The sequence below is a fragment of the Palaemon carinicauda genome, unplaced genomic scaffold (genome assembly GCF_036898095.1).
Source record: "Palaemon carinicauda isolate YSFRI2023 unplaced genomic scaffold, ASM3689809v2 scaffold101, whole genome shotgun sequence".
Taxonomy (NCBI): Eukaryota; Metazoa; Arthropoda; class Malacostraca; order Decapoda; family Palaemonidae; genus Palaemon; species Palaemon carinicauda.
Genome location: NW_027168494.1, coordinates 28,013 through 100,101, shown reverse-complemented (window position 1 = coordinate 100,101; position 72,089 = coordinate 28,013). Strand labels below are relative to the sequence as shown.

At 40.0% G+C, this 72,089-nt stretch overlaps 1 long non-coding RNA gene across 1 annotated transcript; it reads left to right on the top strand.

The window, feature by feature from the left end:
* Positions 1-36,049: 36,049 nt before the first annotated feature.
* On the top strand, positions 36,050-62,371 carry LOC137635202 (uncharacterized). The gene is made up of 3 exons (XR_011042611.1): positions 36,050-36,204; positions 47,895-48,028; positions 62,333-62,371. It is a non-coding gene; the product is annotated as an uncharacterized lncRNA (long non-coding RNA).
* The last annotated feature ends 9,718 nt before the right edge of the window (positions 62,372-72,089 follow it).

Sequence of the window (72,089 nt, the reverse complement as noted above, 5' to 3'; positions counted from 1 at the left end):
GTTAAGGAAAACTATTATTGCACTACTTTCACTTATGTCAGTGCCACTATATATTACCTTAAATATTACTTTATTCTCTAGTCCTATCACTAATTTTTTATATGGCAGATACTGTACTAAACTCTGTTTCCCTTTTCTCAGAATGAAGACTCCATATTTTTCACCATGGCATAATCATCACCTCCTCCTCCTACGTCTATTGACGCAAAAGCCCACGGTTAGATTTTGCCAGTCGTCTGTATCTTGAGCTTTTAAATCAATGCTTCTCCATTCATCATCATCTTTATGCTTCATAGTCCTCAGCCATGAAGGACTGGGTCTTTCAACTCTTCTAGTGCCTTGTGGAGCCCAGTTGAAAGTTTGGTGAACTAATCTCTCTTGGGGAGTGCGAAGAGCATGCCCAAACCATCTCCATCTACCCCTCACCATGATTTCATACACATATGGCACTAGAGTAATCTTTCCTATATTTTCATATCTAATCCTTTCCTGCCTTTTAACTCCCAATATTCTTTTGAGGTCTTTGTTTTCAAATCTACAAAATCTGTTGGATTTTGTTTCAATATTAGAATAAACTTAAAACTTCTTATTTACCTAAACCAACTAAATTAGTAAATATACTCAATATTCAATCCAGTTATCTGAAAACTGAATGCTATACTTAATTGCAAACAAACTTGAACAAATAAGATTCACCATAATACCACAAAATCTTTTTTCTCCTTGTAGAAAGTTTTATTATATCACAATCTTCAGGGAGTGAATAATTTTTTTGCAGGTACAGTACTTTATTCAGTCTGTAACCTGTGTATTTTATTCTGTTTAATATACATCTGTAACCCGAATCTCTTTCATTTCTTACAGTCCTCTTTACCCTTAATCTTTGACAAAGCTTTTACCATTTCACTGTCACTTTTCTTCGAAATTCACTTTTCTGGTCGTACTGGCAGCTTTGTTTTTACTAATTGACAGTGACTTATTAACCTTGTTATCACTGTCATTATACCTTCTTTTTTTCCATATTGCTGATTTTACTCTGTCAAAAGCTTATCTATCTTGCTGCCATTAGCCTCTGAAACGCCAATACACGAACCACCAGGTCCCCACAGATTATACCTTTCCCCTCTTTTCAACATTCCAGCTAAAGAAAACAGAATTGAGGGGAAAAAATAAAAACATTAGATTATACAAAATCAATAACGAAAAAACGTTAGGACTAATACATTAATCTTTCCGTCCATCATTATGATATTAACTTTTAGAAACATTTACAACAGTGCAATTAGTTTCATTATGCTGTTATTTACTTCTCATAATTATTAATCCAGTCTCTTTTTACAAATTGATCGTGCTTTCATATGTCAAAATCCGTCTTCTCATCAATATTCTTTCTAACAGTGATGCTTCTGTCAGTGATTCTGATAACCCTAGCTGATCAAATTCATATACTAAACATGTCTCTCTCCACCCTGAATGAGAACTTTTTCTATAATCACTTCAGTACAGTAGAGAGAGAGTGCATCTTTTGTGGTAACTAAACTAGTCATCATTTATTTTTCAAAACGGCCTTCATTTGTTTTGGGGTCCATTCTTATAATCTTCACTATTTACTTGTCTCTAATATAATACAGAGTTCTACGTTCACTTATAATTTTATCCAATGCATCCATATAGCCTCTTTATATGCTACTTTTTGCTTTGCTTCCTTTCCAGTAATCATAAGCTTCTTGTTTCTTATGATGAGCAGCATTCATCTCTCTATCCATTTCCCTCTTCTACTTTAAACTTTTCCATTACATTGAAAATTGTTATTAAATGATCTATGATAAATACTTCGACATTTTTTTTCCCAAAGTTCTGATGCACCTGCTGCTGGCTTCACTCGTAAAACTGATTCTGAATAACTTGCCTTATACCTTATTACCTGTCATCTCAAACACTGCACATACAAGGTATTTTTTCCCTCTCTTCTAAAGATATAACAACTTTATTGACTGCAGTTGCTGAACGTTTACACATGCTTATACACATGCACACTAAAGTCTGCTGTACTCTTGCTTCTCATATGGTAGTTAATATGCAAACTTACCCATATGATCTAACATATCACTATGCATTTGTATCCCTTTGTAGTCACAGCTACTAATATAACCATTACTAAGACTTCATGTAGTTCGTTTATACTCCTATATTCTAACAAGCCTCTCAGATAGTACAGTAGTTTATACTTACATACATACATATACTAAGGCACTTCTCCCAATTTTTGGGGGGTAGCCGACATCAACAAATGAAACAAAACCAAAAGGGGACCTCTACTCTCTACGTTCCTCCCAGCCTGACAGTTGTGATATCCACACAAATTTGATCCCTAAAAGTGGGGCAAACATCCCTTTTTTCATACATTCCCACAATTTTTCATTTCCCCATATATCTAAGACCATCATGTACAATTTTGGGTGTCCAATTACACTATATGACATCTTTATCTGTTAATTCAAAATATCCTACAAGATTTATTTGTTGTAACAGTCATTTTACAGACTACTTTGGGGGTAATCCAAACACATATTACCATTCTCTTCCCATATACTCAACCATGCATATCTTTCAAACTTTAGGGCTCACTTAATTGTAGATTTTCATACTTCATTTTCTCTATATCCTTTATTTCCCAAGACATTCTTCTTCATCTGGCCATTGCTTATACATACAGGTTTATTAACCCTGGCAAAATGAGCAACACTAACTGCAATTTCACAGAACTACACATACTGTACTCTGCACAAGACACTTTTTTTCTTAGTCAACCCTTTTGTAGCCTCATCATCTATGCACATTGCTGTATCACATGATTGTACATCCTGGAAAAGCTGTATAAACCTTACCACATTTCCATACTAATCATATCCTGGAAGAATGACTCCAGTGCCCATTATTCTAAAATAAAAATTCTCCTATCTGCCTTCACACTTCATACCTTAGTCCACTACACTTGAAAACCATTTCAATTTGTTTTGTCTTTCCATAATCCATATACTGATCAGTCTATCACAGTAAAAAAACTGGCTCCTAATAACCATATACAGTATATGCAACACTTCTTTTCTATATTTATCTGTCCTTCCACCTGCTGATCTAATTTCTTAAATTTTATTGTAAACACACACTCAAACATCAACTTACCATTTCCGTTAAATTTCTTACCAATCATCGGTCTTAAGGTAGAAACGTAGATCTTGAATTTTCATCTCCATCAGCCTCCAATTTTGTTGTTCTTTTCCTCATTATTATAATAAACAGCAAATGACGCAGGTCTTGTCTTTGATATACACCAAAATTATTCTAATAGTTTTTGTTTTGTAAAGCTTGTAATGTTAACGTAACAATATCTTGATAAGTTTTTCTTGTAATTTCTAACATATCTAATTTTTGTGTGTAGGTACTTCCTGAATTTTCCCAATTTCTACAAATATGTGGTCTTGTCTCTTTATCTTATCAAAGTACAGTACTTTGGTTTTTGTTATTATTTTATAAGCAAAAATTTTTTCATTACTTGTGACTTATGATGATCAGTCTAACAAAAATAACACTACAGTTCATAGTTGCAATGATTTAATCATACCTATGCACTCAGTTATCATGCCATAATACAGACAATATTCTCAAAACTACATTGCCTATCAGGATATTTTGAGAGGCCTTCCATTCAATCTGATTTCGTATCACAGTCTAAACTTTACTTGACATTCATCCAGCATTTTTCATTCTCACACTTCCATCTTTTCACTTGTAGTCCTGATTCAATAACATTTCATCCATTACTTCATTCCCCACATGATTAATTTCCTCATCTCATCCTCTTTATCTTTATTCTCGGTCAGACTTGACACAAAAGATTCTTGGTTTCTCACTGCAAGCATATAAATACTATATACATATTTTACTCTGTTTTACATTGTCATGCTGTTCTTCTAGATGAATCTTTTTCTTCAACACTTAAACTGTCATTTGTCACTCTCTTCATAACTATATTTTTTAACAGTTTGCCTTCATATTTCTCTTATCATTCTGTAATGATTTCAGTTTCAGTGTAAAGTGCCATTCAGACCTCCTCCCCTAACATCACTTCCATTTATTCCCCTTCAGTTATCGTTAATATAATACAGTGTTTCACTCATTGTTTCCAAGGTATGCCTAACCAAATCATTCACACGCAGCTGATGAAAAATTGTTTGCAAATTCTTCACACGTCCAGCTTTGCATTCTGGTAACTAAACTACCATACAGTTTGTTCATTTTTACATTTTCATAATATTTGTATTGCGCAACAAAAGAGGTCAAAGATGACTCCATGAGTAGGCATAAAAGTTACAGCATTCAGAAGTGCCACATTAGGACTCATAGTATCAATGGTAACTGACACATGGTAGATAAATAAAAAGAAATAGAAATAATTTCATTCTTCCCTTCCAAAAAATACCTTCAATTTTTCATAATTATTTACCTTCCATAATGCCCATTCATGATCTGGTGGAGGATGCCTTCTCCAACTCATAACGGTCTTTCATACACCAGACTTTCCTTGTTCAAATTATGACCTCTTATTCAGTTCTTTATTTTCATGTTCTATTTAAAGTTCGACTTGATGTTTATTAGTCTTGGTCTGCTGAAGATACTTTTTCAGTATTCCCTCATTCAAATTTTTAGCATTTTAGCAATAATCTGGATTCCTTTGCTCTCATTTCAACCAAACTTTGTTGTGATTTTGTTTCACAAATTACTAGTCACACCATCTTCATATTCATTACTTAACTTTTTCAAGTTTTCAAATACACTTTCGAGTTTCTTATTTACGTGACTATGCTATGGCCTTTCTCAATTTAAATAAGAAACTTTATCCAATTGACCAAACTTTCTTTACTGTATATAGTCCCTCAAAGTTTTCTCTCATGATACTGAAAATGAATCATCCTTTTTAATCCTTCTTTTGGAAGTCCTTTTTCATTCTCTCGATCACTTTACTAAACTCTTTTCTGTCATCTTCAGATGCTCTTGTTGCTAGAAAGAAACTCTTAGAATTAATCAAAGCCATACATGGAGACATAGCAATACTCTTGTGCATAATACCATTATAAATTCACAAAGCTTTTTATTATTATTATTATTATTATTACTATCCAAGCTACAACCCTAGTTGGAAAAGCAAGATGCTATAAGCCCAGGGGCTCCAACAGGGAAAAATAGCCCAGTGAGGAAAGGAAATAAGGAAATAAGGAAATAAATAAATGAAGAGAACAAATTAACAATAAAGCATTCTAAAAACAGTAACAACGTCAAAACAGACATGTCATATATAAACTATTAACAGCATCAAAAACAAATATGTCATAAATAAACTATAAAAAGACTCATGTCCGCCTGGTCAACAAAAAAGCATTTGCTCCAACTTTGAACTTTTGAAGTTCTACTGATTCAACCACCCGATTAGGAAGATCATTCCACAACTTGGTAACAGCTGGAATAAAACTTCTGGAGTACTGCGTAGTATTGAGCCTCGTGATGGAGAAGGCCTGGCTATTAGAATTAACTGCCTGCCTAGTATTACGAACAGGATAGAATTGTCCAGGGAGATCTGAATGTAAAGGATGGTCAGAGTTATGAAAAATCTTATGCAACATGCATAATGAACTAATTAAACGACGGTGCCAGAGATTAATATCTAGATCAGGAATAAGAAATTTAATAGACCGTAAGTTTCTGTCCAACAAATTAAGATGAGAATCAGCAGCTGAAGACCAAACAGGAGAACAATACTCAAAACAAGGTAGAATGAAAGAATTAAAACACTTCTTCAGAATAGATTGATCACCGAAAATCTTGAAAGACTTTCTCAATAAGCCTATTTTTTGTGCAATTGAAGAAGACAGAGACCTTATATGTTTCTCAAAAGTAAATTTACTGTCGAGAATCACACCTAAAATTTTGAAAGAGTCATACATATTTAAAGAAACATTATCAATACTGAGATCCGGATGTTGAGGAGCCACCGTCCTTGATCTACTTACAATCATACTTTGAGTTTTGTTAGGATTCAACTTCATACCCCATAATTTGCACCATGCACTAATTCTAGCTAAATCTCTATTAAGGGATTCACCAACCCCAGATCTACATTCAGGGGATGGAATTGATGCAAAGAGAGTAGCATCATCAGCATATGCAACAAGTTTGTTTTCTAGGCCAAACCACATGTCATGTGTATATAGTATGAAAAGTAATGGGCCAAGAACACTACCCTGTGGAACACCGGATATCACGTTCCTATAATCACTATGGTGCCCATCAACAACAACTCTTTGAGATCTATTACTTAAGAAATTAATAATAATGCTAAGAAACAACCCACCCACTTCCAACTGTTTCAGTTTGAAAACAAGGGCCTCATGATTAACACGGTCAAAGGCAGCACTAAAATCAAGGCCAATCATACGAACTTCCCGACCACAATCAAGGGATTTCTGTACAGCATTGGAGATTGTAAGAAGGGCATCACATGCTCCAAGGCCTTTACGAAAACCAAATTGCAAACTAGGGAGTAGATGATTACCTTCAGCAAACCTATTAAGACGTTTTGCCAGAAGACGTTCAAAAACTTTAGATAATATGGGAGTTATGGAAATTGGGCGGTAATCAGTGGGACTTGAGCTACCACAAACACATTTACATAGAGGAGTAACATTACCAATTCTCCAACTAGTGCTAAAAGCTCCTCTTCTTGCTAACTTGCGCAAAATAACAGATAACTTTGGAGCTAAGAAATCTGCTGTCTTTATAAAAAACAAAGGAAAAATACCATTTGGGTCTACACCTCCATAAGCATCAAGGTCCATCAACAGAGCTTTAATCTCACGAGATCGAAAAGCTAAACTAGTTAGTTTAGCCTCAGGAAAACAGGAAAGAGGAAGTTCAAGTTTTTCATTACTCTGTTTACTGTCAAAAACATCAGCCAAAAGGGTTGCCTTTTCCTTTGGACAGTGAGTGACTGAGCCATCTGGTTTAAGTAAAGGAGGAACTGTTGCATCTACACCAAAGAGTGCAGATTTAAGGGTAGACCACCATTTATGTTCCTGAGTTGTACCAGAAAGTGTTTCTTTTATGGTTAAATTGTACTCCTTTTCAGTTGAGGCATAAACTCTCTGAGCAAAAGCTCGAAGCTGAGTATAGTTGTTCCAGGTCAAATCTGATCTGTTCCCCTTCCAAAGATGATAGGCCTCCTGTTTCTCCAAATAAGCACGTCTGCAATCATCATTGAACCACGGTTTGTCCTTCACTCGGTACCTTAGCACACGAGAAGGGATACGCCTATCAATTATGTTGACTAGATTCTCATTCAAAGGGACAACAGGATCTACACTATTATATAATTGTGACCAATTCAAGCACAAAAGATCATGTAAAATCCCATTCCAGTCTGCTTGGGATTTCATATAAATTTTACAAGAATATGATATATCAGGGACAGGCTGCTCAGTCTTCACTAATAATGAAATCAAGGCATGATCAGATGTCCCAACTGGAGAACCAACCTTACTAGTTATAACGCCAGGGGAGTCAGTGTATACGAGGTCCAAGCAATTACCAGACCTGTGAGTAGCTTCATTTATGATTTGCTCACAGCCTGATTCAGAGGCAAAGTCTAAAGCTCTTAAGCCATGGCGATCGGTAGGAGAGATAGAACTTAACCACTCCCTATGGTGAGCATTAAAATCACCAACAAAGACAAAAGAAGCCTTTCTATCATCTTCTTGTATCTTAGCCATAATGGTAAGAAGACAATCGAAGATAGAATCATCTAAGTCTGGATTCCGGTAGATCGAACACAAATAAAAGTTGTTATGCCTGCCACAAACTTTTATTACCTGGATCTCATGACATCCACATTGATAGCAGGACTTATGAGAAGCAGGGTACTCGGTCCTAATATACACCGCCATTCCCCTGGCCCTAGGGATGGCATCACGTTTCAACATTATTGGTTTCTTAAAACCAGTTATAAGGAGCTCAGATGAGTGCCTCATATTAGAAACCAAAGTTTCTGAGCACAAAAGAATATCATACTGTCTGGACGCAACTGTAAGGTCTTGGATATTTGCATGAAGACCACGAATATTGCAATACAGAAGACGACATTGACGAAATCTAGGACGTACTGGTCCCGGATTTCGCTCAATGTCTCCAGACAGCATAAGAATTAATAGAAATAAAAAAGAGACAGCATACTTAAAAACTAGATTAACAAGAATTATAACAAAAACAATACGTACAGAATTAAAAACAAAGTGATTGATGATACCCATAGACTATAGTAAAAAGTCGGAAAAACTGGTCAACATGGAGGAGCCGATACACCATGCAAGGCTAAATACCCTCCAGGATAGCCACTTCAACTGAAGGGAGGACAGTAAGGATGGTTTTGAGAAGAAAAATAATCAGAAAAAGGAAAAGACAACCTCTTGATAAACCACCAGGCATCCATGGCCCTTCTATTAAGCCTGCCCAACACACCATTTCAAAAAAACAAGAGGAAGAAAAAAAAATAAGATAGAACAGTGTGCCTGAGTGTACCCTCAAGCAAGAGAACTCCAACCCAAGACAGTGGAAGACCATGGTACAGAGGCTATGGCACTACCCAAGACTAGAGAACAGTGGTTTAATTTTGGAGTGTCCTTCTCCTAGAAGAGCTGCTTACCACAGCTAAAGAGTCTCTTCTACCCTTACCAAGAGGAAAGTACACTGAACAAATTGCAGTACAGTAATTAACCCCTTGGGTGAAGATGTGTTAAGTATCTCATTGTTGTCAGATGTATGAGGAAAGACGAGAATATGTAAAGAATAGGCCAAACTATTCTGTGTAAGTGTAGGCAAAGAAAAAATAAGCCGTGACCAGAGAGAGGGATCCAATGCATTACTGTCTGGCCAGTCAAAGGATCCAATACCTCTCTAGTGGTAGTATCCCAACGGGCGGCTGGTGCCCTGGCCAACCTACTACCTATAAATAGAAATCCTTTTCAGCCTATCATCCAGTCATCAATTGTAACATTTTCCTTAATGTTCTCACTGTATGTTTAGGCAACTCATTCACAATTTTCATTTAAAAACTATATTACCTATAATCATTGAATTTTTAAACATTCTTATACACTCGCACACTACTCTACTCTGCAAACATTCCCATATCATCTTCCATATTTGTAACTTTACAGTCACAGATAATGAAAAAGTTAATTACTGTCACTTCAAGTTGTTCGTTTATACTTTCCCTTCCTTCCTTCATATATTCCCACAATTTGACCTTCCCTATATATCTACAACTATCATGTACAATTTGAGTCATTATAATTATACCATTCATAGAGATCAATATGTATTCATTATCTTATCCCAACTCATTATAAAATACATTTCTTTCTCTAAACCTAGCAATAAATTCTATGAAGTCTGTATAATACCTTTTTAAACATTATTTCAAGGGTGCTATTATAGTATGCTATCTACTGCTGATTTTGCTATCTACCACCCCTTTCTGACTATAGTATGATACCTACCATCAGTCCCTAAGGATACGGTCTACTTGCTTTTCCGCCTCTAATAAGGAGGATCACTACCAACTTGATAACCTAACCTAACCTAACCTACAAACTGCTTATAATTATGCACCCATGTTGTCCTGCCAATAGATATTATTAAACTATCATTACAAGTCCAATGAGGATAACATACTGGTGGTAAGTAATCTGTTTGATAATCCTCATCAAACAGGAGGATTAACATTGATGGTAGATAACATACTTTGAGGTAGATAGCATACTATAATAGCACCATTTCTAGTCCCTGATCATTAGGGATAAATGGCTAGTGCCTTTCTTTCACCGCCTCCAAACCTGATAATTCATACAAAATTCCCCATAAATACTTTATACTATACTGTATATGCTTATGTATACATTATTCCATTTCAACAACAATTTATTTACACATCCACAGGCACCTTTCTTATCATTTATTGTTATAGTCAGGTTTCCTTGTAACAGCATAATTGAACAACATTCATAGTACTTGTACTGTATTCCACTTGAGTTGTCCCACCTAACATACCACACTAGCCTTCACCAAGGAAATATATGGTACCTATATCTAATATTCTCTAATATCCTATGTGATTCATATGTTCAGCAGCCATTTTATTGCTCTGTGCACATACATACATACATATATATATATATATATATATATATATATATATAATCAAACTTCTTTGAGATTGAAACACACATGACATTCTCTTACCATATACACAAACTATAGGGCTCAGGTCATATAACCCTCTTCATGCTCACTTTCCTTGAACCATGCTTTTTATTTTCCCGAGACATTCATTTTCATTTTGACATTACATATCATATAGCTTTATTAATCCTGGTAATGTGGCCCATTAATCACAATTTAACATAACCGCACATAATGTATTCTGCACTTCACTTTTTCTTTTCTTTGTCCATCCTTTTTAGCATTACCCGCTACTCACGTTTTTTTGTATTTCTTGGAAGAGATGTATAAAGGTGGTTACAATTCCCAAAATAACCCTGTTCTGGAAAAGTGACCCCATTGACCATTATTCCAAAATACAGAAATTCTCCTCCTATCTGCATTACATCCACCTCACTTAAAACCTTTTCAATTTGCTTTCTCTTTCCACAATCCTTACACTGTGACTAATCTGGCCACAACCAAAGTAGGCACCCAGCAACCATTTACCTCTAAATCTCCTCTTTTATGTATACCATCCGACCTTCCACTTCTGATTTACACTACTGTTTTTATTCACCCCCTGCATGTCCAGTGTAAAGTCTACTGCCATCCTCTTCTCTCTTACGTCAACTTCAATGATATTCATACAAAAATTAGGCAATGATATTCATTAGCTATACTCATGAGTGTACATCCTTATAGGACATAAACTCAGGGATATGTTTTTCCTACCTACTCCCTCCATCCTCGCATTCACATCCCCTTAAATTTCATAATCTTACACAATCTCTGACACATCATCCACTTTCAAACATTTATTTGCTCCTTTTGGTTTTCTGTCACAGTAGTTACAAACTCTTTAAGCAAGTTTCATGTATATCTTCATCCTATAAATATTTCCTATCTAGTCTCCTCTGAATATTTGTTTATAAAGTTACATTATCTGTTCTCCTAGCTTTTTCACATTCGCTTGTTCTTGTGGTACCTATCACCTTACTTTCTCTGTCACTTGTAATTTGAGTATTTTGCTCTCTTAGATTTTCAGTAATACTGTATATGTTTTCCTATTCTTTATGCATGCCCCAGTGGTTTTTAATCTTCCATATATATTTCTTCATAGCTGCTTTATATTTTAGACCTCTTCTATCAATTTCTATCTACTAATTCACCTCATTATTAGCCTAGGAAGTACTCTTTTCTAGATTTATAAAATATAGTTAATCTTTCATTTTATTTTTACTGTCTCTTACTCATCCTTTTCTTTTGCCAGTGACAATAATATTTTTTATTCGCTTGCTTTTTCTCTCTTCATTCATTTGTTTGTTTCATTACCATAATTTCCCCCTATTCAGTGTATTGTATATACTGTATATTCCTGCGATCTTCCATTATTTTTACCAATTTTTTACTTAGTTTTATGCTTATTCTACAAAAGCATGGTCATCTGCGAACAGCCCACTCAGAGAGACCACCACCTTAACATCTGATATGACGATGTTAATCACAAGGTCAAAGTTGTATCGACGTCAAGCTAATTCTTAAACTTTCCTATACTCCTGCCAGAGCTTGTGTATGTGGCTGCCTCTGCTAACGTAACCTGTAACACTCTTAACATAATTTTCAGAGATTCCCTTCTGTTTCATATATTTCCACACTTCTTGCCTTAGTACCCAGTCATATGCTGTATACCAGGCATAGTCGTTTCCGTGTATCTCTATATTTTCTCTTTTTATCAATATTCTATTTTCTGTCTTAATGCCAAAATTGCATCTTTTGTATCATTCCCTGACATGAATCTAAATTGATCCTTCCTAATTGCAGGTTTCTTTCCTTATTCTTTATTGTAATTATTTCATAAGTCTTCATTGTGTAGGGTATCGATTGCATCTCTTGGTAATTACAGCATTCATGAGAATCACCCTTTAGTTCTTACACGTTTGGTCTCACAGTATACTGTATGTGTATATTTGTCCCTTCATTTCCCAAGTATTGCCATACCTAAACTGATACACCATCAGTTCCTGCTGCCTTTCTCTGTTTTATATTCGCTCTTTTCATCTCATCTCTACCAATATCTAAAACTTGTCTTGCTTCCGAGTTGGCATATTTTGTTGTTTTTGAGTTTTGTTCTTTATATAACTTCTAGACAGTTATTCCTACCATCTTGTTCTTATACTTTACTCATCCTTGATCAGTTTGATTTATATCAAGTTTTTAGTGGCTTTATTTCTGCATTTTCTATCTCTTATCTTCCAATGTTTTTAATTTTCTGGGTAACTAATACATTTCACTTAACCTTTATGCTGGTCACAGCCTTTTTATTGCTTCTTTATTTGCACTTTTCCAAGCCAGTTTTTTCCAAAATTTATTTCTGTCATAAGTTATCCATAATTTGTTTTATTTTTTATTGTTTCCTGCATGTTATGAATCTATCATCAGCTCTACTTATCTATACGTGGTCCCCTGATAATTTTTTTTTCAAATATATTTTCTTTGAATCTCAGGATTATCATGTTATTTCATACCCACCATATGTTTTTCCTTTACTAATCTATCGTTATCAAGAAGCCATTCCTTAGATCTCGCATTTCATTATCCTCTAACATATACCATTTTAAGGTTGTGCTATCTCCTTCCCTTTCTCAATTAGTTTTGTCTAAGTCTTCACACCAATAAGCTGTGATGCATACCGACACTTTTTTTTTTTTTGGTTTTGCAATATTCAATCCTGTTGGATGGCTCCATATATCACTATAATAAATGTTGCTTGACCTGTGTCCCTTCACTAAAAAAATTGTCGTCAATTTAGGTATCGAGTGTCATTGCAGAATCTTCTATTAGTTCTCCTTTGGTTCACTTCTCCCATACTGTATCCTTTATTCATCCTGCTATTATTTTCACAACTGTATCCAGTATGTCCATTAGATCACCTTCTATGATTAGTGTTTTTCCAATTCAATTGTTATAATTCATTCCATCGCTCTTCATAATCAATTTTCAGCTTCTTCGCATCCAGTTTATTACATTCGAAGTGTCCCCCACATCGCAATTTTATTATCACGTTGATAATGTTTTCTTCCTACCTCTTAATACTTTTTCCCCCATTTCCTTCCTAAGGAAAACTCTTACTGCACTTTTCCTCTTCGTCAGCTCCAATGAGTACATTAGTACCTTATATCCACTACGTGATGTGTCCTTTGCCTTGTATTTTCACGATCTTGTCTCTTGTCCACTTAAGATATTAAATTTTCCTCTCCATTACATTTATCACCACCAATCTTTATCCAGTAATGCTACCATCATTCAAGAATTTTAATCCACAAATGGTAGATTTCCTTCTTTAGCTGGCCTGTGGCCATTTTCTCAGGTGGATCAGGCTAATGTACATAGTTTTGTCATATATTTTTTCATAGCTGGATGACTGTCAAACCACCGACCCTTGCCATTTACCCGAGTTTACTGGGTAAGGCTAGTTTTTGCAAGAGTTACAAATATGTTTAATAATCTCTTCCTCTTGGGACAAAACCTATCCTTTATCAGTAATCACTTCATTGTAAAGGCAACCTTTTTACATCTTTAACAAGAATCCGAATTTACAACAGATTTTCTCTCTTTGAATCTTCCAAAATAATCACAACTAAGTCTGTGTTATTCTTCTGAATTTTCATCTTACTGTCTCTCCATTTCCTTTATTCCATTTATTGTTATTGTCATACTCTCTACCTGATTCTTCTTTTGTTCTCGTTAGTCACTTTGTATGGCAGGGTCCCACCCCACTCACTCTTTCACCACATCCATCCATCTGATCTGCAGATGCCCCACACTCCTTCTCCCCGTTACTTTAATGTTTTTGGCTTTGTTTACTGGTTCCACCTCCTCTCTTCTTATTACATGGTCTTAGTATCTCAAAAGAGCTTCCCTAGCCGTATCTTTTATGTTACATATAACACACATTCTTATATCTTAACTCTCCTTCCTTTCCGGTAGTTGTGTTCTCCTCTCTTCTCTTCAGTGCCCAAGTTTCTGCCCCATATAATAGTACAAGCCTGATGATTGTCTTAGAGATCTTCAGTTTGAGTCATAAAGACATTTTCCTTTCTAAAACAACTTGATTACTTCTCTCCATATTCACCATGCTTCTTTCTCTGTGACTCACTGCTTTCTCAGTATTATCCTCCATTTGTTAATATTGATCCAATGTAGTTTAAACTCGTTGTTCTGCTATATCACTGTACCATCTTCCCCTTGAATGTTTACTTTTTCTTATACTTCTCAACTACTAATTATCTCTTTCTTTCTGATGTTCACCTTCATTCTTTTCCTTTCTAGAGTTCCTTTTCATGCTAAAAATCTTTCATGTAGGTCATGTATGTCTATCAACACACTCTACCTTCCTTTTACTGCTTTTTCTGGTATCTTAAATACAGTTTCCAAAAGCTTTAATCGTTTGTAGTTCCCACAGTTGTTTTTTTTTTCATACAATTTAATCATCCAATTCTCTTCCTAGTCACTTGGTATTTCCTCTACATCCCAAGTCTTTTCCAATAGTGTGTGCACCCACTCAACTTAGTCAGCTTTATAATATTCATACTCTGTTACTACTTGTAACTCAATATTTTTTACTGAATGTTACCCTTATACTCCTGACTTCTGTGGGTGTTTGGCAAAGGTAAACATTCCTTTCAGCTTCCATTATATCTGATGTGATGACGTTAATCACAAAGTCAAAGATGTAGGGACCAAAACCTAATCCTTAGTGTAGACAAACTCTCATCTTGAAAATTTCTGTACTTCTTGATCATATAACCTCCACCACTCTATCTTTAGCCATCTTATCTTTTCCCCTTCTTGACTAGTCTGCTCTTAAAGCCTGACAACAGTAAGCTGCATTGCATACTAACATTTTTGGCCTTTTTTGTCTTGAAATTTATCACTTCTTTTAGACTGGGCTTTCACCACAGTATGTGTTGTTAATTGTCATAGAAAAGACCATTGCAAACATACTATTAGTTTTTCTTCATTCATTTTTCTACTGCTGTGTCCTTGGTGATGCATGTTGATATTTACATGATGACATTCAATGTGGCCATTTAGGTCACCTATAATGAATATAAGGTACTTTCTTCCAATTTATTTGATTCTTTCCTATCTCTCATTGCATTCAAAATACTTACTGCTCACCACAGCTCTTATGTTAATCTCCTTAGCCTGGTCTCCTCTTCATCTTCTCTCTTGTACTCAAAAGATGCTTAATTACTTCCTCTATGTAACATATGCCTCTTTCTCACTAGGCCCGGTCATTTAAAAGTACCCACCTTCACCTACTGGACTTGTTTCTTTAAACTCACATTTCCTTGATGCAGTAATGTTCAGGATACTATACATGTTTTTAGCATATATGTTTCCCTTATTCAGATGGTTATCTTTTCACCAGCCCTCTCCGTTTAACTGGGCTTTGGACCTCTTCCCTAACCATTCCAGAATCCAACACAGTACCAACTTTTCTCCATTCTTTATTCCAATCCATCATCTTAAACAATTAGCGTTCCTATTCATGATGCTAAATCCCATGCTTGTGCCTTTCACATAAAAGTTTATCTAATTTTAACACTTGATTCATTAATACCTGGTTTTATGTTTTATATTTTACCATTAAAATAAATTAACATAGTTAGATCCTGCATGTTCATTCATTTCAGTACTCCCCTCCCTACCAGTATACCCTCAGACTGTGGTCTTTCTGTCACTATTCCTGATAGCCTTAACAGAGGTTCTTGGTTTTCTTCTGATCAATATACTGAGAACGCTTTCATCCTATTACTCCTTGAGGCTTTTCGGATATTCAGTGCTCATTAGAATATTGTTCCTCAAAGGTAACAGAAATGTGTTATCTCAAAGAATTGAACCCTCTCTCCCATACGTAGGCTTCTGATATATTTCCATCAATGAAAAATTCATATTTTTGTGAACTTTGACATCGCTTGTGACCCTATCTGTTAAATTGTATATTATACATAGTTCAGAGTTCATCCATACTACTTTCCAACAGCATACATATACAGTAGTCAATTTCCACTCTGTACGTGCAGTCTTTGGGGTGTATGTATGATAGCGGCCACCTGTATGTATTATTACAACTAACTTGGAATACGGCAGCGTAAGGGGGCCCCCTGTTAGGTAGGTAGGTAAGGATACGGCTTGTAGGTTAGGTTAGGGGGGAAAAATTAGGTTAGTCGATGTCCATTTTTAATCCACACGGAAGGAACTGGCCGCTGACATACAAAGGCTCCGAATCTTTATACAGTCATACAGTCATGCCTTAAGGGGGTTTTACACGGTCGAACAGTTTGTCGAACCCCATTGTTTCACATGCTTGTTAAATAGCTGGAAGAGGTGGTCAGAGCCACAAATGCATAAGGTTTGTGGACAATAAAGCCCTGCCCACAAAAGTCAGGCGAGAACAGGCTTTCCTTGAACCGTTTGACTAACGTGTACATAAGGGTTCAGTTTCCTGATGTGCCCTTATCAATTCCTTCTATTGTCTACCCCTTGAAGTCGCTGTAATACATATACACTTTCATTTTCTTGTTTCCTTTATCTCCTCGATTTGATACTTATGACAACTTTGCATTTGCAGGGAATGTGAACTTTCCTTTCAGCTTCCCTTATAGCTAACGTGATGACGTTAATCAAAGGGTCAAAGATGTAGGGGCTAGAAGCTAATCCTTAAAGCAGTTCCATTTTCAGATTCATCTTATTTACTATATTGGATCCCTCTCTCTGATTACAGATCATTTCATCTTTGCTGACACACACACAGAATAGTCTGGCCTTACACATTCTCCTCTAGCCTCATACACCTGACAACACTGAGATTACCAAACAGTTCTTCTGCCCTGAAGGGGTTAACTATTGCAGTCTAATTGTTTAGTGGCTACTTTCCTCTTGGTAACGGTAGAAGAGACTCTCTAGCTATAGTAAGCAGCTGTTCTAGGAAGACACTCTAAAATCAAACCATATTTCTCTAGTCTTGAGTAGTGCCATAGCCTCTGTACCATGGTCTTGGGTTTGAGTTCTCTTTTAGTCCTCTGATTAGTGGCACCATCTGTTACTTCTGGCACATATTTCTAACCTTAATCACCAACTGCGGGGACTTTTTATACAGCATTAATTGAACAGTAGATAGTCACTTTCTTAACTCTTATTTTTAGTTCTCTATTCAGTCTCCATGAGTTTTCTAGTTCGCAAACTGTATTCCATGATTTCTTTTCTTTGCTTTTAAAAATGTTATATGCATTTAGAAATCGGAAAGTCTAAAGGATCCTTCATGCACACTTGTGCTGCTTATTTCATTGCTATGACAGCAAACGACTCGGTTGATGCTTGATAGACCCTGACATATACCTTGAATTCTTTACATTCACTTGCAACTATATCCAGTCTAACATTGCAATGTTTATATGTCACATGTATCTCAAATTTCTCAAGTATGTTCTGTAATATATACCTCTTTGCCAGTTGATTTTCTTATAATCATCTCGATATAAAAAATGCTTTTGTTGTCGTCACCTCTGATAAATTGCATGAGTTGTATCTAGCACCTTCTCCAATATATATCAGGCTAATTTTAGGTTTTAGCATTTTAACGTACTCCTTTTCTTTCTGTGTTATTGTTGGCTTTCTCAGTTTTACCTCTTATGTTGTTCCTCACATTTCTTTAGCATGTTTTCATGTATTGGTCAGTGATGGAATTTTTTCCGCTAGAAATGTTTCCGATGCTAATCTGTGGTCCTCCGTCATACTAATATCCAGTTATTTTTTCATTCAGATGTTGTTCAAAACATTGTTTTGGTTGTTCCAGTGTTATGTTTTGCCAATTTTTTTTTTCATCTTTTTTATACTTTTCCTCTTTCACAGTTTTCTAAAAAATCATTTCACAGCCACTGATATTCTGAGTATTTCCTCTTTTTCCCTATGCTGTGTTGAGATTCTGATACCATTCTCGTTAAATTATTTTCTCTCTATTTTGTGGTGATAATTCTATCCATAAGTTACAGTGCTCAACCACAGGTTTCCTATATGAGTTTGTGCAAAGCGTTGCTACTTACTGAAAGTTCATCATTATTTCCTTAGCTGTAAATCTATTTAAATACTCACAGGTTTTTTCCTTTCGTCCCCATATAAAGCACAGCTTATTTCTTGAACTGTGATTTATTTGAATTTCCCTCCCATTTCATTTCCTTCTCTTGTTTTTGCCTTATTTTTTCATCAATTTTGTTAATCATTGATTCCTTATTGCACTGCACCTTTTCCCCCTGAATTTTTAACGCCGTCTGCTAGATTGCGTAGTGGTTGTATAGGACAATCAATGCACCACTCTTTTCAATGTCCCTTTTGGCCCCAGCTGCAACCATTTTCAACCTCTTTTTATACTGTACCCGAGTTGTCAAGAACTCTCGGTCTTTCTTTCAATCCCCAAAAGGCTGCATCAGTAACCCCTTCATTCTTATAAACCCTTTCTATTGTATTCCTTACTGTACTATATCCCTGCTTCTTAGCGTCTTCTCTAGCAATGTATGACTATTTCAACTTTCTCTGTATTTTTTTAGAAGATAAATCTACATTCTTCTTTTCGAGTTTGAATTTCGCTGTGGTACCTTCTTCTTTCATAAATTGACTCTCTTTAGCATTTCTTTTTGCATTTTATTTTAGTGCTATCTAGCTTATATGAAACTATAAGCTGTGTATTGTGATTATTTCCTCTTTGTTTTCATTCTTTATTACTAAATAGTCTACTTTAGTACAGTACTGTACCAGTTTTTTGTATTTTCCAGTTCAGTTTTGTTTAAATATTTAGCACTAGTATTCATGAACTTACTCCTTTTACATAGTATCTCATCCTATATTTTGACAGCTTATTCACTGATACCTTGCGATATGCTTCCAGCATAAACCACCTTACATTAAACGCTTTCAACTTTAATCACTTTACGTTTTAGGCTTTTAACATTTAGGCTATCTCAGATTTCATTACTTTCTCTATTGACTAATAAATTATGTTCATTTAGTAAAGGCTCATTTTTCACTTTTTCTTTATTGGTATATCTTATGTTAACACATCACCACCTCCTTTAAAATAGGTATATATATCCGTTTCCCATTATCTTTGTATTTTAAACCCATTAACATGTTGGTATCCTGCCAAGAAGTTCTCTACTCGCTATCTTAGAAAGAAACTTGTTTTTTATAATTCATCTTATATCTCGTGTTTTTCTTCTTTTTGCTTTCCTCCCTAGCAGCTTCATATTCTTGGGTTTTTTGTTTCCTCTTTAGCCACAGTACAGTAATAAAATAGCTTCTCTATAGTATTTGTGCTTGCACTCTCCTAACTGCTTCCAGAAGGCTATGTTTTCTTTCTTTATAGTACCAGAAAAACACCTTATTCTCACAACTACTTTGACCCGTATGGTATGGCCTTCTCTCATGTACAAACTTTCAACTTGTTCCTCTCCAGATAAGTACTGTACCTTGTAATTTATTCCCTAAGAATTTTCTTGGTCTTAATTTCATCAAGAAATTCCTATCGTCCTATTTGGTAGCCCTATACCCCTTGCTTGTCATTTTGCCTCATCCTTCCTCATTCGTGTCTGGCTTTGCAAACTTACTTTTACTACACATGGTCTACCATTTTATATAGTTTTCCTTTTCTCCTCATCGTCTATCAAATTTAATATTACATTGGCTGCTAGTTCTTTTAGTTTCTGTCTCTTTTTTCAAGAGTTTTTGTCCACTTCTAAGCTTAGATTTCCTATTGTCCTTTTTTTTTTTTATTGATTTTTCAATTCCTAAATGGATGATCAATTATGCTCTAACTCAGTTTCCTGGTCTTCCATAGCTTTGATTCTTGTCATTATAATTTTTCCCTTAATTTTTCCCATTCATCATTCAGTTCATCAATTTTCTGAATCATATCATTCAATTATTAACCCATTTAAATTTTCCTTACTCAAACTTGCTTTTTATCCTTGAACATACATTAACATTTTTTGACTCCTTTTGCAGAATCAATACTAGGCGATCCACATTTCTCATCCACATTTGCTCCTCTTGATAGATTTCTGGCATCGAAGACTTCCTGCTATGATTAGTAATTTTTTGACATAGTACTGTACTGAACTAAACGTGTACATCATTAATAAAGTAATTCTATATAGCCATATGCAAGCCCTCACTCTTAAAGATTTGAAGTCGCTCATCTGTATATAGTCTTGGGTAGTGCCATAGCCTCTGTACCATGGTCTTCCACTGTCTTGGGTTAGAGTTCTCTTTTAGTCCTCTGATTAGTGGCACCATCTGTTACTTCTGGCACATATTTCTAACTTTAACCACCAACTGCGGGGACCTTTTATACAGCGTTAACTGAACAGTAGATAGTCACTTTCTTAACTCTTTATTTTTAACTCTCTATTCAGTCTCCATGAGTTTTCTAGTTTGCAAACGATATTCCATGATTTCTTCTCTTTGCTTTTGATAATTCTATATGCATTTAGAAATCTGGAAGTCTAAAGTATCGTTCATGCACACTTGTGCTGCTTATTTCATTGCTATGACAGCAAAAGACTCGTCTGACGCTCGATAGACCCTAACATATACCTTGAATTCTTTTTAATCACTTGCAACTATCTCCAGTCTAACATTGCAATGTTTATTTGTCACACGCATCTCAAATTTCACAAGTATGTTCTGTAATATATTCCTCTTTGCCAGTTAATTTTCTTATAATCATCTCGATATAAAAAATGCTTCTGTTGTTGTCACCTCTGGTAAATTGCATGAGTTGTATCTAGCACCTTCTCCAATATATATCAGGCTAATTTTAGGTTTTAGCATTTTAACGTACTCCTTTCCTTTCTGTGTTATTGTTGGCTTCTCAATTTTACCTCTTACGTTGTTCCTCACATTTCTTTAGCATGTTTTCATGTATTGGTCAGCCATGGAATTTACGCGGAATTTTCCGATGCTAATATGTGGTCGTCTGTCATACTAATATCCAGTTATTTTTTCATTCAGATGTTGTTCAAAACATTGTTTTGGTTGCTCCAGTGTTCTGTTCTGCTAAGTTTTTTTTCATCTTTCTTATACTTTTCCCCTTTCACAGTTTTCTAAAAAATCATTTCACAGCCACTGATATTCTGAGTATTTCCTCTTTTTCCCTATGCTGTGTTGAGATTCTGATACCATTCTCGTTAAATTATTTTCTCTCTATTTTGTGGTGATAATTCTATCCATAAGTTACAGTGCTCAACCACAGGTTTCCTATATGAGTTTGTGCAAAGCGTTGCTACTTACTGAAAGTTCATCATTATTTCCTTAGCTGTAAATCTATTTAAATACTCACAGGTTTTTTCCTTTCGTCCCCATATAAAGCACAGCTTATTTCTTGAACTGTGATTTATTTGAATTTCCCTCCCATTTCATTTCCTTCTCTTGTTTTTGCCTTATTTTTTCATCAATTTTGTTAATCATTGATTCCTTATTGCACTGCACCTTTTCCCCCTGAATTTTTAACGCCGTCTGCTAGATTACGTAGTGGTTGTATAGGACAATCAATGCACCTCTCTTTTCAATGTCCCTTTTGGCCCCAGCTGCAACCATTTTCAGCCTCTTTTTATGCTGTACCCGAGTTTTCAAGAACTCTCGGTCTTTCTTTCAATCCACAAAAGGCTGCATCAGTAACCCCTCCATTCTTATAAACCCTTAATATTTTATTCCATACTGTACTATATCCCTGCTTCTTAGCGTCTTCTCTAGCAATGTATGACTATATGAACTTTCTCTGTATTCTTAGAAGATAGATCGACGTTCCTCTTTTCGAGTTGGAATTTGGCGGTGGTACCTTCTTGTTTCATAAACTGACTCTCTTAAGCATTTCTTTTTGCCTTTTATATTAGTGCAATCTAGCTTATTTGAAACTATAAGCTGTGTATTGATTATTTCCTCTTTGTTTTCATTCTTTATTATTAAATAGTCTACTTTAATACAGTACTGTACCAATTTCTTTGTATTTTCCAGTTCAGTTCTGTTTAAACATTTAGCATTAGTATTCATGTCCTTATTCCTTTTACATAGTATCTCATCCTATCTTTTGACAGCTTATTCGCTGATACCTTGCGATATGCTTCCAGCATTAACCACCTTACATTAAACGCTTTCAACTTTAATCACTTTACGTTTTAGGCTTTTAACATTTAGGCTATCTCAGATTTCATTACTTTCTCTATTGACTAATAAATTATGTTCATTTATTAAAGGCTCATTTTTCACTGTTTATCTTTATTGTTATTTGTCATTCAATATCTTATGTTAACATACATTCAACACCACCTTTAAAATAGGTATATATACTGTATATCTCTGTTTCCCGTTATCTTTGTTTTTTAAACCCATTAACATGTTGGTATCCTGCCAAGAAGTTCTCTACTCGCTATCGTAGAAAGAAACTTGTCTTTTGTAATTCATCTTATATCTTGTGTTTCTCTTCTTTTTGCTTTCCTTCTCCCTAGCAGCTTCATATTCTTGGGTTTTTTGTTTCCTCTTTAGCCACAGTAGTAAAATAGCTTTTCTATAGTATTTGTGCTTGCACTCCTAACTGCTTCCAGAAGGCTATCTGTTTTCTTTCTTTATAGTACCAGAAAAACACCTTATTCTCACAACTACTTTGACCCGTATGGTATGGCCTTCTCTCATGTACAAACTTGCAACTTGTTCCTCTCCAGATAAGTACTGTACCTTTTAATTTATTCCCTATGAATTTTCTTGGTCTTAATTTCATCAAGAAATTCCTATCGTCCTATTTGGTAGGCCTATACCCCTTGCTTGTCATTTTGCCTCATCCTTCCTCATTTGTGTCTGGCTTTGCAAACTTACTTTTACTACACATATTGTACCATTTTATATAGTTTTCCTTTTCTCCTCATCGTCTATCAAGGAGAAGTACAAGAGGAAGGCCAAGGTTTGGGTGGATGGATGGTGTGAAGAAAGCTCTGGGTGATAGGAGGATAGATGTGAGAGAGGCAAGAGAGCGTGCTAGAAATAGGAATGAATGGCGAGCGATTGTGACGCAGTTCCGGTAGGCCCTGCTGCTTCCTCCGGTGCTTTAGATGACCGCGGAGGTAGCAGCAGTAGGGGATTCAGCATTATGAAGCTTCATCTGTGGTGGATAACGGGGGAGGGTGGGTTGTGGCACCCTAGCAGTACTAGCCAAACTTGGTTGAGTCACTTGTCAGGCTGGGAGGAATGTAGAGAGGAGAGGTCCCCTTTTTTGTTTCATATGTTTGATGTCGGCTACCCCCAATAATGTTATACATTATACAGTATTGTTGTCTATGATTGTATTTATTTTTTTATTGGAAAATATAATACATTTACTTTAGGTTTGTGTTTTATTATGCATACCAATGTTTTTTTTATCAAACATGTTAGAAGAAAACTTGTGGAAAGAAAAAGAATCATATCCTTGGAAATGACTTCTGTGAAACTTAATGCAAGTACTTTTACTCAATCTGTTAAGCAAGAAATAATAGATATGTTAAATGAAAGGCATGAGAAATACTCATTGGGGTGAAAAATTCAAAGTTTGAAAATATGTTTTCTAAATGGAAGAAAAATCAGATTTTGTCGATATAAGATGACTTTTGAGGGAATTAGTTAACCCTTTTACCCCCAGGCTCTTTGGAAATTTCCAACCCTTAACCCCCAAGGGGTTATTTTTTTCCCAGCACATTTTGCAGTATATTTTTTTTCAAATTGCTCTAAAAGCCTTAATTTTTGTCCTAGAGAGGTCAGGTTGGTCTCATTCTCTTGGAAAATGCCCGAATTTTCCCAAAAAATTATCAAAAATATGAAAATAAAAAATTTTATAGCATTTTTTTTGCAAGGACGTACCAGTACGTCCATGGGGGTAAAGGGATGAGTTTTGTGAAACGTACCAGTACGTCCTTTGGGGGTAAAAGGGTTAATACAGTACTTGGACGTAATGGTACACATAATCTTATCCAGAATATAAAATATTACATCAAAGTCAAGAAAATAATTCTATTGGGGTCCTTTTTTTTTTTTATCTAAAGCAAATGCTTCATCAAGATTGCCATATGTGAATTGATATTTCTATTCATGCTATTCACTGATAAGAATGCAATAAGAATTTGGCTTCCCTTTCATGAAGAAATGTTCAAAACGCCTTGTCATATAATAGAAAATTTACAAATGAAATCGTAATGATTACAGGACACTAAATCTAAGACTTGTTGCAACCTTTGTCATTAGTCAACTAGAAAGTTATCATCAATTTGTTTTTCCTTATAACAATTTTAATAAAGTTTTATCATTGGAAAAGCAGCTGAGCTCTTATTCAAATTAAGAGTCAATGATTGTAAAGAAAAAATCTTATGTTTTGTTTCCAGTTTTGCTAAAAACTATAGGGTAAAAGAAGGATACATTTTTGGTGCTACTATAGCGTGATTCCTACCATCAGGATTCTACTATAATGTGATTCCTACCCTATTTTTTGGGTATGAGGCGATTCCTACCAAAGGAGGATAGATAAAACATACTTCTTGACACTATTCTAATATATTCTATTCTATAAAAGAGATTTTGACGTAGGAAAAATCTATTTTTGGGCTCAAGCCATGTCGTCCTGATGGAAGTTCCTTCTGGCAACTTCCTACCGTATAATATTTCTGCGATTGATATTACAAGAGAATTACCGTCAGGTATCATGGGGTTCCAACCCCCAGAAACGACTTATCAGAAGATATCGTGTATTATCAGGGACGTATCCTAAGATAACCATAGGTATCTTCACCCCAAACAGGTCTTACCCAGTCTAATCCACTAAGGGGAAGGATAAATAAGGAGCCGTTACACATCCTATCACCTTCCGGTGCTCCTATACAATCCCGCTTCACTATTCCTTTGTACGCAGCTGGTGGCTACAGTGCGGTTGATTTTTGTGGGGACTTTTTTCACTGTTTTTGAAGATTTGTTTTGTGTTACGGTTTCCTCTTCTTTGCCAAAGTTGAGGATCTACCTCTCTTTGTCTTTATTTATGCTAATTTTGTTTTAGCTTCCTTCAGGGACTTATATTTTAGCATTTGGTTAGAGGAAGCTGAAAAACCCAAAAAATGCACTTTAGGTTTGGTAAAATGGTAATTTTGTTTATACTATTTACTCGTTTAGTTGGTTTGGTTATGCTTAATTGAGGTGTTACGCTTGTAATAACACCTTGGAAGGGGAATATTACATTATTTGGTGGTTTGCTTAGAAGGAATCACCCGATAGTAGATTTGAATCCCCACATTGAGGTATTTTCTTTGCGGATCATGTGCGATGAATGACACTTGCTAGGCCTATCATGAGCTAATGCAGCTGTTAATTAGTGACATCCATAAGTCTATAGCTCCCGAAAGGTTACAGGGACTCCAACCCCGAGCAGTCTTATGGTAGGTTTAAGCCACTGGACCTCTACAAGGTTACACAACTACTTGCCATAATGTCCATAATGCGACGACTGTTTGATACCCTTGACAGTGAGGCAGTTGTTGACTAAATGCCCCACTTATACCACAGAAAGAAATAGATATCTGTTTGAGGCTCGGGTTGAGGATAGCAGGTTCAGCCTTACCAAGATCCTTGGACATGATGTGTCGTACAATGTACGATGCTGGGGTGTGGCATGCGTGAGGCGTGGCTCCTGGGAGCAGGTGGATGTGGTGCGGTTCCCCCTGCATCACTGGCAGTGGCTTACTGGCTGTATTGAATGTCATTATGGCGAAGTGTTGCAGGAACCAGGCTTCCAACCTGGCCGCATGTTCCTCCTGGGGCGGCAGGGGCACCTCGGCGGGTCGGGGTGGTACCTGGCCATGTCATCGAACAGGCTCACGTGTGCCACCGCGGGGGAGGGGTGGGGGAACTCCATGGGTACCAGCGTTAAGTCCCTGCAGGCGTCCAGCGACAGGAAGAGGTGCTTTGTCAGCTGCACGAAGTACACGTCCTGCTCCGTGGTGCGGCCTTGCAAGGTGACGTGGCACACGGCAGATCCAAGGCACTTCAGGGGGAGGTTTGCCACATCCCGCAAGCCCGCGCGGGGTGTAAGGGCTGCTGGATGGACATGGAGGAGCGATAGCAAGGAGGGGCCCGCCACACATACCTTTGCACCAGTGTCCGCCACGGCGGTGACAGGCACTCGTACTCCTGTGTCGGTGTGGACGACTGTCACCTCCACTACTGGGTGGCTGGCGAGGTCGGCAGTCGCAACAAGCTTGCTTACTTGCTTATTGCTGTCCTTCGAATTAAAGACGACTTCTGCTTCGCTGTGATGGGGATGAAGTTAGATCTGTTGTTGTTGGTGCCATCTTGCATGGCTGTGAAGACCAATTCTGGATCCACACACACTGCCACACAACTGGCAAGTCAGGTCTGGGTTGACCAGGGGTATCCGATCTCGACGGTTTTGTCTTCTCTCTCTGCGCTGTTGTCTTGCCTGGTTCCGGGTGTCTTCAAGTTGATTGACTCCAGCTTTACAGAGTGAGCGCCATAGTGGTCTGTCAGAGGCATTCATTTCTAGTTGCTCAGGTTGTATGTTGCACTTCTTGTGCGTAGCTTTGATGTTGTCCTTGTACCTCTTTTTCTGACCCCCTGGAATACGCCGAGCTTCAGGGAGCTGACTGTAGAGGACCTGGCGAGGAAGGCGATGTTCTGGCATACGGATGACGTGGCCGATCCACCCGAGTTGTGTTTCGCCCAATGTGGATTCTATACTCAGCAGGTTTGAACGGTGGAGAATTTCAGAATGAGGTACTTTGTCTTGCCATGTGAGCCCTAATATACGCTGAAGACAGCGAATATGGAATGCCTCAAGTTGTTTTACATGTCGACGGTAAACCGTCCAGGATTCTGCTCCATATAGCAAGGTGGACATGCAAACAGCTCTGTACACAGCTACTTTTATTTCTGTCTTGAGGTGGTGATTTAGGAAGACTCTGGACCTTGTGTTTTTTAGTGAAGATGCTTCCAAGGTAGATGAAGCTATCAGCTTGTTTGATGGCTTCCTCATTCAGATGAAATACTGGGGGATCTCCTGCAATTATTTGTTGGGATAGGATTTCAGTTTTGTTGATGTTAACTTTGAGCCCCATGGCTCGGTAAATTGATGAGACAATGGTAAGGCTGCGTTGGAGGGCATCTGGTGAGTGAGCCACTAGAGCGCAATCATCTGCATATTGGAGTTCCATTAGGTGTGTCATTGTTGTTTTTGTCACAGACAGGAAGCGCTTAATGTTGAATAAGTTTCCGTCTAGTCGAAACTGCACTTTCAATTGATCTTCTCCGTTGACTTGTTGCTGGCTTAGGAGGGTGACTGCAGTGAGGTAGATGTTGTATATCACTGGAGCCAGGATACATCCTTGTTTTACTCCAGTTTCTACCCTGAAAAGTTGTGATTTACTACCACCCATACTTACACAGGCTTGCATATCATTGTGTAAGTTTCTTAGAATGTTAAGGAATTTTGGAGGTACTCCAAATTTAGAGAGAGCAGTCCATAAAAGGTCTCTGTTCACTGTGTCGAAGGCCTTTGTTAGATTGATAAAGGCTATGTGAAGATCACAGTTTTGTTCATGGCATTTCTCTTGTAGTTGTCGGGCCACGAATATCATGTCACAAGTGCTGCGTTTTTTACGAAAGCCACATTGCGTCTCTGGTAGTACATTTTCTGAAATGTGTTTGCAAAGTCTTGCAAGCATTATTCTTGCCAGGATTTTACTTGCAACGCCGAGCAAGGTGATGCCTCTGCTATTGTCACAGAGGGAACGGTCCCCTTTACGTTTGTAGATGGTGACAATGTCTGAGACAAGCCACTCATGGGGGACTTCTTCCCTGTTCCTAATAGAGAGAATAAGGTTGTGGAGATGTTGATGGAGTAAGTAGCCCCCCTCCTTGAATAGTTCAGCTGGTAGACCATCAGGGCTGGGGCTTTTGTTGTTTTTCATGGCCCTTATGGCTTGTATAGTTTCTGGGAAGGTGGGGTTGGTATCTAGGATTTCTGAGTGAGGGACATCAGGGATGTTGTTAGAGGATATTAGGCTCTACAGGATTTTGTTGGTTAAGGATCAAGCTGAAATGTTGTGCCCAGCGATCTATTATCTCCTGTTTGTTTTTTAGGAGGTATCCTTCTAGAGAGCGAACAGGAGTTATACTACTTTTTGTTGGGACATATAAAATTTTAATAGAGTTGTAGAAACCATGTTGATCATTTGCATCTGCGTATGATTGAGTTTCTTTTGCACGGTCATTCCACCAGTTATTTTCCATGTCTCTGAGTATTTTCTGCACTTCTGATCTTAGCTGTTGGAAGTTTTCTTTGACAGCTACAGAAGTAGGTTGTGAAAGCCATGCATCATGCGCTTTATTTTTTGCTGTGATTAGGTCATGTATACCATCAGCGTTGTTATCAAACCAATCTTGATGACATCCTGTGGAGAAGCCAAGGGTTTCTTCTGCATTTTCCTGAATTATAGTTTTCAGTTTTGTCCACTCAGAGTCAAGCTCATTGTCGATGTTGTTTGGATCAATGTTAGGGATCTCAGCCAGCTTTCTTGCTATCCCATGACGGTAGTTGTTCCAAGTAGAGGTGTCTTTCAGAGCAGGAATGATTAATTTCTTTGAGGAAGGTTTGTGAGAAAGAGGAGGACGGATGGTTAGCTTGAGCTTAGCACGTATTAGATTGTGATCTGTGTGGCACTCGGCACCTCACATTGCACGAGTCTGGACGGCATCTTGCTGGTCTCGCTTTTTGATTATGACTTAGTCAATCAAGTGCCAGTGTTTTGACCTTGGGTGCATCCACGAAGTTTTGTGCTTGTTTTTGAGCTGAAAAAGGGTGTTGGTGATGACTAGGTTGTGTTCTGAGCATAAGGAGAGCAATCTGAGTCCATTGCTATTCATATTGCCAACACCATGATGACCGATGGCGCCTCCCCTGATGTGGTGTTCCCTTCCCACTCTGGCATTAAAGAGTCCTAAGAGGATCAGTTTATCTTCCCTTGGAGTTTGGTTAATGGCTGAGTCTAATAATTCATAGAAAGAGTCTTTTGTCTCATCTTCACTGTCCAGTGTAGGAGCGTAAGCACTCAGGAGAGTGGCATAACGACCTTTTGCAAGTGGGATGCGCCTGGACATCAACCTCTCCGAGATGCCAGCCGGTGAGTCTGGGATTTTACTTAGCAGTTTTGTTTTCACTGCAAAACAGACACCATGATTTCTGCGTTCATTTGCTGGATAACCTTTCCAGAAGAATGTGTATCCTTCTCCTACCTCTGTTAGGGTGTCCTCTTCTGAAAGACGAGTTTCACTTGAGGCAGCTATGTCAATGTTGTATCTTTGCAGTGCGTGGGCGACAAGAGCTGTCCTGCGGTGTGGTCTGTCATTTTCATCACTATCAATTAGTGTGCGAACATTCCAGGTGGCAATGTTAAGGGGTATTTTTCTTCTATTTTGACCGCAGTAAGGAATGTCTTGGTGGATGCGGTTATCCACCCGGGTGGTAGTGAATCAGCCAATGTTTAGGTTACCTTTTCTAAACCCTTCCCTGCCAGGGGTGAGCAGTGGGGTCTCCATTTCTGGCTGCTCAGTTGCACTGGAAGCTGCCGAGGAATAGACCTGATTCATGCCATCTCTCCAACGACCATCACTCCAGTGCCGCCCACGTGCAGGACTCGGGCTGATGACTTCCAGCCGCATTCTCGACCTGTCACCGTTACCCTATCCTGTCGCCGGGGGACTTTTGTTGGTTGGTGGTGAGGATGAGAAAGGGTGGTGAAAGGGAACGAAGCAGTGTGCTAGCGCAGAGAAAGGATTATTGTGGCTGTGGGGGTGCGCTCTTCCCACAACCACATCTTGGCCCTCCTCAACTCATGTCAGTGGCATGAACGATTCAGGACGACTGACAGCAGATTTGGGTTGCAGGGATATGCCGGAAAACCAAGTATTTCAGGAAACCGCCTTATGTGGTACCCCGCGCACAGATTTTTCGTTTGAGGTTTACTCCCGTAGCCTTAACCCACCCAAGGGCTGTCCACAAGGCAGTGGGTGCAGTGCTTGGTAGGCATCAGGGTGCATCCACACGCTGGTGGTCCTGCATGCCGTACATCTGGGGCCTACTGCTGCTCCAAGACACTAGACACGTCTGTCGGGGATCCTGTTGATTTTGCCTGTGATTTTCTGCAGCATTTGTAATAGTGGCCCTGCTTGCAGCACCCGGGGCATGAGGTTCTGCCAGAGGCATGGCGGCCGCCGCAGTTCTCGCAGGGAGGGGGTGGGGGACCCCTACCTGTGCCAGCAACGGTTGCATTCGGATGATCTGCCTCGGGTGTCTTGCTGCCGGCCGCGCAAGCAGTTTCCCTCCAATTGCATTGGCACGCAGCGGTGTCGACGCAGGCCGCCTTGTAAGCACAGCAACCGGCCCTAAGGGGACTAACACTATTGATGTTGTTGCTACATTGGTACACATGGTGACGCATAGCCTCATCACTTAGGCCCACCATTAACTTAGGTAATAACATATATTCGGCTAGATTACACTGACACTGAGGGCACTGGAAATTGCAATCGGTGGCCTTTTGAGAACACTTTAAAAAATAATCACTAACACTTTCTCCTGGGCCTTGTATCGCATTGAAAAACTCCGACCATAACACAGCACGGTTTGTAGAGCGTAACACAATATCACGAATAAAATCCATGGCTTCCGTAGCGGTGAGGTTAGTTCATTCCTGTGAAGTGAATCTGGCGTCCAGCGCTCGTTGCAGAGGGGTGTGCAGTATAGCCTGATGTGGTGGACGACCTCGTGGGGTGGTAGTCTGCACAGTTCGATCCAGCATTCCATCGACCTCCTCCAGGACCTGAATGCGGGGGGCTTCAGCTCAATTTCACACTTCTCCTGGGTTGCGGACGCAGGGACACGAGGTGCAGGGGTAGCATGTGTCGTAAGCCGGTCTTGGAGGATATTGATCATTTGTTGCTGTGCCGCCATGGCCTGCCTGGCTTCTTGCAGGGCAGGGACGAGCCCAAGGGGTATGACGGGGCATGCGGCCCTTGGGGTGGACCGCGTTGAGCGGCGCTGGAAGGGCATGGTGAGGGTCACGGAGGTTCTTGAGAATTACTGCGCTATATTGGATGTCAAGGTGGGACAAGAGATACACGGTGGTGGAGGCATGTGGTTTATTGCGTCCTGAGGTACAGACTAATGACAGTTGCTCTCTGCAACCGGCACACTCACTTGGCACCTGCCCGTCATGGGAAAATATATCGTACTTGCAGGTACTCCATCACTCTTGGTTCAAGTTAATGAGTTTTGTGAAGAGGAAAAGATATATTTAAATATAGAATCCAAGATAGCAGAATCTTTGATACATGTAGACATTGAAAACAGATTTTCATTTTATTGCAAAACTATTACTAGTTCCTTCTCTTAGTCCTGATATCTTAGGAATGTATCATATTCCAGAATGCAGAAAGAAAAACACCTACATTCATCCACTTTTAACGTTAATTGAGACATTCGTTGGATGCAGTATGGGAATAAAACAATTTGTTTTAAATGTGTTTTATTTATTTATTTAGGGAGGAAAATAGAGTATGAATTATACTTATAAACATTATCAAGATTTGACTCTGGAACAGATAAGGCTGAAAAATCCTGACAAAATCATTTTGTGAGTTGGTAAATCTGATAATAACTACAGTATTCAACATAGTGATTAATCTTGGAGTTTCTACAGTTTCTTGAGGAAAGGGAAAATCACATATGATTAATGTAGAATTTCTTGATCACTTTCATAACACAGATGGAGATCTCCTCAATTGGTTAAGAATGTTCAATGGGATATGATAACAGAAGATGCACAGACCTGAGACCAAACAAAATTGACTATTTATAAAGGAAGGAAGTGTAACCAAAATTAAATATTTGATAATGGTTACAATTATAGGCCCAATATTAAGTAGTCTAAGTCGATTGTATTCAGAAAGTAAATGATAAGGGCAATCATTTGTTGAAAGATACTGAGAAATTTTGTCTTTAATTGAACATAAAAATTACCGCCATGACAAAGGAACTATGCTAGTATAAGGTCTCTCTCTCTCTCTCTCTCTCTCTCTCTCTCTCTCTCTCTCTCTCTCTCTCTCTCTCTCTCTCTCTCCTCTCTCTCTCTCTCTCTCTCTCCCCCCCCGGATTCTCAAAATATATGATGTATGCTATGGTATAGGAACTCTTTGATGTATACTATGGTATAGGAACTCTGATGTATGCTATGGCATAGGAAATCTCTCTCTCTCTCTCTCTCTCTCTCTCTCTCTCTCTCTCTCTCTCTCTCTCTCTCTCTCTCTCTCTCTCTCTCTCTCTCTCTCTCTCTCTCTGTTATCCTAAGGAAGTGAACGTATTGGGTTGCTTCTCATCATACCATAAAGGCCACCAATTCTTAGACTTGCACATATCACATTGTGTCTAATGTGGCTGAAGGCTAGGCTCCACTTTGTAGAGCTGATTTTTGCCAATTTTTTTTTTCTTTGCTGTCTTCCTTTGGCCTAACATAATGCCGTGATACGTGTAGAATTCATCTTCAGACTCTATAACGCCCCCCTACCTATATAACATATATCATTGCATGTTGGGCGAGGTGCCAAATGTTCATAGTAAAAATAAGAAATATCATTAGTAATTGTGTAATATTTTTAGTCTACCTCTCAAAAATTGGTCGAAGTCGTTTTCTGATACTAGTTTCAATAAAGAAAACCACTTTAGGGGTGACTATGAGATTATTTCTCATTTTCTTATGTCTTCAGAAAAAAATCGCTTTTCCTTGGGTTTTTTTTTTCGGGAGAGGGGTGGTGTTATTATTATTACTTGCCAAGCAAGCTACAGTCTTAGTTGGAAAAGCAAGAAGCTATAAGGCCAAGGGCTCCAACAGGGGAAAATAACCCAGTGAGGAAAGGAAACAGGGAAATGAATAAACGATATAAGAAGTAATGAAAAATTAAAAGTAAATATTTTAAAACAAACACTAACAACATTAAAACAAACAATTCATGTAGGCCTATAGCTATAAGAAGACTTAATGTCAGCCTGTTCAACCTAAAATCATTTTCTGCAATTTTTGAACTTTGAAATAAGGCTTTATATTCATGTGGTTGGTAATTTATATAAAATCAATCTTATTACAATCATACGACCGTATATATATATATATATATATATATATTATATATATATATATATAATATATATATATATATATATATATATATATATATATATATATATATATATATATATATATATATATATCGAATAGCTGATTCAAATATGACGGTTAGAGAGAGAGAGAGAGAGAGAGAGAGAGAGAGAGAGAGAGAGAGAGAGAGAGAGAGAGAGTGTGTGTGAGTCCAGTCTTCTGGGTTGGTTCAAGTACTCAACTTTACGAAATTTCTGACGGTAATCGTCATTTATTATAACTAATTTAATTGTCATTGTTTATTTGTAATTAGTCTCGGATATATTGAAGACCATATTTCGTTTAAGAACATTTTTCCTTAAACTTAAAAAATATAAAAAAACACTCGTGGCTCAGAAGGCAAGAAGGTGCTAAAATTGTTATGGTGACTATGAGCTCATACGGTCGAAAATCAAGTAAACTCGGTGGAATAACCGTCCTTGTCTCACAAAGTGGTAGCTTGGGAAAGGCTTGTAGCCTTAAAATAATTATTCGGTTGAAAATCTTAACAAAAAGATATGAGATTCGACCATCTGAGTCGTGGTTTTTACCCTGGTACGAGCTAAAGAGGCTCTCTTGTCTGCCTAGAAGTTAAATAGACCCACAATCGAAGTAATATTCATATGTATTTAATTTTAGAAGCACTAAATTGGATTTAATATATCGGTTGAAATGTTTTATGTAATCTCATTTTTCATTTCAATATCTTGAAATATATTTCAATGGTACAGAGGCTTCTCTTTGTAACATATATACCAATGATTTTTTTTCTTGCTTTTGGATGTGCTACGCATTTGCTTTGTAGGCCTACAGTTTAACGCACAACATTGACTCTAATATATATAATTAACAACCAGAGTGGCTTTTGATATCGAATTCTACCTTTGGAAATGTATAACCACTAGAAATTCATTAATGATAAATGCATCTGGCTGGAAAGGACTCGAACCTATGCCTTTAGAGGCGTATTGTAGGTTCAAGTCCATACCAGACAGAAGCATTTTATTATTATTATTATTATTATTATTATTATTATTATTATTACCTGCTAAGCTACAACCCTAGTTGGAAAACCAAGATGCTATAAGCCCAATGGCCCCAACTGAGAAAATAGCCCAGTGAGGAAAGGAAACAGGGAAAATAAAATATTTTAAGAATTGTAGGCCTAACATTTGAATAAATATTTCCTAGATAAACTATGAAAACTTTAACAAAACAAGACGAAGAGAAATGAGATAGAACAGTGTGCCCGAGTGTACCCTCAAGCAAGAGAACTCTATCCCAAGACAGTGGAAGACCATGGTACAAAGGCTATGGCATTACCCAAGACTAGAGAACAATGGTTTGATTTTGGAGTGTTGACTTACCTTGGTTAGTATAGTTACTTGGTTAGTATAGTTACTTGCAAGTAAATATTGAAAGACCTGTTATTATATTTTGACAGATGGTCCCACCAGAAATGAGAGAGAGAGAGAGAGAGAGAGAGAGAGAGAGAGAGAGAGAGAGAGATTGTGGTCTGGAATATTTTGCATAGAAGAAACCACGTGACGTTTACTCTGTATGAAAGAAGAATTTAAGAAGTGTAATTTCAAGGTAGAAGGAAATAAAAGTAAAGATTGTGAACCTCATTACTATATTAATTTATTTAAGGCCTAGGTAATATAAACTTAATAACAATGATAAGAATAAGCTTAGAAGCTTTGCAATAAGGAACCAGGAAGTTCAGGAACCAGGTGTATATAATGTTTCTGATCTTGGGTTCCTGAGTGTTAAAATATTGTCTCTTCAGAGGGCTAGAATTGGCCAATGGCTAACTTTTGAATTTCGTTCATTTCTGTTAAGCATCCCCATTGAGAAGTACGATATTGCAAGTATTATTTAAGACTCCAAACATACATAATTATGTGTAGTTTGTATAAAAAACATGGTTTCTGATACATAAAATGAATGTCTCCAACCAGCATAATACGACTCAATTATCATGTGACTTTTTGAAAGCTGGATCTTATAGTTAATATAACCATTTTATCTGTTAATGGTCGAAAATGTCTCTTGCCTGAATGCAAGTTGTTTGTTTTGTGGTCTGACTTGATATTTGCTTTTCCAATAACACACATATATATACATACACATCATATTTAGTATATGATAATACCTAATATTTTATTTCTTACAAAATTTCGTACATAGAAATACAGACAAGTTATTGAAGTTATTGGAATAGTCAAGCTTATTAAAAGTGCTTTTCTTAAAGTGAATTTTTTTCCTTGTAGGTAATTATATATTAGAATTGGAATTGATACGATGGAAGCAAAGTAAATTGTGGTGTATTCGAAAGTGTGAAAGCTGTATATGTAGGAGGTAACTAATGATTAATGAATTTTTTTTTTTTTTACAGATTGCAAATATGACGCTTCTAGTAGTGTGCCCACGCCCCACAATCAGTGTTGTTTACAGAGCAACGAGGAAGTTGTTTTTAAATTACCTTTGTGAAATTAGTTACGTTTCGCGCGATCCTGGATGCAAAATAATTAATATAATTTGGACAATTAGAATCATTAAGGTATGTATAACAGTACAATAGGTAGTAGCCTTGCTTTTAACTATAATATACTTATTTACTTTGATTGGAGCCTTCACGAAATATCTGATGATGGAGTTAGGTCATTTCTAGTTTCGGTAAAGTTTTGCTAAAAGTAGTTTTTTTTTTCCTGCAATTTAGTTAAATAATACCGAATAATTGTCCAGTGAGGAAAGGAAACAAGTTAATACAGTAGGAAAGAATTAATGAATAATCAAAATAAAATATTTCCAAAGAATACGACAAAAGATGCAAGAGAAGGTGGAAACTAGGGTATTATTTTACTGTATTACAGGGTAGTAGCTTCGTAAGTAGTAATTATAATAATAATAATATTGGTTTCATTGTATATTATTCCATGGTAATGTAACCTAGGAAAAAAACTAACAAAATTACCATAATATTAAGTAACATTGTGGTGTATGTATGATAGCGGCCCCCTATATGTATTATTATGGCTAACTTGGAATACGGCAGTGTGATGGGGGTTGCAATGGGTGTTAGCCTCCCACCCATTAGGTATGTATTTAAGGACACTTGTAGGTTAGGGGGAAATTTACGTTAGTTGATGACTATGTTTAATTAACGCAAGAGGAACTGGCCGCTGATATACAAAGGCTCCGATGGTTAAGGTTGGAATGTGGGGCTGGTTGGGAACATGGTCTCCGACCAAGTAAAGTTGGGTTAATAGGTTGTGTTGCTTTCAATTGAGACTGATTTATAAGACTTCCATCATGTTAAATGTTTTCTATTACTGTATCGGGGAAAGGAATATAAGAAAAGCTAGGATGAAGTTGTATGATTTGAGTTTCTCTGTCTAAATTGGTTTATTTTTACTTTCCTTCAGATACTTGAATGTAAGATGAATGGGAATAATCATTATTTATTTATAGTGTAGATAATCTTTCTTGATATACTGTACAGCATTTAGAAAATAGACACAATTTGAATTTAATTGTAACCCATGGGAGATTACATTTTTGAGCCTCCGTCCCAAACCTCCAATGAAAAATAGCTTAGTCTGTTTGGTTGCTCTTGTTCTTTCTTGATTCCAAGCTTATGTCGTATTCTCTGGCAACCATAGTTGCTTGGTAACACAGTGTTGTTTATGTGGTAGTTACTGCTTATGGGTGGTTGACTGAGTTCTGCCGATGTCGGGACTTAGAGAATATCATCGGTCATATTTAGGAAATCCTTGAGGGACATAGAGATGTATAATTTTTTGTTAACTGGAAGTGTTACTAGTTGTTGAAGTTCTTTGTATATGTGTGGGGCCATTGATTTCTTGAATGATGACCTTTGTTCTGCCTGTGATCTACCAGATCTTGTTTACTCTTAAGAATGAAGCATTGTAATTGACGGGGAACTAGATACCGATCTTTGGTGTGTGTGCACAGTTCCTCAGACACCATTGCGGACAGACACGGCTAACAGAGTACGGCCCATCATAGGAATAAAGACCACTCCATTACCATACACCTGAAGGATATGTAACCTTGGATCGTTTCTCTGTTCTACGGGAGCCTTTCTCCATAGAATGTTTTTGGAGAAGTAGTTACCAATTGAAATCCTGGTACCTGGGATGGGTACCACTCCCCTAGTGTTCTTGCAAGTGTTTACGCTAGTCTCTTTTGAGCACTTTCTATCGGGACTCGTCTACCGAACCGACAGGTCTCGGTGATCTCTCTTTTCTACCCTCCTACAGGGGAATCTCGTCAGCATCAAGACAGACTTCTTTCTTGCCTCGATCTGCAACAGAGTTAATGCTACTGTTCCTACACTGCCTTCCAGATTGATAAAGACAAATCCCTCTAAGAATCCCTTTGTCGAGGAGAAGGTTATTCCTGCACGGCCACCTCCAAGCATTGACACCGATAATTTCCGAAGCTTTGCTGGTTAACAACCACCATTGTTCATACCTTCGGGTTAGGTGGCATCACGAACAGGGGACGATCTACCTGGTAGTGGCACGATGAGTTATATTATGCTAAGAAATTTCCTCTCCTCCAAGATCTAATGTATCGGAGGAGGGATGACATGGCTACATGAGTTTTTTCCATCTAAGGGAAGTGATTTACAAAAGGAGCGCACCTGCTTCTCAACCTACTTGGTGAAGAATCAATTGTGATCCTTATATCATTGCTTGACAGAAAGGCTTCTTAATACAGGTCTTCACCATTTCTCAACCGGCTCGTTATTCATCTGAACAAAATACTTCTTCTTTTCCCCAGTTCCAGTCTTTTGTCAGTGTTCGAGGACACCTTCCTGGAAATTCTAAATGCTTTCTCCGTACGGCCCATTTTCCTTTTTCGCTTATTACTCTGCAGTCTGTAGACGACATTTGGGAAAGTACAGTATGACCCTGATCTCTCCCAAACAGTTACACTAATGGCAATTGGGCCTGCTGTTTTCTTTCTCCTACATCGAGAAAGTTCTTCAATCTTCTTAGTGAAGGATGTCACTCAGGCCTTGGTACAGGTTTGCAACTAGGACTTGTGTCTGTACTCCTCGTAGAAATCGTTTGGACTCGTGAGCGCTTCCAAGAAGCTCAAGCCGCAGGGAACATTTTGCAAGGTTGCAGGTTTCAAGTGATACCACTCAAACCTGGGTGGCTGGCAGCAGATAGTGTTTTGAGACTGTCCTTTACTAGTCCAGCCTTGACGAAGCAAATAGGAACCAGCATATTTTTGCCAGTGTCACAAGTCATTCTGAAGGTTAAAAAATCTCCATTACCTTGGTTCAGGATTTTGTGGTCAGGACTTATAACTCGGCCGTACATCACTTGAAGTCCTCCTTCATCTCATCCCTCCCTGCCTCCCCATTGAGAGGACACAACAATTCTTCCTAGAGCAACATTGAGAATAGGAGAAAAGATCCCAGAATACTGGTTTTGTCTGGCTTCATGTGACATTCAGACGTGCTTCTCTGGCTAGCGAGTAGACAAAGTAATAAGAACGCTGTTTATTTCTGTCTTTGGAGTATATTCAAACGTACTCCTCCATCTGACATGGAGACAAATCGGTTGTCCCGGGTTCGAGCTCACGAAGTCGGACATATCGGATCTATACCAGCTCTCGGGAAGAACTTGTCAGGAGCACATTTCTTGAAGGCTAGAGTTGGGTAAGGACAGAACCATCTCTGCTCATTATCTATGAGATAGACCTACAGGTCCCAGGATGCTAGTATTGTATCCTTTGCCTAGTGGCAATTCATAAGCAAATCGTGTAGCAAACCTAGCTCCTTCACATAAGAAACATGTCTTATAACATAGCGATGGGAATTTAAGTTTAGAGTGAGAGGTAATCGACTGGTTCTTCTACATGTTCTTAATTCCCCTTTCTCGGGGTTCAGCACATGCTTCAGTATGTGCTGGATCTTACGCTAGATGTATGGAAGCCACACAATCAAGCAAATTTTCTTGCATATAAGTTTTATTTAGAAGTTTCTCTTCCATCCTCCTAGACGAGGGGAAGGATGGCTAAATGTATACAACCCATTATTCACAATGACCATACATCCTGACAACATATTCGTCATGCGGATATAAGTTTTCCGTGACCATCTACTAGCGCCTGTTGCGTCTTCAGTTTATTAATATTTACCCCAAGGTTTTAAAATGATTCCATTTTCTTTCCTTTCAATAGACATGTGTCTAGTAAAGTAATGAGAGAGTAGCCGTTAATGGCAAAAAGCGAAGCATTATGGGTTCTTTGTCATTCAATTTCTCTGTTGACTCGGCAATTGTAAGACTGATCCCCTTCCAGATTATAAGTTTTTGCATTTAATGTGGTGTTCCTTTGGGTTTGTTAGAGTTATGCATGGAGATAGTACAGTACTGCACTCATTCATTTATATCTTATCGCGCCACTCTTGTATTTTACGTATGGCTCTGACATTTACTTCCTGTAGATCCACATCGGAACATGCAGGTCCCAGTGGGCAGTAGCGGATGTAGTAGATGGTCTGGGGTGATTCACCTCGGGCATTCAGCGTTGATGACATAGCCTTACTTCTGAAGTCCATCTCCTGTTTCCCTAATCATGGGTCTTGCTCTATTTAAGGTGGCCCACTCCCTTCTGTTAAGGGACACTCCACAAGGTTGGTGTTCACTAGGGTCAGGTAGTGCTCCATGGGTTGAACTACTGTCCCTCTCCCTCCATATCTTCAATCTGTAGGCAGTTGGGTTCAGATGTTCAGGACCCTCCACGAACATCAAGTATTTTCTTGATTTTAGTCGCCATCTAGTACTGTGTTTTTAATAACCATGGTGAGGAGTGCATTTGCAACCGCTATCTTTCACAGTGATCTTTGGGAGCAAAGGATGATTTTCTCCTATTCATTTCTTCAGAGCAAAATTATTTTCAAGACTAAAAGCCTGAAATGGTTGATGGTATTTAATTAGAAATTGACTTATTTGTCCAACAAGAGCTGTTCAATAGCTTTTGGACAAACCACAGTATAAACATTACAATTAGTGTTTGTGGTTTGAATTAGAATTCAAATTTTTCCTGTCTTTAAATGCAATGTTACAAGTTTAGCTACAGAAACTCGCCAAGAATTGGATCTAAATATTATTAAAGCTTTGACGATTAAGGTTCAGGATATTAGGAGTATACTTACATACAGTATCTTGGTTTTAGCGGAAATGATTCTATGGAAAGAATTTTATTGGCAGTCTAATTGCTAGCATTTTGGTGTTTGCTGAAGATTGTCTTGAAGGATCCTGGCTATCTTATCGTATTGTGGGGCTCTTGATCCTGTATTAGCTGCTGGTAATGCTGTCTTTTAATTTTTTCTATTTCGATTGATTTATAATTTTCCTATTTTTGAATTACTTCAAGTACTGTACCCTTAGATGAACAATCTGGAGTACTGTTTTTAAAGCTGTATTTTGAAATTGTTCGTTTCCATCAATCTAGACCAGTTAAGTCTAGAATTTCATTTGTGTTATACAACATTTCTTTTTAATTTTTGACCTATTTCCTTCCTTCACTAGTATCCTGCCTGCATCAGTGTGTGGGAGTCAGTAGCAATATGAACATCATGGGAGGTTCATAGAAATAAACATAATTTTGATAGTAAAATGTGTTATTTCTTTACTGTACAGTACTTGCCTGATGTTCATATACATGCCCACCTTCCTCACTGACTTGTGATGTCACGGCATAAGGAATACAGTACTTTCTCATTTCTCCTAGACGTCAGGTAGGCTTTTCAATCATGTCAGTCGAAATTGATTTAACAAAAGTTTTGCGCCTTCTCCCGGTAAACGAGTTTCACATACAGTATTCCCAAAATATCTATTTTCCTCTCCTGCATCATCATCACTATTTCTTCCTCCTTTTCTCGTAAGGTACTGAGATTAATTTTCGCTATTCTTAGTGATTTAAATTTGTGTTTTTCTTGACCATGTCCGTTTTTGTTCCGAGTCCGGATGTGCCCGGGCATCCGTTGATCAACGGATCTGTCCTGAAGCAAGTCGTGCGGTTCATGAGCAAAGGATTAGACACTTATCGGCTTGCTAGGCCTGTCATGAGCCATTTCAGAGCTGTTGATTAGTGCCATCCATAAGCCTATAGCTCCCAAAAGCAGTCTTATTATAGGTTTAGGCCACTGCACCTTTACAAGGTTACACAGCTCCTTGCCCTAATGTATTTTGACCTTCGGGCCGCAGTACTTTCAACTTAAAAACTGAATAACAGAAGCACTTAGGGGTTTGTGTCTTGCCATTAATTGTTAGTGTGGTTCATTACTTTACCAGGTGCATGTGGTCTATTGACAGAAAAGAGAATAGTTTTTTTTATTTTGTTGGTAAATGATAAACCAAACTTCGGGAAAAGAAACAAGGCAAGTATAGAAATGACCAATTTTATTAATAAAACTCAGTTTTACCTTAACTATAGAAACTTGAATCCTTTAAGTCATACTTAGCCTGAAGGTCCAAAGTTAGAGCTCAGCGGCCTGTCGGATGGGTAGGGCTTCCTCACCATCCGTCAGTAACTACCTCCACCTCATTAAAGTTTTAACAGCCATACCCAGCTTTGCTGAAAGCATGGTATTCCCCATCTGGATTCTGTCATGTGCAGACCTACTACAAGAAAGGAATTTCTCCAGAACTTGAAAATTCAGGTTTAGAGGTTACTGAAACCTGCTTTCTGGCACCCATAGGCTTTCATATTTGGATTACCTCCCGGCTGTCATTTTCACACTCTTGAGTGGTTCTGTCATCACCTAACCCATCTCGTCTCGCCGTCGTTGTCAGTCTTGTGTGGTCCCTTGCCATTTTCACACTGTTGAGTGGTTCCGTCATCACCTAACCCATCTCGTCTCACCGTCGTTGTCAGTCTTGTGTGGTTCCTTGCCATTTTCACACTCTTGAGTGGTTCTGTCATCACCAAACCCTTCTCGTCTCCCCGTCGTTGTCAGTCTTGTGTGGTTCCTTGCCATTTTCACACACTTGAGTGGTTCTGTCATCACCTAACCCATCTCGTCTCCCCGTCGTTGTCAGTCTTGTGTGGTCCCTTGCCATTTTCACACTCTTGAGTGGTTCTGTCATCACCAAACCCATCTCGTCTCCCCGTCGTTGTCAGTCTTATGTGGTCCCTTGCCATTTTCACACACTTGAGTGGTTCTGTCATCACCAACCCCATCTCATTTCACCGTCATTGTCAGTCTTATGTGTTCGCTTGCCAACCAAGCACGGTCTTCATGCCCTGTTTTATGGAAAATTGCAATTTTTTCACATCGCCCCCTTGCAAATAATTACTGTACATCTCTTCAGACAGGCTGCCAACGCAAGAGCCTCTGCTCCTCCGTCATATAAACAAGTTACTGGTGCGGAGTTTTCTTATGGTTTGTTTTATTTTCAGTTTATGGGATTTGGTACATCATAAGTGTAAAACACCTTTTTTTTATTTCTCCTGCCTGAACAATTTTCCTTCCCTGCACAAATATTCAGTTGAGGTGATCCTGTCACTTTACTCATAACTGGAAGTCCCTTTATCCCCTTTACTAAAATTGTCAAATGGTCTTGTTTGCCAAGACTTTGATGCTGATGTTCTAATCACTTTGTATCATTGGTGTAACTGTTGTGACTAATATTGTCTTTATGTAGTACAGTAATCATAATTATTTTATAGTTGACGTATGGATATTGGTTGCGCTTTTGATTTCCTTCCACAAATTTATGGACATTGCCCTATGGGAACTTGCTTTGAATGTTAACCTTTTGTGGCAACCAGCCCTTTTGGTTGCTTATGATCATAGCAGTGGTGCTCTTTTGTACTCGGTGTACGTTTATTTTTATAGTTTTGTATAAGCAGATTACTCCTTCTTTACTGCTGTACAGTACTGCATGTTAACCCTTTTACCCCCAGGCTATTTGGAAATTTCCAACCCTTATCCCCCAGGGTTTAATTTTTTTCAAGCACATTTTGCAGTATATTATTTTTAAATTGCTCTAACAGCCTTAATTTTTGTCATAGAGAAGTCAGGTTGGTCTCATTCTCTTGGAAAATGCCCGAAGTTTTTCAAAAAATTATCAAAAATATGCAAATAAAATTTAAATAGCAGTTTTTTACAAGAACGTACCGGTACGTCCATGGGGGTAAAGGGATAAGTTTTGTGAAACGTACCAGTACGTCCTTTGGGGGTAAAAAGGTTAAGATTTGGGGAACTATGAAAAATATAAAGCCAAATGTGAATAGTTCAAATTGAGACAACAGGATGCCAATGTTTCATGTTTCTAATTCTATTGAATGTACTTAACATGGCCATCTTACCTTTGTTGAAGCTTTGCTTATTGGCAGAATATTTCTGGCATATATACTTCAGCCTTATTGTATTTTCTTTACTGGTGATGGTGCAAATAATATGAGCACCTTAGTTTGAAGCCCTGGTAGGTAAGATCTATTGTCTCCCTCTAACATTTCTAAACAATTTTATAGAAATTTCCCTTTTGATATAGCTATCTTATTAGTAGTTTTTTTTCAATTATCTTCTTTTGGCTCTAACATGGTATGTAAGGAATGCAGTCTTCCAACTACACGGTAATTAGGACCGTTATTTTGGTGTTCTCTTACTGCATATCAAACTAGCAATGCCACCAATGAAATTGTGAATAGGTTCTGTATACACAAAGACCTATAATAGGCAGGAATTCTAACAAAAAATTGCTTTAAAGTGATGATCCCCAATTATACATGAAAACTCATTTACACTCATTGTCAGGAAGGGAAAGTGACATAAAACTGATGATGATGATGATCCTAACTCTTGCTCACAGCAAAATGAAAATGTTAAATACAATTTCCTTGGTCCTTATAAGGCACACATCTATTGTATACACTGTACAGGAATGAGAGTCTGTATCTGAAACGTCGTAAGGTACTGTACGTACAAAACAGCAAGGCCACAAAGACTTAAAAACAGTCCCAACTATTTTACTAATGTAGTCAAGTGAGCAACAACATTAAATATGACTGATTTGAATTTTATTAGGAAAAATTAAACAACTCTTAACTGCAAAACCTTCAGTGAAATCTAGAACCTCCTGATTGGAATTTGATTCAGGGTTGCATTGTCTACCAGTTCATCCAGTTTTTGTTCATCGCTTTGATTATTTTTAGTCATTTTCCTCTGAATCAAATTCCAATCAAGAGTTGCTAGATTTCACTGAAGGATTTGCAGTTAGTGTGGTCTAAATTTTTTCTAATAGAATTCAAACCAGTTACATTTAATGCTGTATCCCACGTGACTGCATAAGCGAGATAGTTGCAACTGTTTTTGAATCTTTGCTGCCTTGCGGTTTTATACGTACAGTACCTTAAATTTCAGATACAGGCTCCCATTTCTGTACAGTGTGTATACTATGTGTGCGCCTTATAAGAACCAAGGAAACTTTTTTGACGTGTTTTATTTTGCAGTGATTCTATTGCCTGTGATAATTCTCTTGCTATCCTTGGAAACACCCTAAAAACTACATGCCTGTGTTTTGACTGTAGACAGGATGGTACAGCACTTGTGGCCTACCTTTGCCATGGATTATAGACCTCATTTTGAAGGCTGTGTGTCGGGCCTTACTTGTTAAGCTAATTGACTTTGATTTATAATAATTGGCAACAGCATTGAGGTGGTAGATGAGATAAATAACGAATGTTATATCCCAAAAGTGGGAGACTATTTGTTATCTCCGCATTGGTCACACTTGGTTGACACATGAATTTCTGCTAGCTGACCAACACCAGCCTTATTGCGACAACTGTTTGGTACCCTTGACAGTGAGACTTTTGTTGAGGGAATGCCCCATTTATAGTACTGAAAGAAATAGAAAAATGGTATGTTTGAGAAGGTGAGGATGGCAGGTTCATCCTTGCCAAGATTCTTGGACGTGATGTATTGTAGTTTGCTAGCAGCATTTTTAGGTTTATTTCAGAAGCAGATCTTCTGAAAGCCATTTAACTTTTATAATGACATCTTCGCTTTTATGGTTTTAATTGAATATTCTTTTATTCTTTATTTATGACAAATGATATTGGCATCAATGACCTTAGATGTCAGGAGGCCAGAAAACTTCAAATCAATCAGTCAATCAATTGACTGTGGAACAATAACTTATTTGTACAGTTTCATATTTGTTCTTACCAACCGAGACATTTAGCTTTGACACTCTCTGCTTTTCCAACTAGGATGACATAACATATATTCAAAAGTAACAATGATATACAGCATTTTGACATTGTTACATGAGACTTGTGCACAAGGTGATTTGAAAATAATAATATTTTCTTTAACTTGTGTTAAGTTTCATTCAGGATGTAAAAAGGGACCAGTCAATGTTCTACTGAGTATGAGAGTGAATGGCCCAGATGTATAGGAGTTTGTTTACTATTCTCGCATATTATTCTGAGCTAAGAAACAATAGAATATTAAAGACTTGCCCCCAAAAACACATCTGCTTTGCCTTACCATCCCTGTACAGTGTCAGGGTATGTACATCCCAGAGAAGTTTTCTCTCAATAAATGAATAACCAAAAGATATACAGTACTGTAACAGCCGTACAAGATAGGATTTATATCGTATTATACATCCTGCCATGTCTTTTAATCAGTCTACGTCAGTATCTTCTTGAAAAGGTTTTACGTCAACTCTTCCCTCTATGGTTGTCAGTCTTGTAATTGTTCTCCTTAACTCTTATCAGTTCTAGGTCTTCATCTATCCCCATTTCCATGAGCATACCCTTATGTGCTACAGCTCAGAGTAAAGCTAAATGCGCTTCAGTATATGCCAATAAAAGGCGTTTGCAAATCCATTGATTTAAGGATAGGACCTTATGGTCAAGATGGCCTATTAGGAAGGACTTTTATGTTGCTTATGACCTGAGATCTATTGATAGCTGAATTATTAGATTGGCTGTGACTGCTTATATGTAAACTACCTGAGCTCTTTGTGTAATGTGAAACTCAGAGGTACAGCAGATGTCACCATGATGCCTGTGGTTACTGGTACGAGGATGACCTCGGTTGTTGATAGATTAACTGGAAACACAATCACATGGCATCAGTGCCTCATATTCATGGCAAAGACCTAATCCAGGAGGAGAATTAAATACAACTAAGTAGCGTTTACACTCATGGTAGCATAAAACTACAAGGGATGTCTTCTGTGAATTTCAGAGTTCTGTAGTCACTGTTCTGTGACCTGCGAGACCCTCTATAGCTTCATGTCCACTTTGCTTTCTTGTCTCATTGGATGGAGATGGTTTCATGAAAATGAAAATTAATTGGAGTTTAGTTTAGGGTCACTATTATTAATCAGGTGTTATTAGATTGTAACTTTGGTAACCACAGCTTCCTTCATTAATTGAGAGAAGGAGACTTTCCTGTTCTAGGCTGTATGACATAGATAGCAATTAGGATCCACCAGGTGGTGGGTCACTTAAATGCTAATATCTTTATCTCTTGATTGACTTTGTAGTTGTGTCCTTGATGTATTGAAGATTCTGAGCCCTGAAAAGGACATGGATACCCTTCTTTATTTCTTCTTGTGCTTTGTTTTCTGCCTTCAACGTTAACACCAGAATACTGTGGTTGGGAAGTAGCCGGTTTTGTCCGCAGATGGTCTGTGGGTCGACGTGGGATGATGTTGGGGAAACAGTGTGGGATATTATTGATGTGGGTATGAGGGCGGGTATGGTGTGGGTGTAACGTGTGATGAAATTGATAATTAAAACCGTTAAGTTTGAAGGAATGCTCTCTCTCTCTCTCTCTCTCTCTCTCTCTCTCTCTCTCTCTCTCTCTCTCTCTCTCTCTCTCTCTCTCTTTTTTGTGACAGTGTTGTGAAAGACGTAAGTATTCTGGGAGGGTTTGATGTGCACCCAGTGAGCCTTTCTGTCTTGATGAAGTGACCATGACTGTGGAAGTTTATTGCACATGGCTTTCATCCACACAGCAGTTGCGTTTGAATATGGGAGGGATAGATTTTTAATTTACCTAGGAGCCACCCACTGTTACTAGAAATTGTTTTAATGACAAATGCATACACACAACAACACACACACACACACACATACTGTATTGGCTGTTTGTCCTGTTAAAGAAGTTTTCATATTGAAAGTTAGGTTTAAGAAGAAAGAGGTTCATTGCTATTTAACCAATTCCTTTTGTCGTTTCAGTGTTAAGGCCCCACCAGTGAAAAATAGCCCAGTGTGGAAAGAAAATAAGGAAGTAAAGTAGAAGACTGTCGAGCTCTAGCGGAACTAGAGCTCCAGTCCAGCGATTGCCTTCAAGAATACAAAACACTGTATTGGTAAGTATTTTTGTATTTGTAGGTCCTGTTCATTTTTTGTATTTTTTGTATTTATGAACAGATGGATCCGTTTGTCAGGTGTAATTATTATTCTTATTATTTTTATTATTATTATTATTATTATTATTATTATTATTGTTTTTATTGTTATTTTTATTATTATCATTATTTATTATTTTTATTATTATTATTTTTTATTATTTTTTATTATTATTCTCATTATTATCATTATTATTATTATTACTACTACTACTACTACTACTACTACTACTACTACTACTACTACTTGCTAAGCAACAACCCTAGTTGGAAAAGCAGGATGCAATAAGCCCAGGGGCCCCAACAGGGAAAATAGCCCAGTGAGGAAAGGAAACAAAGAAAAATAAAATATTTTAAGAACAGTAACAACATTGAAATAAGTATTTCCTATATAAACTATAAAAAAAATCTTTAAGAAAACAAATGGAAGAGAAATTAGACAGAATACTTGTGCCTTGCCACTGAATCGTAGACAATGCTCTTTTACATAGGTCTCTTGCTTCTAGTACAGTATTATTATTATTATCATTATCATCATTATTATTATTATTATAAGGTACAGACAACCCTAGTTGTTACATGTATAATTGTTCCGTAACTGAAGTACAAACCACACTATTTAATATGGGTAATTACTTTCGGCGTAGCTGAAATGACGAGCCATTAGAATTTTAACGAGGGTTTACTACCCCACCGCTAGTTAGCGGGGGGTAGGGGAGGGTAGCTTGCTACCCCCCCTCTCACACCTGTGCTTGAGCTCACTTTGATCTCGGCTCGGGTGGTAGTCGGACGTGTCCGCTCTCACCCTCGCCTCTCTGACAGCCATTAATGTCTCTGACCGCCCTTGTGGAACATTCATGTCGGCGGTCGAGACTTACCCTTACACCCTTTGCCCGTACTGTAGAGGCCAACGGTGTGATAGTGGTAATAAGTGTGGTGAGTGTAGGGAGTGTTCTACCTCCCAGTGGGAGAGGTTTTCCCGACGACTTAAGAAGTCTAGGTGGGATATTTCTCCTTTGAAGTTTTCTTTGAAAGGAGAAAATCCCAAGGATTCTTGTTCCGTTGCCCAAACCTCCTCCAAAGCTCCTGCTCGATCGGTCTCTTTCGAGAGACCATCGAGTGGTAGCGTAGACCGTGGTTCTGTTTTCCGATCTCGGGGTTCGAGAGATGGCGTTGCCTCCCCTAGCAAGGCAGCTCCACCTCTTCCACCGGGGGAGGATTTAAATTTAAATTTAAATGTAACAAATTTATTCCGATTGGGGGCCGCTGTCAAACAATCGCCGACTTTGGCAGAGGTTGATCCTCTGTCTATTGTCGACGTTGTGGTGTCAGAGGTATCCAATGCGGTATCTTCTAATATCTCTGCCTCTTCTCATCCCGCAGTAGCTGAAGGCTTAGTTTCTCCCGTTCCTGCTCAACCTACGAGGGAGAAACTAAGTCCAACAGTCTCTCCTGCCGGAGATTCTCTCCCTCGGGGGAGTTCACTCACAGAGACTCCTCTTCGGAGGACTGCTGAAGGTCAGCTTGCCGATCCAACGGCCCCCAGAGGGCGTATACGTCGCAAGGCTCGCCTTCCTCTTTGCCGCAGAGGCCTTCCTTCACCTTATAAGACGGTGAGGAGGCGCTTCTTTGGTTCATCATCGTCGTTGCAGTCCGCCGCCGAGGAGCCTCGTCATCAATCACCGACTGTTCCTACTACGACCCTGATTCTCTCTGCGGATCGTTCACGATCCCCTTCAGTGGAAGGTCGTCCTTTCAAAGGACACGTCGACCTTCCACCCGACAGACCTGCTGACCTGCCGTTGCCGTTCCTGGCAGCTGATGCGCTTTATGCGCCAACTAAACCTGTCTATCATAGTCAGGCACCTGTCCCTTCGGGGCATCAAGGGCATACGCGCCATCATGCGCACACTTCCCTTAGGCGCCATGCTAAGCATGCGCTCCAACGATCACCTGCCCACACTGAGATAGCGCACAGGCGCTCACCTGCTGAGGTTCCTGAGATAGCGCACAGGCGCTCACCTGCTGCTGTTCCTGAGATAGCGCTCACCTGCGCGCCTTCAACCTACTGCGCGCCAACGATCTCCTTCTTGCCCATGATTTTCGGATCTGGGTGCGGTAGGGAAGTCTAAGACTACTTCTACTCGTCAGCGCTTGCCAGCGCTCAATTGCACGCATTCACCTGCGCGCGCCCACGCCCATCCCCTACAGCGGCTACACACCGCCAGCGTGACGTGCGCCCACGCCCATCCCCTACAGCGGCTACACACCGCCAGCCTGACGTGCGCCCACAAGAGGCGCGCCAACGAACACAGGTTCCGACTGCGCGCCCGCGCGCACCCTACAACATATTCTGGGGCGCGCGATCTCTTGCCTGCACGCCCACGGGCCCTTCATCCTGATCCTGTGCGCCCGCACGAACATTCACCCTCTTGCGCTCGCGCGCACAATCGGCCTCCTGCGCACTCTCGTGGGTCTCCTGCGCACGCTTCTACGTGCCATTGCTCGCCTGTGTGAGCCCTCGCAATCGCACTCGCGCGCGCATCAGCATTCCCCCGCGCGCGACCCCAGGTATTCCCCATCACGCGAGCGCCAGCGCGCTGCCCTGCGCGATCATCAATACCCTCCCGTGCGTGAGGCTGCAGGACAACGCACGGCAAGGTCGCCATCGCCATATTCTCCCCCCCCCCAAGCGCAGAACAGCGCGTTAGCTGGTGGGGGAGAAGGTTCCAGAAAGGTTCAGGGACATTTCTTCTTCCTTTTCTTTACAGGCGAACCCCCCTATGGAAACTCCTCCCAGGGATCGGTCAATCCCTGTCCCTCCAGAGGGAGTGTCTGATAGTGCAGCCAGCAGCCTTGGTTTGGGGCACTAGTCAGAGTGGTTATGCAGGCCTTCAAGCCTGTTCTCTCTGAATTGGGTCACAAATCCTTGGCTGCGTCTACCCCCCTGAAGAGAAAAAGAGGAGTTTCGGACGCGGTGACTTCTCCGAGGACTAAGCTGTCTCCTCGTAAGCCTTCGAGGCAGGGGCCCCCCCCCCCAGACTTTTTCTCCCTCCCTGTCAGACGAGGACTACCCATCCTCAGGGGAGTCACGTGAGGTGAGACGTTCCCCCATCGCACCAATGGGGGAAACCCCACCTCACACTGGAAAGTCTTCTCGGGTAAGGGCAGAGAAGAGCCTACCTCCGTCGTTGTTGGAGTCCTACATCCCTCCCAGGAGGGAGTTGAAGGACTCTAAAACAGTACCGAAATCCTCGACAAGACTTAAAAACTGAGCCAGCCAGTCACTCGGAGAACGTCAGAACGTCCGCGATTTTCCCCAAGAAGAGCCTTTGGGGACAGGAGACTTCGCTGCGAGTCCATCCAGAGGAGAGCTACAGGAGTCAGAACATGCATTTTAGCAAGTTCTAACCCTTATGAGGACTTTCATTGGGTTTGCTGACCCAGAGATTCTCCCTCAAGAGGGCAAAAACACGGTCTTGGACCGAGTATTTTGGACTGAAAAACCCTCTAAGGCCAGTGCGGGTCTGCCATGGTCTCAGGGGGTTAAGAGTACTAGGGACAAGATTGCGGTCCAGCGCTCTCAGCTAGCCTCCTCCAGCCGATCCAGTGCCGGCAACAAGCTTCTCCCACCTCCTCGCGTACTGCAGAGGGGGTACTTCGAGATCTTAGAGGAGCCTTGTTTAGCTCTTCCCCTTCACCATTCTTTGGAAGAGCTTACCAGGGGAGTCCCTCTTGAGAGACTCTCCAACTGGCAGGTCTCATTCTCAGCGACTGAGATCCTTAATCAGGAGAAGGTTGCGAAGTGTGCTATGCAGGCCACTAAGTGGCTTGACATCTGGTTAGGGACCTTAGGTATTCTGATACGTTCGGAGGATTTCTCCAAAGAACGTACCAGGAAAGCTATGGAGACCTTTTTACTCTTAGGCACTCGCACTATCTAGTTTCTGGCCCACCAAGTCTCGAACTTGTGGGCGAACACCATCCTGAAACGTCGGGATGCGGTGGCTGAGAGGTTCCTTCCGAAGGTCCTTAGCACCGAGATAAGCAGGCTCAGACATTCATCCGTGGAGGGAACGAATCTATTTCAGCATGCTGCTGAGAGGTGGAGGAAGTCCCACCAAGACTCCCTCCTACATAGGGCTTTGACATCCAAGCCCTATAAGCCTCCAGCACCCCAGCAGCCCCATCCTACCAAGACTACGAAACCGACAACGGCAGCGAAGACAATGGTGTCTAAGCCCTTTCCTGTCAAGGATAGGAAAGGCAAGAAGTCCTCCAAGGAAGGGAAAAATCCTAGAGGGAGCAGCTGAGGCTGCAAACACTAGGATTGGAAGTCCCCCTGCAAGTCCACCAGTGGGGGGATGCCTACAAAGTTGCGCAGACAGGTGGCAGCAACTCGGGGCCGATTCCTGGACGATTTCCGTAATCAGTCAGGGATATCGCGTCCCGTTCACAACATCTCTACCTCCCCTGATGACGAATCCAGTGTCATTGAGCTCCCTTGCCATGGGATCAGCAAGGGGGCAGGCCCTTTGGGCAGAAGTCCAGACCATGTTGAAGAAGGGTGCTCTCCAAGAGGTCCTCGACGGGTCCCTAGGCTTCTTCAGTCAACTCTTTCTTGTAAAGAAGGCGTCTGGAGGCTGGAAACCAGTCATCGACCTCTTGGCTCTGAACAAGTTTGTCAAACAAACTCCGTTCAGTATGGAGACCGCAGACACGGTCAGACTCGCAGAGACCACAAGACTTCATGTGTACAGTGGATCTGAAGGAAGCGTACTTCCAGATCCCAGTCCATCCGTCTTCAAGGAAGTACTTAAGATTCAGCCTAGACAACAAGGAGTACCAGTTCAAGGTGCTGTGTTTCGGTCTCTCCACAGTACCACAGGTTTTCACCAGAGTTTTCACCCTAATATCGTCGTGGGCACACAGGATCAGCATCCGTCTCCTCCGTTATCTGGACGACTGGCTGATCCTAGCAGACTCAGCGTCATCCCTTCTTCAACACCGAGAGAAACTTCTGGGACTTTGCCAGGATCTGGGGATCATGGTAAATCTCGAGAAGTCCTCTCTGCTTCCCACTCAAAGACTGGTTTACCTAGGCATGATTATAGACACCAATCTCCACAAAGCCTTCCCATCAGACAACAGGATAGCAAGGCTGAGGAAGGTCTCAAGCCCTTTTCTCAGACGAGAAGAGCTTCCAGCCCAATCGTGGTTACATCTCCTCGGTCACTTCTCATCTTTGGCTCATCTAGTTCCCAATGGTTGCCTCAGGATGAGGTCTCTCCAGTGGCAACTCAAGTCCCGGTGGAATCAAGGTTACAATTCCCCAGGTGTCATGATCCCTAGGGGACCTGCGGAACGGACGGACGGACCTCCAGTGGTGGGTGACAGACGAGAACCTACAAAGAGGAGTGGATCTTCTCGTCCTCCCCCCGGATTTGATGCTGTTTTCGGACGCCTCAATGAAAGGGGGGGGGGGGGGGTCCCACGTTCTACACCACAGGACCTCAGGCCTGTGGTCAGAATCAGAAAAGTGCCTCCATATAAATGTTCTAGAGATGAAGGCCGTTTTCTTGGCCCTTCAACAGTTCATACCTGGCGGGTCACTTTGTGGTGGTGATGAGCGACAACTCCACAATAGTGGCTTACATCAACAAGCAAGGAGGTACCTTTTCAAAGCAGGTATCCCATCTTGCAGTAGAGATACTGAGATGGACCGAAGTCCACTCGATTCCACTATTGGCACGTTTCATTCCAGGCAAAAGGAATGTGCTCGCCGACAATCTGAGCAGAGCGTCTCAGATATTGAGTACCGAGTGGGCTTTGGATCATCTAGTAGCCAACAAAGTACTGACTTTGTGGGGTTCCCCGACTGTGGATCTGTTTGCGACAGCGTTGAATTTCAAGCTCCCGCTATACTGCTCCCCAGTCACGGATCCCAAGGCGCTTTGGCAAGATGCCTTCCAACAACAATGGGACAACATTGATGTGTACGCCTTACCCCCGTTCTGTCCGATGAGGAGGGTGCTCAACAAGACCAGAATATCGGTCAATCTTTCAATGACCCTCATAGCTCCGCTATGGCGTCATGCGGAATGGTTTCCGGACCTTCTGCAACTCTTAACGGAACTTCCGAGAGAACTCCCTCCGTGACACGATCTACTCAGACAACCACATGCCAACATCTTCCACAAAGCAGTAGCTTCGCTACGACTTCACGCCTGGAGACTATCCAGCATCTCCTTGCTGAGAGAGGATTTTCGCAACAAGTTGTGATCAGGATGTCTGGACATCTGCGAAAATCATCCGCATCTTCCTACCAGACAAAGTGGAAATTCTTCTGTGGTTGGTGTCGTGGAAGGGGTATCTCTCCACCCGATGCTACTATTCCAGCAATAGCGGAGTTCCTCGTGTATTTGCGGGAAGAAATGCGCCTTTCAGTCTCGGCGGTGAAAGGCTATCGCTCAGCCTTAAATCTAGCCTTCAAGCTCAAAGGAATGGACATTTCTTCCTCGCTGGAACTTTCCCTACTCATACGAAGTTATGAACTTACCTGCCCTCAGTCAGAAGTGAGACCTCCTCCATGGAACGTGGTTCGAGTTCTCAGGTCTCTTAAGAGACTTCCCTATGAACCATTACGCCAGGCTTCAGATCGCCACCTAACTTGGAAGACGGTGTTCCTACTAGCTTTGGCTTCAGCCAAGCGAGTCAGTGAACTTCATGGTCTCTCGTATGACATCGCCCATTCAAGGGGATGGGGTAGGTAACGTTCAAATTCGTCCCTGAGTTTATTGCTGAGACTCAAAATCCGGGGGTGGCGGACCCTAGGTTTGACTCCTTCCAGATTTCGTGTCTCCGTTCTGTAACAGATGACCAAGACCATCTCCTACTGTGCCCAGTAAAGAGCTTGAGGCTGTATCTCAAAAGAACGGCTGCAGTCCGTCTTCAGGTGCAAGCATTGTTCGTTAGCACTGGGAGGACTAAGAGGAGGGTCACCAAGAACACCATCTCGGCATGGATTCGTAGAGTGATCCATCTGTCAATGAATCCAGACCCTCCTCCGCCACATCTCCCTAGAGCATATGATGTCAGGGGCGTAGCTACGTCCCTGGCCTTCAAGAAGAATTTCTCAGTGACGCAGGTTCTTCAGGCTGGGCTGTGGAAGCGTCAGACGACCTTCACAGCCCAGTACCTGCAAGACGTGACCCACAGGAGGCTCGATACGTTCTCTATCGGCTCTGTGGTGGCTGCACAACAGCTGGTTTAAAACCTCAGGCTCCTTATTGGACAAGTAGCAGAAGGTTGAGGGCTTTGTTACCCGGTCTTAGTCTGCATGAATGAAAAGGTTTGTCTGGCCCTTATTCTTTTCTTCTTCTTCCCCTCTCTTGGGGAAAGCAGCCTCCTGGGTTCTCTGCACAGCTGACCTCAAACCACTGCAGGTAAACCATGTTTCCTTGTGTTCCTGGTATTAAGGTTAATACTGTCACGTCCCCATACCCTGACAAGGTGGTATTGGGAGAGTCCGAGCCGAAAGTTTCCATCTAAAGGACTACAGGTCAACTTCCTAGGACGAGTCACACTTTATTATACCTTCACACACAGCTTGCGTAGGCCGCAGTCCTTGCGTAGCAAGGTTCTAGCAAGGTGCAGGGACTCCTTATTGTTGAGTGCTGACACACTCAAATAATGAGTGCCCAGGCAAAGCCAAAAGCCAGTACTGGCTGGGACTTTCCCCCCTTCCTAATGGGTGAGTCACCCCTATTAAATAGCGTGGTTTGTATGTCTGTTACGGAACAAATGACAAATTCGTAGATAATTTGTATTTTTCCTAACTATACTGTATAAACCTTAGCTATTTAATCAAACTTGCCCGCCAGCCCTATCCCTGTGGAAGTCCTACCTCCAAGCAAAGTGAGCTCAAGCACAGGTGTGTGTGTGAGGGGGTGGGGTAGCAAGCTACCCTCCCTACCCCCTGCTAACTAGCGGTGGGGTAGTAAACCCTCGTTAAAATTCTAATGGCTCGTCGTTTCAACTACGCCGAAAATAATTACCCGTATTAAATAGTTAAGGTTTGTATAGTTAGGAAAAATACAAATTACCTACGAATGTGTCATGTTTCTCTCTCTCTCTCAGAACACTCCGGAAGCAAAATTGATTTTCAGGGAAAGTATGAGCATATAAAAATATATTTTGCTTCAATTATTCAGAGGCATCCTTGCACTCTTTAGGAACTGTGTGCGAGCACCACTGGTTAAGAATCAATGCTCTAGTGCGTTGTCAAGTTTGTGTCACCACTCCATAAGAATTAAATAAATTGTAGAGTATATCTTGTTCAATATATTTAGTTTTAAATAACACACATAATTATCTCCTTTGTGAGAGGAGTTTCTTACTGACTGTAAAGTACAGTACTGTGCTTGAACTTTTATATGTAAACAATGTTTATAATTCCATGTGAGGCGAATTAATTTTTGTCAAGACTATTGATGTTAGTCTCCTTTCACATACTTTTATTTATTTTTTTGCCCTGACCTTGTACCATTGTGCTTTTATAACTGGGGTTGCAGGGCTACTTATGACGATATGAAATATGATAGCAATAACAATATTTAAAGAAAATTATACTTGTAACTTACTTTAGTACCCCTCATGACGAGATGAAGACCTCGGCTCTGTTTTGAGCAGTAGGTGATATGGTGTACAGGATGCATTGGTCCTGGTCTGTATGAGTTTCCTAAAAAAAAAAATCCTTACATTACAGAGAAAGGATTAATGAGAAAGAAAGAAACTTATCCCAAAGATAAATCCCTTTAGTAAGAACTGTATTACTTTCTCCTTTTTTTTTGTGGGACTTGGATAACTAATGAGTGATTCCTAATCACTCTTACTGTTAATAGGCTTTTAAATTTTGCTGTATACTTATACGGTATTTACAGCGCTCATTCTGTCTCCTTTTTTTTTCTTACTTACAAACATTCTTTTTGCTGTAACTTTTCCGTGCAAGTTCATGGACTTTTAGTCTACTGATGTTTGAATAAATGTTCCCACTTCAGTCCAAGACCTGAGATTGGAAACTGCGCTTGAAGTGTGCCAGTAATCAGCACCTTCTTAGGGAAAGGTTTATTTTGGTCTTCTATTTACAAAGAAAACATTCATAGTAAAGATTTAGAGTTGAACATTACCTTAAACAAAATCAGCAATGCCTCATGAAGTTTGAGTCCTGCAGTCACTGTGCTCTGCTTTCTATGACTAAGTACTATAACTCAGCAATGTCTGAGATTCCTTTAGGGAGAATCGCTATCCGTCAAAGATATACTTTAATAAGAGAAGTATATCAACTTTGCTATGGTCTGTCAACAGTGGTTGGTCTTATCAGGTTGTAGGTTCCTTAAACAAACCTCCCTTCACAAAGCAAGAGAAGATGATTTTCTTGTTTTAGAATGTACAGTATGTCGTAGAAAGGAGTTTGGATCCACTGAACCACTAATTTCTCCCTTCTCCCCGGACTTTACGATCTTGGCCTTGTTCTGTCGAATCTTATGATCTCTGAAAGTGATGTGACCTACAAAGAACAATACTCTTTCATATTCCTTGTCTACCCTTCTTAATGTTTTCTATGCTTTACTATGATTCTTATGTCTGCAGTGCTCTTTTGTGTGTGAATGCAGATGGAACCTCTACCTGCTAAGTTGTGGAAAAATGTGTTGCTTTGATAATGAAACTTTAGATTCTAGACTGCTTTAATTTAGGCTGGGCTTATGATTCACTGTTCTGTACTGTATGAATGTATTAAAGAGAAAAAATTAAATATGCAAACATTTAATGGGGCAGTTTAATATACTTGTAGTGCAGTAGCATCAGTTTCTTCATCCCCTATATTCCATTTTTGGGAGTTATTCTGGTCATTGTTTATGCACTCTCATTTTCATTCATTACATACAATATGAAATGCATGTGTGTGTGATGGTACTTTTATAATGCTTGATCATCAAGATAGTATTTAAGGAGGCTAGAATTTTGGTTATTTAGCTCCTGAATGAATTAGCGTTACATTTATAGATTAAATACAAATTTATTTCTTATCAATGATATAAAATATTTGACCTATTTGATATACCGTAGGCTATACTTCTTATTTGCATTTGATAATTTATATTAAACTTTGTGTATGTTTGCATAGATTAGTCAACGTTAGACAAGGATATGGGATTAGTACAGTAAAGCCTTGGCTAGGTATATATTATTCATTTGACCACAGTTTTGACATATTTGCACCTGCTTGGTAATAATAATATCAAATGGTGTGTATGAAACTATTAAAAGGTTCATGTTTTTTCCACTATGGACTTCAGTCTCTTTCACTATGGCAAGTGCATGATGTAAAGTAACTGGCTAAAGGAAGGTTGTTCAGACGCAACTTGTGAAATGATTCAAGTTAAGTACTTATTCCAGGGGATTTAGATTTCATTTTCCTTTGCTTGCTTAGATCCCAGGATGAATTACAAACATCTTGTTTCTTCAAGGAGTTCTGTCAGAGCAGATGTGGCTGTAAGGATATTATTTTATGAGTACTCCACTCGTGTAATGGTTTAAGACATCTTTTGTCTGTTGGCAGATTCATAGGCCATGACCAGTACTATTATTATTATTATTATTATTATTATTATTGTTATTTGATAAGCTACAACCCTAGTTGGAAAAGCAGGATGCTATAAGCCCAAGGGCTCCAGCTGGGAAAATACCCCAGTGAGGAAAGGAAATAAGGAAATAAATATACTGTACTATGAGAAGTAAATAACAATTAATATAAAATTTTTAAGAACGGTAATAATAAAATAAATCTTTCATATATAAACTATGAAAACTTTAAAGAAACAAGAGGAAGAGAAACAAGGTAGAATAGTGAGCTCAAATGTACCCTCAAGCAAGAGAACTCTAACTCAAGACAGTGGAACACCATGGTACAAAGGCTATGGCACTACCCAAGACTAGAGGACAATGGTTTGATTTTGGATTTCTTCGTAGAAGAGTTGCTTACCATAGCTAAAGAGTCTCTTCTTGCCTTACCAAGAGGAAAGTAGCCACAGAACAATTACATTTTAGTAGTTAACCCCTTTAGTGAGTAGAATTGTTTGGTAATCTCAGTGTTATCAGGTGTATGAAGACAGAGGAAAATATATAAAGAATAGGCCAGATTATTTGGTGTATGTGTAGCCAAAGGGAAAATAAGCCATAACCAGAGAGAAGGATCTAATGTAGTTGTTCTCCAATGATCTTTGGCCCTTGACAAATTATTGTGGTTTTATTGTAGTCAAAATTAGCATTTTGTTTAATGCAATATAGATCCTATTACTTCACCTTATCATTCATTTTTTCCCAATCTCCATGAAACCGATTTGTTCAAAGAGACATTTATGTGTTTTAACCCAGTCTGGTTTATACCAAGAGATATAAGATTTCACCTAACCTGCCCAAGGGCTCTCATTACTGAGAAGATTGTCGGCTATTAATGCCAGCTTCTATTTTTCGTATACTGAAGTAGGGTCATATATTAATTCTAATGAATCTTTTGGTTGTGGGACCATTTAAATTCCTACCAATTTGGCCTAGAAAAAGTACATTTTAAAGGCCAAAGAATTCATGTCATTTAGGAGAGGATGAGGATCTAAAGTTTTGCTGCGGTAACTTAAGCTTATTGAAGCCACAGTATTAGGAGTGTTCCGTATGTCAGTCAATATTGGCTCTGTAGTACATTATACTTTCTCTAAAGTAAGAGTCAACAAGGATAGAGTACTTAAAACTTGAGTTTAGTCCCCATTTCACAAGAGACTTTTGAACATCTTTTGTTATGTAAAAGAAGTCTACAGTATTGTTATTACTAATCTACGTTTACCTTTCATTACCTTAGAGACATTTTTGTTAGACACTATGACGGCTATGGAATATGGGTTGTGATAGTTTGGCTTTCATTTTCTTATCATAGAGACCATATTGTATGACTAGGATATTTCCTTTGAACTAGTTATAGTCAGCTTAAAGCATGTAGTGGCTGGAAATTAGTGGTTGCTTTGTGCTCATGACTTTCAGATGTGTGATATGGACAGGAATTTTGATTAACAGTAATGCTTTAGGTCAGTCTCAATCATCATCATCATCATCATTACAATCTCCTTTGTCTATTGACGCAAAGGGCCACAACTTACAGTAACAAGAATTTTGGGTGTGTAGGAAATGCCCCCCTAAATCTTGATGAAGTCACTTGCAGAAGGGTAATGGATTAGGTTTAAGGTGATAGATAAAAGGTCTTTTTGGCTTCTAATCCTGATGCCTGGCAGGTGATCATACTGGAATTAGTATGGACTGCCAGGGGTCATTTTCCTTAAATAGATATGCACTGAGTATCACATGGAACTGGCTAACCTTTGATGAATCTAGGCAATGAATTCTCTACGGATTTTTTTAAACCTATAGAATTCTACAGAAGTCTTTATCTCCATCATCCAAGAGTTTTGTTTTTGATATATGCGATAAATAAGATTTTTATTCATATAATTATAGTGTCACTGTTCTGCAGTGGTAGAATGCTGAACTGACATTTGAGAATTTTGTCGTATTTGCACTTGTGGCTCACCCAATCCTCCCAGCTTTGAGTGGCTTCTGTACCATGGTCTTCCACTGTCTTGGGTTAGAGTTCTCTTGCTTGAGAGTACACTTGGGCATACTATTCTATCTAACTTCTCTTCCTCTTGTGTTGTTAAGGTTTATATACTTTATATAGGAGATATTTATTTTAATTATGTTACTCTTCTTAAAATATTGTATTTTTCCCTTTTTCCTGGGCTATTTTCCCTGTTGGAGCCCCTGGGCTTATAGCATCCTGCTTCTCCAACTAAGGTTGTAGCTTAGCAAGTAATAATGATAATAATAATAGCACAAAGGCAAGAGAGTAAGGAGCAAAGTAAAGTAGACTACTGTACCAAATCTGCGGCCCAGTATGTGCGTTTGTCTACAATTCATGTCGCCAACACCGTTTGATGGTATAGCACTGACAATGACTTATGATATACCAATATAATTTTGTATCAGATCTTTAAAACTGTTTTGGTGCCACATTAGCTAATGGTCAATGCAGTCCTGTGAACTTTATATCGTCTACCTGTCAATCTACACTTCATCATGTAGTTTACTTGCTTATCCACAGTTAAGATACAGTTTGTATCAACTAAAAAACCTGTATTACAGGTTGATAGATATAAATACTGTACTGTACAAGAACTGTATTTTTTCAGCTACCTTATGCTTTATGCATTTCTGATTGGTGCAAACCATTTTTTCAAGCCCTTTGTGTATAAGTTAGTACTGTGACCCTAAGAAAAACTGCATTGTACACTTAAAAAAGGGAAGATATGCTGTAATGAATTTGTCAATGCTGTAGCAATGATGCCTATTAATATACAAACACAAAATTTAAAAAGGACCTATAATAGGACATGATGCAACCTAAGATAACCTAACCTAGTACTGTACTGTAGGTCATTGTTTACATTCTCTTCCAATTCTTCTCTTCTGTCTAATTTCTTCCTTTTTCCTTGTGAAACTTTTATTATAATTTCATTAGATTGTGTTTTATATTATAAGAATATTAGTAAATGTTTATGATCAGTACAGTTTTTGGAATAAGATGTTGACACTGCATTATAATATTAAGACAATATTCTCTTTTGAATATTATAGTGGAAGATATCTTATTGATTATTAATTTGTATACCATATATAATGGTTTAATTTGAATTTGCTAATGTATTCTTCAGAAGTTCAAACTTTCTTTGAAATTTAAATGTTTACCAGGCTGACATAAGTCACTTCTCGTAGTTTATATAAGACATATCCATTTCAGTGTTGTTACTGATCTTAAGACATTTTATATTCATGATTTATTACTTCTCATATAGTTAATCATTTCCTTTCCTCATTGCACTATTTTGACCTGTTGGAGCCCTTGGGCTTATAACTCCTTGCTTTTCCAACCAGGGTTATAACTTTTCTAGTTATAATTGTAATAATAATAATTATAACAATAACAATATTACTAAAGATTTTAGGTCTTTTGCTTTGTGAAATGCATTATTAACTATAAGATTTGTTAGTTTTTGTTCATATATATGAGTTAAAACTTTATATTGATTATTTTGTAATTGTTGAAATGGTTTGTATCTAAAGATGGTAGTGCTGTACTGAAAAATGATTTGATCTTTTCAGGTGTTTAAGGCCTCGGGAGAGCATCATGGCTATAAAAATGTAAGTACCATAAATGTAATAGTTTTTGACTAGGATAAGGTCATTTAGACTACACTCTTATCATTCTATCCCCATTATTATTAGCCATTAATAGTCCACTACAGAACAAAAGCCTCAGAAATGTCCTTCCACTCAAGTCTGTTTGTGGTCTTTCTGTGCCAGTCCACACCCACAAACTTTCTTAGTTTGTCGATCATTCATCTTTTCATCATTCCCCTTCTTCTTTTGCAATCTCTAGGGGTCTATTCTGTTATTCTTAATGCTCATCTATTATCTATCTTTCTCATTATATGCCCAGCCCATGTCCATTTCTTTTTCTTACATGTTAGAATATACTTTACTTTGCTCTCGTATCCACGTTGCTCTTTTTCTTTCTCTTAGAACTATTCCCATCATTCAGCAAAAAGTTTATATCCACATTGTTTACTGGCCTTGAGTCCACAAGGTTTTCACCATAGTCCTTAGTGACATGAGATGTCTTGTAGAAGAAAACAGATAATTGCAGGGATGGAGAAATAAGATTCTGAGTCATAAAGTTTTCATATTCCATACAGCAACAGGGTATAAACAATGGTGCTCTGCAAGGCAAGCAGCTTGTGCGAGGATGTGTATGCACAGAGTGCTGACAGTGCAACTTGTGCACATGCGTTTGTAATGGACAACATTTATAGAATTAACCCTTTTACCCCTAAAGGAAGTACTGGTACGTTTCACAAAAGCCATCCCTTTACCCCCATGGACGTACCGGTACGTCTTTGCAAACAAATTCTATATTTTTGATAATTTTTTGAGAACATTCAGGCATTTTGCAAGAGAATGAGACCAACCTGACCTCTCTATGACAAAAAGTAAGGCTGTTAGAGCAATTTAAGAAATATTTACTGCAAAATGTGCTGGGGAAAAAATAACCCCTTGGGGGTTAAGGGTTGGAAATTTCCAAAGAGCCTGGGGGTAAAAGGGTTAAAGGATGCATTCAAAGAGTTATCTTGAACATACTAAGTAAGTTACTGTACATATAGTGAACTATTATGTATTAGTGTGCAAAGCAAATAACATACAGTGAATTTATGAAGTATGGAAGTACAAAGCAAGTTGCATAAGTGGCATGTGAGCTTTGTACACTATCTAGGTTTGTTTAAGCTTTGAGATCTGCAGGGAGTTTTAGAGGACATTGACGACTTACCATGTCAAGACTAGGGACCACAAGGGATCATATTTGGGAACTTAATTGGGACTGGGCACCGGATATAAGAATTGATGTTTCTGACAGAGCGCTCAGCTGCTTGAGAGCAAATCTCTTACTCACATGATTGCTCTTCAGTAGTGACTTTTCTGATCGTCGCCCATCTGTGTGATGCTCGGTCCTGTTGGCAGCCGTGTTTGCCCACATTCAGCTTGGACAGGGGACAGGTGGGGCATCATAGTAGCATTGCACCTGGGCATCTCTGGCAGCAGCTCAGCAGTCACAGTCATGTGTGTTTTCTCTAGCCAACTTTCCATGGACGACTGAGGATGAGCGGACACACATTACACAGAGAAGATGACCATATAGTACCTGAGCAGGAGAACGACCAGAATGGTTAGGCATGTTTCATAACTCGAGTAGGCCACATTCAAAGGCCCTCCAGTTGTATCCTTAAGGGGCCATTTTGAGGATCTAAGTGTTTAACAGCATTGAAAGGTGCAGTGGTTTGCGGACTGTGGCCAGAGGTAGCACCCAAACAGCCTAGTGTCCAAATGCCAACCACAACCCAACGTTCACTACACAAAAAATATACTACGGTGGAATAACCAAAAAATCTAGGTAACAGGTCAAGAGAACGGAGGACTGGGCACCACCCCTTGATTTATACTGGGCAAGGGGACCCAGCTAGAATCTTACTTCCTTTTTAAATTCCCTTTCCTTGGGCTAGCGGGATTAACATGTAAGATGACCGTTGATTCATTTCTGAGAAGTTAGCAGCATTTATAGATATAGCTCTATATTCTTTAGGTAAGATGGTTTTAAACTTGGGAAAAAAAATATCAGAACATTAGGTGAAAGGGAAAGAATTCTTTTATACTGACAATGGGACACAGTGTGAAAGGAAAAAAATTATGATAAATGACTTATTAGAAAGATTAAAATAAACAGTAGCTGAGAAAAGGGACAGCAATGGGGTACTATGAACATCGTGAACACCCTTCAGTATGTTCTCAGCTGGAGTACAGCCAATCTCAATGTGGTGGGAATGGTTGCAGCTGAGAACTGCTCGGGATAAGTACTGGTCCCATTTCCGAGATTCCCCAGAAATCACCCTCAGTAACTCACCAATGGTACGATTCACCTGTTCCACTGCACTGTTACTAGAGGGTTTATACGGAGTTGTTTTCACATGTACAGCATTGTACTGCTCCAACAACTCAGTAAATTCCTGGGAAATAAACTCAGGGCTGTTATCAGTCAATATCCGGACTGGAACACGAGGAATAACAGGAAAAACTCGGTCTTCAAGCGCCTGGCATATCGTACTGCTCCTCTTATTCCTTATCGGTACTGTTGTCTCCCACTTGGAATAATGCTCAACTACCATCAGACACCCAGTAAAACCAGTACTGGTTGTTGGGAGACTCACAAGATCCATAGCAACCAATTCAAAGGGAGAAGAGGTCACTATTTTCAAGGTCAGCGGGGCAACCACCTCCCTTGAGACCTTACAAGTCTGACATTCCCAACACGTCCGGCACATATCTCTGATCACATTAATCAAAGATCTGTGCCAGATGAGTCGACGGGGCATTGCAATCATTTTTCCAATCCCCCAGTGATCATTCTGGAGGTGTGTCTCGGCAACTAGGTCAATCAGGACATTGAAGGTGACTCCTGGGACTACTGAGCCATCTGGATTCCGCTTCACTAGCAAACCCTGGTGTACTTCCAGGTCCGACAAACATCTCCTTTAGGGTAGTTAGGAGCGTGGAACTCGAGATGCAGGAACCCCAGAGTAGATCATCTCAATGACAGATTGAATCTGTCAGTGATCTCCTTGGATCTTGGACACCTGACTAAAAGACAGAAGAACATTTCCGGAGAACACTCCCTGATCAGGTTCAGGATCAGTTACCTTCATAACAGTGGTCTCGGTATGCAGGGAGGAGACTGAGAGTACCTTGGGAGACAACTTGAGAACAGCAGTATGGTCATACACCAACTGTTCTTGGGGTGAATCCAGTGTCAGGTAGGCTGCGTCCAGTAGATTTCTACCAAAAACAAAACAAAAGTTAATGTCTTTGGCAGCTACCACTGCATAGTTAAACAGCGGTAGCCTCCACCCGGTAGGACACTTCACCTCTAACTGGACGTAGCCTAGAATGCTGGTGCAGGAACCAGTCAACCCCTCTAACTGTTCTCCGGACAATACCTGGTACTCTATGCCAAGTTGGCTCAGTACAGACTCGCTTACACGACAAACCTGTGCTCCTGTATCAACAAGAGCACAAAATAAGGTCTCCTGTATCATTACTATACCTACTGCCGAGTGTTGAGACATATGGGTACAACTGGACTGACGAGGTGCCTTTTCTGTCACGTACCTGATTACAGGACAATCCTCCGGCACTTCCTGATCATCAGTGTCCAAACCCTCAGCATCAGGCACACAAGATTTTACCTCCGCCTTATGGCCCAGAATCACATCAGATGGAGGGACGTAATTGCGGAGTTCAATCAGAGGGTTAAAATGCACTCCAGGCAGACACTGAAGATACACACACTGAGGCTCAGTCACGGATGGATCACGATAGACTACAGGACAAGTGGGACCCCAATGAACCCAGATTTCCAAGTTCTGTAGCTTAGATGCTGCCAAGAGCAACTCCAGAGCTGGGACTGTACCTGGAGAACGCATTGCCTTGATCCTGTTCCAGCTAGTCTTATCCAGTTTGAAGCCTAGTCGACCGGCGTCTTTCAGAAACTGCTAAACTAATGCATCCCGGAGCTTGGCTCCCTTCAGCTGAGAGTCGGGTGCGACACCTTACCCTTCCGTCCAGCAGTTCACGACTAGCTCCAAGGATTCTATGAGAGAATCTGGACCACCACGAACCTCCTTATACAAGGCCAGTCCAGTAGGCAACTTGGGAGTGCTGGGTTTAGTATCAAACAGACAGTCAGTTAATGCGGGCCAGTGGGATAACCAGTCAGCTGCGGCCTTTTGATCACCTGGACATTAGTTAACAATAAAGTTACATTCGGACAGGTCCTCCAGTGTCCGTGCTAGACGACTGTCCACCATCTTGATGTCATGAAGGTACATCAGGGGACGGTTATCAGAATGGATCACGAAGAACTGACCATAGAGGAAGGCCCTGAAGGTTTTCACCCCCATCGCAGAGCAGCCAACTCACGCTCAATGGTAGAGTAATGGGTCTCGCAGTCAAGGAAAGTCATGGAGTCGTATGCTATCACCCGATGCTCCCCTTGATATACTCCAAGGACTCCTGGCACAGACAAGCACCAGCACCCTCACCCGAAGTGTCAACAAACAACTCCAAGGGCTTAGCATCAGCGGAGTAGTCAGGGTATGACAACATAATGTCCTCCTTGATTAGTTCCTTCAAGCGCACATAGGCACCGTCCATTTCAGCAGTCCACTTCAGTTTCCTAGTCCCGTGGGATTTTCGTCCTCCAGCCTTTGCAGATAATGGTTTGGCTATCTGTGAGCACATGGGGATAAACTTCCGTTGGAAGTTTACCAGTCCCAGGAATCCCCGTAGCTCACGCACAGTGGTCGGTCTAGGGAAGTCCTCCACTTTCTGAATTTATTCTGGTAGCTTACGCATACCAGAACGTCCAACCAGATGACCAAGATACTGGACCTCGGCTTGAACCCAAGAAGGCTTCCCGAGTTTTTATCTTGAGTCCGTGCTTCTGGAGAGTAGCCAAAACTTGTTCTACAAGTTTCAGGCGTTCCTCAAAAGACGACCCAAGTATCAAGATGTCATCAATGTAGACAACCACCTTGGCTTTCGGGAACTCTTGGAGAATACTCTGCATTTTTCTGTGGAACACTGCAGGTGCATTTTTCAGTCCAAACGATAAGCGTCTGAACTGCCAGTGTCCAAAGGTGGTAGAAAAAGCCGTGTATTCTTTACTGTCCTCTGCCAACGGTAACTGGTAGTATCCACGAACCAGCTCAAGAGTTGTAAAGTATTTGACTCCTTTAAGTCCAAATACGGAATCGGCCATGTTAGGCATCGGTAACTTATCAGAGACAGTCACCTTATTCAGTCTACGGTAGTCCACACATAAGCGTATACTATTGTCCTTTTTTCGGACTGGAACAACGGGTGAAGACCAAGGAGAGATGCTGGGTTCAATAATACCCAGTTCATGCAACTCCTTGCACTGTTCCTCGATGGCGTCAGCGACGGGTTTAGTAAACTGTCGAACTCTCTGATAAATGGGCGTCTCGTCATACAGGTGGATGCGTATTGGTGTGCTTGAGCACTCACCCACGTCATCATCACCAGTACTGATGACTGGAAGATGACGTCGAAGCATTTGAAAAAACTGGTCCTTCTGAGAAAAGTCCAGTTTGTCAGAGATAGGCAGATTGTCTATCTCTTCCAATACGCTCAGTTCAGGAGTCAGGTCACACTCCTGTGCTATCAGGCAGGATAGAGGAGCATCCACCATTGCCATGGTGAACATCTTCCCCAATAGATCGCCCTTCTTGATCTTGGCAGTTTCTTCAGATGAACCCTTGATTAAAACCGAGGCTTTTCCCTCCTTCAGTTCGAGGATGCCAAGGATAGCTGTAACTTTCTTTAACAGATCTGGAGTTATGATGTCGCCATCATGATACATTTCCGGCCAACAGTTGGTCTGATAAGCAGGGCACCTAAAAGAGGTTTCAAGTCCCTTAGGAAAGTTTACAGTAACTGGAGCAAGTACTGGCTCAATACTGGCAATCCTCAATGAAACAGCTGCGTGGATCTCAAGTGCGTAAAGCACTTGCTGACAACAGGCTCCACGTGTCTGGACATAATACTCCCAAAGAGGCTCTTGGGAAGTACTGCCAACGCTCAGTCGATTTTGGGCTCCGTCAACTATCACCCCATTTGCTCTCAAGAACTGGTAACCAAGCACTACGTGCTCAGCCATAGTCTCTGAAGGCACTACATGGAACACACTCGGGGCGAATGTCATTCCAGGCAGTATAGGGGTCAAGAGTACAGTACCTAAGGTCTTAGGTCCTGTTTGCCCTAAACCCCAGTGACAATGTCTGATTTTCCATCGGGAGCGTTGGATGCTCTCATTGACTCCGGAGCTGAGGTCAACCTCCTGTCATCGAGAGTTGTGCAGGATTACCAGCTGTAGATGGTACCCAACACCATTGGTCTGAAGGGTTTAGGACAAACAAGACCTAAGACCTTAGGTACTGTACTGTTGACCCCTATACTACTTGTAATGACATTCACCCCGAGTGTGTTCCATGTAGTACCTTCAGGGACTATGGCTGAGCACGTAGTGCTTGGTTACCATTTCTTGAGAGCAAATGGGGTGATAGTTGAGGGAGCCCGAAATCGGCTGAGCGTTGGCAGTACTTCCCAAGAGCCTCTTTGGGAGTATTATGTCCAGACACGTGGAGCCTGTTGTCAGCAAGTGCTTTACGCACTTGAGGTCCATGCAGCCGATTCATTGAGGATTGCCAGTATTGAGCCAATACTTGCTCCAGTTACTGTAAACTTTCTTAAGGGACTTGAAACCTCTTTTAGGTGCCCTGCTTGTCCGACCAATTGTTGGCAGGAAATGTATTATGATGGCGACATCACCGGATATAAAAATTGACGTTTCAGACGTAGCACTGAACTACTCGAAAGCAAATCTCTTACTCACCTGATCGCTCTCCAGCAGTGATGTTCCTAATCTTGTCTCATCTGTGGGATTTTGGGCTCTGTAGGCAGCTGTGTTTGCCCACATTCAGCCTGGACAGGGGACAGGTGTGGGAAGCACAGTTGCATTGCACCTGAGCATCTCTGGTAGCAGATCAGCAGTCACTGTCATGTGCCTTTTCTTGCCCAAATTTCCATGGACGACTGAGGATGAGCGGACACACATTACAAAGAAGAAGATCGTATAGTACCTGAGCAGGAGAACAACCAGAATGGTTAGGCATGTTTTGTAACTCGAGTAGGCCACATTCAAAGGCCCTGCAGTTGTATCCTTAAGGGGCCATTTTGAGGATTAAGTGTTAAACAGCATTGACGGCACCCTCAAAGTGTCCATTTGACTGCAGGTAGTGTGGCGATATAGTTACGTATTTGGTGTACACTCCAACGCTCTATAAAGTCAGCAAACTGTATGCTGGTAAACTGGCATCTTCCATTGGTGAGTAGACACAGGGGAACATCAACCTCTCTGAAGTAGTGGCAGAAGTGCAGCATGGTTCAGGAGGCAGTCATCGAGCCTAGTGTTTATAACACTCAACACCTTGTTGGCTGTCATGGAGTGTGAAGTGTGTGTGGTAACATGGAGCTGTAGGAACTAGTATGCTTGTGCTCCATTGAGCATGAGGTCGCCATCAGTAGAGAGGGCTTCTCACAACTTTCAATACTGTAATAAAAAAGCATGCAGGTAGTACCGATTTGTGGGGAACGCAGACATGATGTAATCGTGAAGGCGAACATAGTGAGGGTTGGCCTGTGCTGCTGTCGACATGTCTAGCAGGGTCTGGGCGACATTGATAGTTAGGGTATCCGCTCCCTAAGAAGCTATTACTGTACAGCACAATGTTGATGACAAACCTGACGTGTGATATTACCTCGGTACAGCAAGTCGTATCCTTGGATATGGGGTAGCTGACTGGTGCCAGGGAGACTGCATCTGGAATCTATATTTCCCGGTGTGCTACACCGTAGTACAGTAAATTGCTATTGTGTCGTGTACTCCTTCACTCTCTGAAGCTGCGGATTTTCAACCATGTTCAGGGTGTAGCTGTTGGTGATGGTCACCAGTTTAAAATGGTCAGTTTGCAGTGTGAAGGTTGGCAGTCTTAGGAGATACAGGGGGCATTTTGTGAGGGTCCAAGTGAGTCTAGCTCTATTGACGGATACCTCGTCTTGGCGTCTGTGAAAAGTTGTATCCACTCTAGACTTCTCAGAGGCATCCGTTATCATGAACCAGTAGGAAAATGTAACCTATCACATAGAGACGAGATGCATCGGTCTGCAAAATAGTCAGCAGGTTGGGTTAAAAGAGACTTGAACAGCCTTGCCTTGATAGTGCATGCTTCACACATTGGAAGGTCTGGTTGTGAGGGCTTGGGAGAAGGAGCTGTGCTGTCACAGCAATATCTGGGGATAACTGTTTTTGGTTTACTAACCACATGAAGAAGCGTACTTCCGTCTGTCAGGTTGGACAGTGGGTGGAAGTCTTGCAGAGCCGAATCTCATCCTGGATTTGCAGTTATTCTTTCTTCAGGAAGGGTGAAGACGCAAAAATTCACCTGCGGCTTATGCCACTGTGAACTTATCTCTGTTGAAAGTGATGCCATTTTTTGGCAGTGGCTGAATAGTTCATGGATCCTGTGGTAGTATGACTGTAGGTCATATTAAAAGATGAGAAGGTCGGTGACAATCTTGACATACTGTACTTCTTCATGCCTTGGAGAGCTGGGTTACTGCGGTAACAATAAGCATCACTGGTGGCAGTGAAGCCCATGGGCTCATAGCAATTCTGGAATGATCCGTAAGGTGTAATAGAAGTCGTGAGGTGTTGCTCCTCCTCCTGCTAGCTCCATCTGCCAGGAGCCGTGTAGAGCGTTCACAATGTTAAAGAATTTGGTGGAATCAACAGCGTGGACAACGGCTATGGGCGTGTGTGGAGTGTAGGATGGTCGGAAGGCTTGTGTGTCTCAACTTGGTGAGATCCACTGCAAACTTCTTTGGCTTAATGGTACACTATCACAATTCTTAATGATATTTTGGTGAACCATGGAGTCTAGTTCATTCTTGACAGGTTTGCAGAAAGGGTAGGTGATTTGCAGTGAGACGTGTGTGGCGAATAGGACTGCGTCCTCTTTAAGGTGAATTTTCATGGGAGGGCCTGCCATCAGCCTTACTGAAGCTGCTTTAAGGTCCTCCTTAGACATGAGCATGTCTTTTGAGAGTTTGGAGCAAATATTCTCATGCCTTGGCAGAGGTCATATTGGCAGCTCCTCACATTGCTTAACAAGGATTGGCTGTAGAAAGCCTTGCAGGTGATGGCCAACTCCTTGCAGTGTGCATATGTGAATACCTTTGTGGACTATAGTGTGGTGAGACAGGACCGCTTGTCCAAGGACTGGGTGGCTTTAATGGTACCTTAAGCTGTTGTAAGCTTTTATCCATCGGCCGTGAGTATCACCGAGGCAGCAAGAAGCTGTAGTTTATTCTTAATGATTTGAAGAAGTTCAAAGCACTGGGGGCCCATCACTGATATATCAACTCCTGTGTCCGGAAGCATCATAATCTTGGATGTCTTGCCCATTTAGGTGAGGTCGAATGATATGGGCGATGCTGAGGGGCAAGTAGTTGTGGGAAGGGTATCTACCTTGTGACAATTTGATGGCTTGCTAGAAGGGGATGTGGCACTTTTAGGCGCTCATCTGTTGTCGGCAACATTCACTTAGTTTTAATGTCTGCTTGTGACCTTGTTGGCAGGGCACTTAAGAGTCCTCCACCAGTGTCCCTTACAGGT